We start from the raw sequence: 65,642 nt of genomic DNA on the forward strand, positions 1-65,642 counted from the left end.
TTCAAGACATATGGAATAGGGACAGTCCTACTTTTCAGATAGTACTAATTAATTAATGATTAATTTAATTAAAATTTTTCATACTTTGTGAAATATGCTCTGAACAGAACTGTGACTACTCTTGGTACCTGATTTTTAAAAGCAGAATAATTTCAATCACCCAGTGCTCTCTTGCTCTCCATTTTCAATCAAGCTCATACAAACCCCTGTTGCTGCTTAACACTTTCACTGGTTTTAAGCAGTGAAAAGGTCAGGAATAAAGCACCATATTTCTACAGATTCCAGAAGAATCTTGCAATTTATTTGGCTCTGAGCAGAGAGAGTGATGCAATTCACAGACTGGGTGATTAGAGCACTTATTGGAGGGGCAGAGAGGTTCTTATTGTAGTGACTTTTCAGTCTTTCATTCAATCTGAATTGGCTTCAAATGACAAAATTATACTTTAAAATGTTTTTTATCCTGAATGTTCTACAGGCAAATGGGCATCAGGGTTCAAATCAGCACAAACAGAACAGGGTATTGAACAAATTTCTATGCAAGTGTCAGTCATTACAATACTGTTAAAAAGCACTGACCTGCTTTGGCTTCCTTATTTGGCAAATTCTTCTCAGAATTTATTTCGGCTGCTTCACTTTCATTAAAGATCTGTGAAAAGAACCATTTTGTCTTGGGCTGAAAGGAAACGAGAGCTCTGATCATAATTCTTTCTTCCTAAAACCTTCAGTAGTAGCAGCAAGGGGTGGATTCTGCAGACTTTGTGTATGTGCAATGGAGGACAAGCTTTGTTGTTTTGTTGTTTCCTTAACTTAGATTGCCTTGACGTTGTCAGAAATAGATTTAACACCAGTGATAGTCACTTGTTACTGGCAGATTTTGGTTTAAAAGTTCAAAAATTACCCAAACTCTTAAACTATGTTCTTAAGGTTAGATCTAGGCAAAGATCTCCCTGAACTTCTGCAGGAGGAACATCTACTAGCACTGACTGCAGCCCATTCCCAGTTTCATTTTTCCCCTGTTCTCACAGTCCCCTGGGGTGAGATGCCTCTCTGGTGAAATCACCATATCTGCTAAAATGACTAACATTTGTCACCATATTATCATCTTATTTAATAAAAGCTTGAGAGGATTCCGTGTAATCTGGCAGGAATATCCACAGTGTCTCAAAAATTTGAATTATTAACTTCACCACTTTAGCATCATCGCAACTCTTGGCCCACACCAAAGGGTCTTTGTGAAACACAGTAATTAAGCAACATCTTCCCACTTTTAATGGAGATGGGTAGAGTTTCTAACAAGAATGGATGATGTCTCTCATTTCTGATTACAATGAGTATCCCTAGGGGAGGATAGCCATCCTAAACCTGGGTATGAAAGAAACCACTCTAGGCCAGATATAAAGGTTAACCTTAACCTCTTCAAAAAGCTGGGGAGGAAAAAAAGAAAATAGGAAAGGAAAAAGGGAAGGAAAAAGGAGCACCAAAATGCAGCAAGTACATTTTCTCATCATTTCATTGGACTTGAAAGGGGTGCTTAGTCATGGAGTAAACAACTTCCTTCAGCAAGCACATAATTCTGCCCTGTACATCCCTTACTGCTCTGGGAAAGAATAAATTTCTGTCCTGGCCTTCAGGTCTTCGTGTGCTGTGTATTATGCCTGAAGCATTCTTTCACTGTCACATTCTCAAAACTTTATTTGGGTATTTTCAATACATTCCTTTTCTGGTCACTCTAAAACCTTATTAGGTATGACTAGGGCTGATTTTTTTTTTTTTTTTTTAAATCTGTATTATTGAAAAATAACTTCTACAAAATTAAAGCCTACCATCAATTTTTACATTTATTTCCTTAAGTTAGGGTTTTTCTTGTTACTCCTTTTCTATTTTTAAACAGGTAGAATATATTTCAATTCAAAAATTGAACATGTGAACAAGTGAACTGAGCATACCATAACTTACTATATTCTTCTAATTAATCTTGAATTTTTAAATAATTTCCTACATCTAACTTTAATTACTGTTAGGGGGAAAAAAAATGTTTTCCTCTAATTAAAATACAAATTTCACCCAAACAAAACTTTGGCAGAGAGCAAATCTTGTAACCTCAAGTATTAAATAGACACCTTTTAAGAAAAATTTCTTAAGCAATCAATAGTTCTAGGCCATTTTGCAGCCAACAAATATTGCAAAGTGTTAAATTCCAGACTGCTTAATTGAGAAAAAAGTATGTTGGTACTCATGTTTAATTTTTGATAGCTAGAATTTTTCCAAGAAAATAAGCCTTCCTGATAAGCCTTAAATGATATCTAGCTGACATTACCCAGTATACATTTTTTTCTCTGACTTTTTATAAACAAAATCAATATATTTAATTTAAAAAACAACAATTGCATACTTGTCTTGCAGGTTGGGATGCTGGATAACATGGAAAACCCTCATCTTGTAAATCCTGGTGACTTGGGAAAATCAGACCATATTGTGCAATCTTCTGCAAAACCACAGGAAAACTCTCTATACAGCCCTAAGCTACCATCTTCAGTGAAAAACAAATGAACAAACAAACAAACAAACAAAAACACAAGAGCAACAAACCAGACTGAAACAAAGCAAGAAACATCTCTGGTATTTGGAATAAATTTACCCTCATGCATTTCTTATGTCTCTGCAGATGTTGATAGCAGACAAGCTTCCTCTGGAAATAACCTATGCTAGCAGAGAAAGAATAAACCAGGCATAATTCTTTGGCAGATAAAACAATCATCAAGAACAGAATCTGTTTTACAATCCTCATCTTGTAAAGTACTTACACATTGGTACTTTAAAAGAACATGGAGAGATAAAGAGCCATCATTTGTGGCACTTTATCTTCTTTCCATTTCCTGGTACCAGGAGTTTGTGAGTATTTATGTTTCATCTGCATGGAACTCCATTGCACAGCTAATGTAATCTGCACTAATAACTACAGCCTGGATTACTGCTAAGGTAATGTCTTTCCACAAACCCTGTTGTACTACCACCTAATAATGCACTGCCTGTAAAGAAAACAGCTATGACTGCCCCGTTTTTGATTTCTGGATTTTGTGTGAAACTCAAAGACACTGTGGCACAGCGACAAATGCCCTGGCTGCACATCTGAGCCCCTCCCTGAGGTGGCCAGAGCATCCCTCCCTCCTGCATGGCTGCAGGAGTGCTGCTCCTGGTGCCACTGGAGACCAAGCTGTGATGCCTCCCAGAGATGCTCCAGCCTCATTAAACAGGGATACCCTTCTACGAGCAATTGTCACCAGTCTCAGGATGAAGGAATCTGGAGAGATGCTGAATTTTTAAAAAAACATATCCAGACGGCACAAGTATGAAATTCTGTTTAAATATGTTTAAATATTTCCGTGTGATTTTCTCTAAACATATCTTTCTTAGACATGAAAGGAGAGGGGTTTGAAAGAGCATAATCTTTTAAAGTGGTTTGTTTCTAAAAGTACTGTGAAGTATACATCTCTTGGGCAATAGACTTGCTTGTAATAAAGTACAAATCAGTTAAAAATACACTGAGTCACATTTCTGTACATGGGCTATCCTCTAGCTTTAGGCAAAACACTACAAACATCTGCTGTATCTACTGCACATCACCAGCCTACTGATGTTATAGTTTTTACTGTGGTTTTTAAGTGTGGTATTTAAAATATACCTTCAGTTTTTATAGGCTTACTCTTAAATGTTCATGAAATACGTAAGGCAGAATTGCTCAGATACCAGGCTGTGTTCCCAGAAAAAAAATCTTAAGTTTTAGCTTCACATGTGGGTTGTTTGGGCAGAGAAACACACCCTGTGCCATAACAGAACAGGTTATTTTGATTGCAGGCAGTGCAAGATAGTCCTGTGAACTCAGGACTTTATGTTTTACACATCCCCACAATGCATCCAATGTTAGAATTAATATCTCAGGTATAAAAGCACAACTACACCAGAAGTTCTTTATAAAGAAAAAGAACAAATAAGAGTATTCACAGCTTTCATAACACATTTAAGACTGAATATTGCAGCAGTGGATTCAACATGGAAATGGAATATAGTCTGGGGGTTCTGCAATAGGAGAAACGGAAGAAACAGGTGACTGCATGTGGGAATGTATATTTATCTATACGAATCCATAAGGAATGCTTTATTTACAATCCTTTTGCAGGCAGAAACCATTTTCCATTCTCCATCCCTTTCTCATTCATAACCCAAAAAGAGAAATGCTGATTTCTGCTGACCTTTGGCCAGGTGGGCAAAAGGGGATGTACCCAAATATGCACCTGCACATCATCTGGATCAATTGTACCACTGATCCTAACTGAGACTGCTGCTTGGAAGAACAGCAAATTAGGAAGGAGAAGGCTTGCAAATGCCTACCTAAATTCTGTGAGCCATGCATAGTTCTACTCCATATATTTTAACTAGAAATAATTATGTGAAATTCAAAGTTCCTCAACTACCTTTCATTCCTTATTTCCTTTGCAATCAGCACAAAACCACAGATACTGTAGAATTAAGCATTTAACTAATATTCTGGGGAATAGCAAAGGTCATTCTTTATGATCCATTCATATCCATACAAATGCACAGGCTGTCTCTGAGGGGGAAAAAAGAAAAGAATAAAAGAAAAACAAAAAAGGAAGGAAAATAAAAAGGAAAAGGAAAAGAGAAAAAGGAAAAAATGAAAATGAAAAGGAAAAAAGGAAAAGGAAAAGGAAAATGAAAGGGGAAAAGGAAAAGGAAAAGGAAAAGGAAAAGGAAAAGGAAAAGGAAAAGGAAAAGGAAAAGGAAAAGGAAAAGGAAAAGGAAAAGGAAAAGGAAAAGGTGTCTATATAAAAAAGCTGTCCCTAAGAGAAAACATAGTTTTTAAACACTGAAGGAGTTTTGCCACAAATATGCACGTCCTTACTTCTTATACTGTATGTATTTATTACACAGAGTAACTTACTAACACTAGGATTTATGGGAAATACTTCACAAATTAGGATTCATCCTGGATGTTTCAAATTCTGGTTGTCTCTGATGAGATAAGCCTTTTTAAAAGCCTTACTGTATGTGTGTGACTGCTCAGGATTTCCTGAAAATTCACCTGCAGAACTGGAACTCTCTCCTCTCTTCAAGTAACAGTACCAAGAGCACTGCATCGTGTTACTTAAAATGTTATTTCTCCAACAGAACAGAAGCTGAGTAAAATACATTTATCAAAATTGGTAGCTATTTTGTTTCAAAAAACCCTACCAATTAATGCTGCTGTGATGTATTGATTTTCTCCTCAGTTTTTAATGAGGGCGTGTAGAGCAGTAGAGCTTGGGCTAATGGCAGTAAAAAACAGAAAAATATTCTAATTGGGTAAAAATATAGAGTTATACACTGTCAAAATATGATTTCCACTTAGCTCCACTGTTCACTTACATAACCTCAGCAAATTAAGACAAACTTGCAGTGGAGGAAGCTTTGAAGCAACAACTGTACTAAAAAAAAATAAATAAACAAACCATAACTGAATAAGTAAAAGACTGACAGTAGATAATAAGGTACCTGCTCTGCAATTAGTAGTGATGCAAGGGTCTTAATGAATGCCTATGGCACTCCTAATTAAAAATATTTTTTTAGAAATTTATTCATTATTAACTATTATTAATTGTTATGCATTTTGAGAAGGCTTTAATAAGTTGAGAAATAATGCCTCGTGTTATACACACCCCAAATTTTCCAGAGGAACTTTGGATAATCCCAGACTGAACAGATATTCAGGGACAATGGTGTATTTAAAGCTCAAACTCACACTGTGTTTAGTGCCCAAGTCACACCAAATTCCTGGCAGAGGCACTTCAGTCTCACGTATCTTTTCTGAACATACCAAGCTTTTGTAGTTGAGCAGGTCCCACCTATTCAAAACATCTTTCAGGTGAATATTTTATGCCTCTAAGTGAAGGCTTTCAACCACACAAGTATTTTTTCATTCTGGTTTACCCTTTCTATGTTCCTCTCATTTGTCATTTTTATCTTAGTTTCCCTTCCAACTATCTCCTCCACTCATTTATTCACTGAATGGCTCATCTTCCATCATTCATATTCCTTTTCAACCTTCATTTCAAAACCCCTTTCACCTCCTTTTTCAGGAACACTATAACTGGGATAGAACAACATTTACACATTGCATTTGAGCTCTTGTAGAAATGTATGACTGCCTAGGAAAACAACTCAAAATTATGATGAACTTATGCCTACAAAAGAAAAAAGTTCTGTAGGGTTAGAAGGCATTGGAAGAGTTGCCATTCCTAGCCTTATTAAAAAAAAAAAAATCTGTATTTATGATATTTCTAGAAAATTCTTTTTTAAAAAGTCAAAAAAAGTGAGGGGGGAAAATAATATCAGTATTTACATAGAAGTGAGACATTTGGTAGCTAAATACTGGGAAATAAAAGTCAAATATAAAAGCTCAAATCCAGTCCCAAGGGTAACTAGTAGAGAAGATGTTCCAGGAATTGAGAGCCCCTGGACACTTCTTGGAGAAATTTAATTTAATAAACCCTGTAAATTGGAAAAGACTAAGCAGAATATTCTGAAGGCCCACAGAGAATCTTCCAAGAACTCATAAGAGAAATAATATGCATTAACCAAGGTGAAGATTTAAAGAGCTGTGTGTAAGAGAAGCACCTCAGTGCCTGGAAGCAAGTATATATATTCACTATAAAATTAATTCAAGACCTGTCTCTTTGGTACCTTATTGTAGGACTAAGATCTTTCTCCTTGGGAGCAAGACACCACAGAAGATGCTGCACATCTGTGAGACTCCTGACATTGGTATGACAGGAAGAAACTAATCTAAGCCAAAGACAGTTTGCTGACAGGATTCACAAAGAACATTTCAGCAATATCCTTCTCAAATCCAGAAGGAAAAAAAAAGAAAAGGGAATGAGAAAAGAAAAAAAATGAGAGACTGTTTTAATGAAAGATGAAGTTCAATATTACAAATGACAGGCAGGTGAGTTAGATAAAATTAATAGCATAAGACTGAATTTCCTTTTAAGCAGACATTTTGTTAAATTCTGATATTTCTTATGGTAAACTCAACATTGCTACCTTTCGTCAACTACTAAATTTTGTTCATGGGGCACTTGCAGTGGGAAAAAGCGTCTCGGAAAGAGAGGAATATAGGGAAAACATGGAGACAGGAAACACCCAGGGACGAATTTAAAAGGGTTAGATTATGGTAATAATTCATTAAAATTCTATTATATGTCCCTCTTGTACTTAAGAAGGGTAATTTAGATTTACACAAATATTAACAATGTACTTTATTTATATGAGTCCACTTGTGTATACAGTGCAATAATAAATAAATATCACAGAATCCTAGGATGGTTTGGGTTGGGAGGGACCCTAAGGCTCATCCAGTTCTAATCCCAACACCTTCTACCATCCCAGGCTGCTCCTAGCCTTATCCAGCCTGGCCTGGGACACTGCCAGGGATCCAGGGGCAGCCCCAGCTGCTCTGGGCACCCTGTGCCAGGGCCTGCCCACCCTCACAGGAAAAAATTCCTTCCCAAAATCTAAATTCCCTCTCCCTCAATTTGAAGCCATGTATATGAAAACATACATACATATCTATGTGTCAAATTGAAAAAAAAAAATTACTTCTCAGATGTATAGAAGAGCAGAAGTCATAACATTATATATCTCCCATAGCTTTAAGATGCATATGGATTTACTTGAGGTGTACATATATTGAGAAAGAAGGAAATTCAGTCGCAAAGTTGTTCTTCTTTCCATCCTAGGAAAAAAAAAAAAAAAAAAAAGGTTCATTTGCTTCTACATTTTATATCCAAAATGCTCTTGCAGAAGTAAATACAGAGCTTTTGGGTTTATAGGGAATTTGCACTGCACATACAATAACAAAATTTGCCATGTCCTAAGAGCTGGATTTAATAACTCCTAAAATTTCCTAATCACTGTGTATACAAGTACACCTTGTGCACGGATAGGAACAAGTGCTGGGACATTAATCTTGTTCTCGCCCACAGACCTGAAGGCAAGGGTTCAAACAGCCATCAGAGTTATTGTGGCTTGACTTCTCTCATGATATTCTTCTTTTTACAGGGATAAAGAAGGGGGGGGAGGGAAAGCCAAGAATCGTTATAAAAATGTCTGTGAAGAATAAAGAAAGGGAGTGAACCTCTCTGAAATCTCTCTTCCTACTTTATACTTACAACTGAAGACGGTACATAAAGCATACATTAAATCCTACTGTGGCTCACTCAAATGAGGTAACACTGTGGAAAATGCAATTTTCATTCTAAAATCACCAGGTTTTATTCATATAACTAAGAGTTGAAACACAGTAAATGATTTAGTGATATTATCAAAATCTATCAGCTAAGATTTAAAGATTATCTATCAGACAAAACTTCAGCATCCAAAGAGATGTCCGAAGACCAATCATCTCCTCATAAGGGTAAGCAGTAAAATAAAAAACACACTACAGACCTTCCCATGAGAATGCATACAAATCCTTACATTTTCTCTGTAGACACTGCATGTTTCAGTTTCTGAGGGAAAATATCTGACAGATGTTCAGGGGGGTTTCAGGAGAAGACCAAGCTGCTGAATGAGAACCAGTGGACCCCAGAAACACACAGGCTGATATTTTCTTTCTCACCTAAAAAGCAATACAGATTTTAAAAGGATATGATGGTTACTATTCAAAATTTCAATCACCACTGGCTTTACCACATCCCACACTCACTGCAGAATGAAATGCACCTATCAGCCAATTATGTATTCAATAGATACCCATTAGGAATATCAGGCAAAACTGGCAGAATCCCTCTTTTGAGTTGATCTAGATCACATTTCTTCTGTAAGCATGTTTAAGTTATTTGCTGTCCCTGAACATATTCACTTAGTTCCAGAGATTAAGAAATTCTCAGTAAACAATTTTGCCCCTGGAGTGGATTAGCAGGACATATTTACTATCTGTCATCAAAGCCATTTAATATTATTCTCTCATTAGGAGCCATGGCAACAGTGCACAGTGAAGAATGACGCTTTTGAGGGAAGGCTCAGGCTTCAAAAGAGATGAGATGTTCCCAGCACAGTAGCTGATCTCCCAGCGCTTCCTGTGCCAAAGGAAGTACAATTCCCTCCAAAATTTGCCATGAAGCTTCAGGTCTTTCAAGGCTTTCCCACCTAAAAAGGGATCGCCTGTCATATTGATAGACTAGATTTGTGGTTTCCTACAAATCAATAAATATTTATCTTTAGCCATTTGCAAAGACACTGATCATTGTTAAGGCAGGGATTTTGGTGAGTGTTGCCCATTGCAGACCATGAGTTATCCAAAAGCACTTCACAGACAATAGAAAAAAGCCAAAGTACATAGAAAATTTTATTTAAAGTATTAGTTGTTGAAAGCCATGAAGCAGCAGTGAGTGGCCAAGAATAATGCTGTTGAAAAAGTAAGTACAGAGGAAGATTATCAATGAAAAAAATAAAGATTCAAAAACAAACCCAACCACTTTTCAGTGTCTCTCATATGGATTTCTCTGCTCATTTTGTCCAAACCAAAACACTAGAGGTGCTACAACTTAAGTTTGACATATTTGTTACTAAACATGTAAGTCTGGTACTGCCAGCATTTGATCTGCCCGTATGACCACTTCAGAAAAAGAGAAAATAATCTCATCCTGGTCCAAAATTGGAGAAAATTTAACTCAAAACAGTTCCCATGCGAGAGCAGCTAAGCAGGTCAGAACCAAAGCAAGGAAAACCCATCTGCATCCCTTCTCTCTGCCTGGCTCATACTTCCTCAGGATCAAGGGCAATAGCAAAACACTCAACAAACACTTGACGTGGTTTTTGTATCAATCCATGAAACATTATTAGGTTAAATTTGGTCATCATCATCTTACAGAAGCTTAAACAGACCTTAAACATGGTTCTAGCAAGACAGAGGATGAAAATAAGCCCTAAGTACAGAATTACCCCTTGTAGGAACTACAAAAATCCAAGCAAAAATTTGACTGTCTCAAAGTATCTGGGAGAAAAAAATGTTTGGCTGATGATGAAGCCAAGCTGCCTCTTTTTACTTTAAGTATTTTGTGTTCCCTTGCTCAAGGACAGGAGTGTTCATTTTGAATAAAGAACTGGAGAGTTTTATTTTCTCAGTCCCAGGTTATTAGCTGACACCATGGTGATGAAGCTCTTGTGACTACTGTGGCCTCTCTTACTAAATAGTGAAGTAAAATCCTATTTCAGCAACACAAAACCTGTATTTAAAGGAATGGTTCTTTCTCATGGGTATATTTATCAGAGCAGAGACAGTGCTCTCTAAGCACCAAGTCATTAATTTTCACTTTTTCTTCTAAAAACAGAAAGAAGAAGAGCACAGTCCAAAGGAAAACTCATCACAGGTAACCTGAATGTGAAGTTTCTGGATTATATACATCCATTTTTATTGCTGATCCTACTCTTTTATAACCATTCATTTGTACACTGAACACATCCACTGTCCATCACAAAAATAAACAAATTCACACATACAGCAAACACTAAAGTTCCTTTATGGCAGATTAAGTGCTACACTTCTTTCAAAATGTGGCTGGTTAAAGCACTAATTATCTGAATTTGTCCTTCAAAAGAAATAATGCAAATTAGAAATTAGTCCAGGGTACTCAAATGATTGGACCTCAGGACTTCAGAATGGTATTTTAGGTTTCAATTTAAAAAAAAAAAAAAAAAGACCACCAAAGCATGCATTTTTAACAGTCCCTTTCCAATTCATTTTTCTGCAAGGACAGGCATCTGTTCTGTCAAAAAACAAGGGGAATTTAAACACACACCACCCACCATCCCTGCAAGAAAACTGCAGAAAGGGTAGGAAACTTCCCTTCACAAGCTTCAGAGCTTCAGATTAAAAATCAACACAAAACAGCTACAGGGAACATTTCTGTTTCCACTTTCCATAACTCTGATCTCTCCTGCCATCACCGGGCCAACCTACAAGAGGAACAGCACTCAGTCCATTAATTCACTTTCAATTGAGGTTCTTTCACTTACCCCAGGAAAGAAATAAAACCACACAAGGTAAAATTAAAAGTCACAGACCATTCACTGTCAAAACCCATGTACTTAACAACCTCAGTTCATTATGAGGCCAGCTAATTAGAAATATTTCATGGAGACATCAATAGTTTTATCCTGTTCTCTGAAGACTTTTTGTTGTTGGTTTGTTGGTTGTTTTTTTCAATTTGGCTAGCTGTTTGAAAATATAATCAACAGGCTAAATAGAATTTCAGCTAAGATATATGCTTTAATTATAGGAACTTCAAACAAGTTGCCAACTTGGCTTATCTGACAAAAGCCTTTTCCAAATTGACTTAGACTATTCTGCCATCACCTCATTAGTAGTACAGTTAAAATGCATTACTTGGGTCAAACAAAACACATGTATTCAAAGACTTCCAGAGAAACCCAAAGAAAAAACCATTTCAGTTAATGTAATGAATATCTCAAGAGTTTGAGCAAATTGCCTAATACACAAAGGTGGTAAGTCACAAAATGTTGGCAAGAGAATAATCCTGGGAGAAAGTGTTTTTCCTTTGCTCTTACTCATTCTCCTTTTTCTTTTTTCCAACAATAGGTATTCTTCTAGGGAGAAAGAAACACTTTCCTTCCATATTTCATTCTTTCAGGTTATGAGTTTGGGAGTTGCTTCATGATTCTGAATGTTTGCAGTTTTAAGTGTCTGCATTGAAAGATATTAATGGAACAAGACAATTACATTTGGGTATTCAAGAAACAAAGGCACAAAATCATCAGTTTTCATACTGTGTGCCTAGAATTACTTCAGTTGTTTGACTTACAGTTTGAAATTTTGATAAAAATTCTAAAGAAGTAAAAGTAGAAGTCTATAACTGATACAGAGCAAAACAAGAAAAAATCATCAGGGTTTTAAAGTTATTTCAGACTTTGCATCAATCTCAGGAACGCTGATGCATCCGTGGTTCAAACCTTGATATTTCCTATGAGATAATATACAGAAGTACAATTTTCTGGAGTGTAATTGCATAAAGCATTTCTAAAAGAGTAATAGAAGAATTTCAGGTTATCTATCAAAGGAAATCTAGTGAAAAATAAAATGCATTTGGTTGAAAATGAGGAGATTCTGTCACATTAGGCACCACTGCCCTCTTCAGTCAGGCAGACATCAATTTCATACATTTGTTCAGAGAACTTTGCCTGATAAAACCCCACCAAAATACCAACAAGTACGAACTTTATTTTTACTTTAGGCAATATTTCTCTCCTAATAACAGGGTATGATGCATAATACCTAATGAAAATAGATCTTTTGCTGTAATGTTTGATTTGACACATGGCTTAGACACTTATGCACTATGAAGGCAGTGTGCATTTCTCGACATACTTAACATATATATATGTATATATGGATTCGAGAAATATGTTCTTTTTTTGAGGGGAAAACTTCATCACTAAGAAAACAAGTAATTAATGATTTTCATTCACTTCATATCTGACAGGACTACTAAGCAATCACATAACTCCAAAGCAGGACTTCAATAAACTTGCAACTACTAGTAAATTAAACATAAAACTTATATATATAAACATAAAATTGAACATAAAATCTTGCCTCTATATGTAAAAAATAAAAAAGTAGAACAACACCTCAGCACATCCTTCCCAATACTCCCTGACTAGGATGTGTTAAGGCATGACTAACACTGGGAATTTTTCCTAAAGGTGAAAACATACACTTTGCAAGCAAAACATCTGAGATCTGAGAGTTTTCAGGTACACTGGGATTTTCAGTAGCACTGAAAATCCAAGCAATCCCAAGAGAGGTCTGGATGTCAAGAGATTCTTAGTTCAATACTTTTTTAATCACACCATTTAAGAAGTGAACCTTAATTTAAGAGAGTTAATCTTTCAACATATGTCAGCATGAGAATAAACAGCAGGCAAAACATTCCTTTTAACCAATAGAAAGAAAAGTCATTTTACTTCTTTGAGCTTCAATTCCTTTTCTTTTTTTTTCTTGTAAATAAAATGGGAATAGGTTGTATTCATTATCATAACTCTGTAATTTGTTTGCCATGTCTCCAATTTCAAAGACGGTGAAAATGTACAAAATCATAGAATATCCTGAATTGGATGGGAACCACAAGAATTGGTGAAGTCCAACTCCAGCCATTCAGGTATTATCTAAAAGCATGTCCTACAAAGCAGTGACTTCTACATAAGACCCTGAGCAACCTTGAAAGGATCATAATTGGAAAAAAAAATTGCATAGCAGTTTATCTCCAGACTTTAGAAAGTATGTCACATCTAGGATCAAAAATGAGCTGTCCTGCAGCCTGCTGAGGCAGTTTAAGTGCCAGCTTTTTACTTAGTCTTCATCCCAGCTGCATCTGTGTTTAATAGATTTTAAAACTGTATCTCTCTAGCTCATTTATCTCCCTTTCTCCCTATCTTCTTTCCAGTAACTTATTCCGTAGTTCCAGCTCCTCTCTCACTGCTGCCCCTACTTTCTCTCCCACCATTTTTATGCATAAAATATGGGTAGGATAAGGAAAAAGACCAAACAGAATATGATTCCAAGAGAGCCAGCACAGCATCAACACAAGATGATAAAACGGAAAATGTTATTCTTTAATGGTTCAACTGAATACCCATTTGCGACTTCTATGGCAGAAGAAAGTTAACAGCAAGAGAAACTAAATACACCTAACATATGGATCATTTTAAACTGTAAAAGGACATTATGTGCATTTATACTCCCCTGCACACACCTATCTACACCGTCAAGCAAGCTTTCTATCTCTTTTGGGTACTTGTACAAACTTGTAATGGGCTTTTGCATGATATAAATAACTTTGTAAAAAGAAGGAAAAAAGAAAAAAGAACACCAAACTTAGACTGAATTTTTTTTTTTTAAATAGAAGCAGAAACACCTACACACTTTTGACTTTTTGGTCCATCATGCTATACCCAGCAGGAAAAATACTCAATAAACACACTTCCAGAAAAAGTTTACAACCATGAAACTGTACAAAAGTCTAAAGCTTCAGAATTTTGCAATTCATTTTTTGGAAAGACAGCACATGAGAAAACCTTTTTCTGACATTATTCCATCTCTAATATCATTTTAGAAACCAGCAATAAAGTTAGAATCTGAGAGAAGACAGTGAGCTGTGCTCGTAATCACCAGGTTTTACCGGGATCAATAGAGTGGATCTAGTTGGAATTTCAAACACTGTATCTGTTTTCTTTCTCCACTAAAACTAAGTGCAAAGAAGATATTGCTCATATTTACTTGGGGATGCACAGGGCTGCATAAGACCACAGGAAAAACCTGAGAGGGCCAGACCAATGCATAATCAGCATCATCATCATCATCATCATCATCATCATCATCATAATGGATAATAAGTCACTCCTAAAGTCAGTCTTCCTAAAATCAGCTGGAAAAGGAAGACAAGAACCTAATAAAAGTTTTCACTCTTTGCAAATAGACTTTAGATGTCGACATTTCAAAATTTCTAAACACAATTATAAAATCCTTGTGTTTTTAACAAATCTATTTTATTTTGGCTTCAAACCAAATTTTCAATGAGGTCAAGTGTCTAACTGATTCAAAGAGATGATTAGAGAATTTTCATACCTAGAAATACAGAATCCAGAATGGTTTGGGCTGGGAGGCACCTGAAATCCCACCCAGTGCCAGCCCAGCCATGGCAGGGACAGCTCCCACTGTCCCAGGCTGCTCCAGCCCCAGTGTCCAGCCTGGCCTTGGGCACTGCCAGGGATCCAGGGGCAGCCCCAGCTGCTCTGGGCACCCTGTGCCAGGGCCTGCCCACCCTGCCAGGGAACAATTCCCCATTCCCAAGATCCCAGCCAGCCCTGCCCTCTGGCACTGGGAGCCATGCCCTGTGTCCTGTCCCTCCAGCCCTTGTAACAAGTCCCTCTCCAGCTCTTCTGGAGCCTCTTCAGACCCTGGAAGGGGCTCTGAGCTCTCCCTGGAGCCTTCTGCAGGAACACCCTGAGGTGTCCCAACCTGGATCCACAGCAGAGGAGCTCCAGCCCTCAGAGCACCCCGTGGCCTCCTCTGGACTCACTCCAGCATCTCCATGTCCTCCCTGTGTTGGGACCCCAGAGCAACACTGCCAGTGAGGGTCTCACAAAAGGGAAGCAGAGAGGGAGAATCACATCCCCCAGCTTTCTACTCACACTGATTCTGAGACATGACTGACAATTCCTATCCAGGTAGTGTTTGAAATTAGCTGGATGCTTTTCTGAAAGTCTATTTTCATCCTTTATCTCAAAATATCCTTTTGGCCTATCTTCATCATTCAGTTTTACAGATTTCTATTATCATCTAAAGTCTCATTCACTCTGTGATCAATAACTGTTTTTCTAGCACTAAAATGGAAAGCAAGTTCCTTCCTGTACTACAAATGCACACAAATATCCACATAACTACATACCTGTGACCAGGAATGACAACAACTTTTCCTCATTGACTAGGGATAAAAATAGGTACACTCACACACTTTATGAAAAATTCCTCTTTTCTTAATATTTCTTTGTATCTTCCCTTTTAATTATATTTTTCTTTCAAAACAAATATTGTAAAAAAGAGTCCATGGTTTTTATTTATGTTATTCACTAAAAACATAATGAATATAGTGACACTCAAGTGTCACCTGAGTGACAAGTGTCTCTGAGACTGTGTTTATGAAAAGCCAGAAGCAGTGTTAGAAATTCCAGGTTTTTTAGAAGCTATCCAAAAACAAAGCCAGTGACTTGGAAAGCACTGCACAGAGAAATAAAAACACCTGCTGCACTAACAGAAGGGGTAGAAGAAGTCAGGAGGCAAGAGAAAGGTACTCATGATACACTAGGGAGAATTAATGTTGTTTTAAATTACATGACAGTCCTGCACTGCAACTTGTGACCCTGTATGTTTTCTGGAAACTGGGCACAAGCAGCACAGGTTAACAGCAGCTCTTAACAAATGCTGCCTGCAGAATTCCGACCTCATCACACACTTGGAAGGAAAAGCTTTAACCCAAAAGATCAGTGTGACATTTCAAGCAGAAAATCCGTTCATAGCGATCACCCAAACTCTACAGGTACCTTTCAATTCACCTTTCTGTTTCTTGCTGGCAGCATCAGAAGTAGCATTGCAGTGGTACAAAGAACTGACAATCCTTCCTTTCAGGAGAACAAAAGAGAACAAGAGAAAAACCAGACAAGCACTTACCTCTGTGTCCTTGAAAATACAAAATGTGAAGTCAGGGAAAGATTATAGTGAAGAGGAATATATTTGTTCAGGAGCAAAAATATAGAAATGTGAAAACTTGTTAACTGCTGATCAGAAAATTATTCCTGGCATACACATAGAACAAAGACAACATTTGGTGAATGGGTCAGCCCAGGTTTGTCTACAGGAAGAGAGAAAGAAAGTCAGTGTTTGATATCTTGTCTCTCAGAGGGTTCACTCATTCTTTTAACTAAGAAAAAAGGTACCAGGGAGGCTGAAAGTCGGCAGGATGGAGTTAAAGAGATGCCTGTGGCTCTCTGGTATTGCAGTCTGGCACTACTCCCAACACAGTGTGAAGGTAAATATAAACCACTTTTTTTTTTTTTGCTTGCATCAATGCAAAATAGCAGCGTTGGAGCTCAGTTCCATCTTGCTCTTGACCATGTTTTGCACAAATCTGCTGCAGTATTCAGCTGAGTGTACCAACTTTATGTCCAGCTACAAAACCCCACAGTTCTGCCAGAGAATGGATCTGTGTTCTACTAATGGATCTGTGTTCCTGACACAGATCCATTGGAACACCCTTATCTAAGTACAGGTTTGCTTCTTCAACTTCCTCCAGCTCACTTCTAGTTGTAAAGATGTGTCTTACAATTAGAAGATGCTGTCACTGATGGGAAGGGATATTCTGAATTACAAAAGGATCTCAACCATGTTCTGTTTAGAAAGGGATACAGCAGGACACCAAAAGGAGCAGTGTAAGTTGAAGTCATGCCTGGTACAAATGTTAGGCACCACACAAATCAGCTCAGACTGCTACTAAATTCAGGTTCCACTTACTTTAGAAGCAAATCTCCCAACACTGGAAGGTTTAAGAGTACCTGGCTTACCTGAAAGCAGGGACATGATCCATTGCCTTCAGGAAATGTCTGCATATATTTGATCACAGACAAGCAGACCACCTGTACATCACATAAAGAGCTCAGTTAGAGCATGAGCCTCCTGCACATCTGTCATCTTAGAAAAACACAAGCAGAAAAATGCAAAGCAACAAAGCTATAGACTGCTGCTTTTAAGTTGTGCTACAGCCAAAATGAGTAGTAAAGTAATATCTATTTAGCATTTCTGACACCATCAGTAAGAACAGCAAATGAATTAACTCACCAAAAGCAGACTGAATGTAGATGGGCCACAGCCAGTGACTGATGGTGTAGTAAGAATTCACCTACAAATCTGTGACCATCTAAGACTTTAGATGAACAAAACCAGCCTTCACATGAACTGGTTTAGACGTATGAGATCCCTACTTTAAAAAGTGTTGTCCTTGCTCCCTAAAAATGTATCCACACTTATTCACTCTCCATCTTAGAGTCTTAACAAGAAAACAAAATTAGAGAAAGATGTGTACGTGCTATAGCTGGAAGATGCAGTATTGGAACCCTGGATGCTGAGAAGTTTAAACTTGCTGTGCTGAAAGGCACAGACCCACAAGAGAACACTGCACTGACCTGAGGCTGTGGAGAAGGTTTCCAAAATTGATTGATAGCACTGGGATTGTGGGTGTGGAGCTGGTTTGAAGTGTGTAATATCACAGGGTGGAAAACTTAGAGTTTGGGGTTTTAGAATATAGAAATAAATATGAAGAAAGATGGAGGTTTTAGGGCGGAGACAGGTTCTTCTTCATGGGTGTGGGTGATGTTTTGTAATTGGACAGAAAAGTCCACATTGCGGGCTTCAAGTGATCAGTTATTGGGTTAAAAGGGAAAATAATTGAGGTGTCATTTCTTAATTGGATAGTTTAGCCTTAAAAGACCTTGTAACAAGAGAGAGCCATTTTGTGCCTTGCTAATGAAAGACTGCAGAACTCACTGCTTGGAGACTGTAACATTGATAAGGAACAATAAACACCTGAGCCTGAACATGAACTATCATCTCAAATACCTTCAATCCCAACCTCAATAGAAGTAGAAAAAACAAGCAGAGAACCCACAGTGCACCTACAGCCATTTCCAAGGCATTTTTAAACCACTTACCTTTGGCACGCCTGGCAGAGAAGGGTTGCCACGAAGAAGTGCAGCTGGGCAAACCACCTGAGTGCCTGCAAATTCCAGGGTAATCTGAACGAGTATAGAGGGGACGGGGGCAAGGTTGTTGCTGGTATCCAGCTTCACAAACTGCAGTCAAAGATGTGAATGAAGTTTGTGTTACCTTTATTGAACACCGGGTGCAAGGCAAGGGCTGAGCTCACAGTACATTAATATGGACGTGAAAGCTCTTTGTTGCAGGAGGGTTGTTATTACAGGTTAAAAAAAATGGAAAAAATTGCTCATTTAGAAATAAATTCTATCAGACTTCCATAAAACAACCTGTTCAAACTAAAAAAAAATGCTTTAAATGTGAATGGAAAAACAGTTCCCAACCTATTATTTTCTTGGAAATTTTATTTTCTCAAAAAAGGAATTAAAATTCCTTTGTGTCTTCAAAAAAAAAAAAAAGTGATACATTTTATTCCAAAGTTCTATTATACTCTTAGCAAAGCAACTGTTATGATTAAAAACCATTTACATAATAGAAAAAAAAAAAGAGAAAAACATGGACCTTTAAATATTAATAAATCTGACATTGTGATGTTTTGAAAGAAATCTGTTGCCTAAATATAATCTATCATCATATCTTTGGGAGCCTGGAAACTCCATATGGTAACTGACATATGTCACTGGGAAAATAAATAAATCTGGACGTTTCTTTTTGCTTCACTGTAAAATGATTTATGCTGTTGTTTACAATCAATAAGGCTAAAAACAAAAATATGAAGGTGTTTTAAGATCCAGAGCTGAACAGCACTACCCTATTTCAATTTGTCACTATGCAGAAGTAAAAAAGCTATCTCCTAATGAAAGGAAGGCTTATTAGCTCAAACACTACACCTGGCTAATAAACATAATTCTCAGACCAAATTAGTGTCTTCACAGAGCTCTCCTTGGTCCCATGGAGACACAAACACTTGGCTGAGGCTCACTCAAGAACAGATAAAATGCCCCACTACATAACTGAGAACTGAGGAAAATCTGACTTTAAGAGCTCAAGTAATCAATGGGTACTTTCAGTGAGTTAGTTGTGTTTAACTATATTTATATTATTTATTATATATTTTATATTATTTATACTTTTTTCTTCCACTTGCTTTTCTCTCAAGAAAATACTGTACACTGCAAAAGCCCAGGGACCAATGGCAAGCTCTTCCACCACCCTGGCAGGAACACAGCCCTGCAAGGGGTGAGGTAAGAAATCACAGCATCCTGAAAAGGATTGTGAGTTTTAAAGCCAGTCAGGAGGGAAACACAAATGAGTCAGTGCTCCATAAGTCACAGAATTGAGGAAGGCAAATGGAAGAAGTCTTAGAGGCCACCTAAGGCATCTCCTTGCTCAAGAGCAGGGAAAATTACATGAATTTTCATACAAAACTTGCCTAACATGTTCTTAAAATCTCTTGCAGTTGTTAAAACAGAGGGCCTGCAATTAGATGGCACCCTAAGTGATCTCTCTTTAGAGATCTTGTTAATTCCCAAGCAGTGACAAAACAAAAGGTTACAAGATGCTTCCAAAAAAAAAGTTAAATTAAAAAAAAAAAAAAATGCAATGGAACAAAACCAGCACAACTTTAATTTTCTTGGGCTTTTTTTTTTTTTTTTTCCTTCTAAATAATTCCCAAATTTTATTTTTCTTTTAAATTTTTGGGACACCCTGAGTTGGGATATCTACTCAAACTACAGCAACCCCAGATGTCAAGAACTGAGAAGTATCCAAGTGATTTATGTGTAATGATCGACTGGGTGTTTCAGGAATCTGAATCTATATTGTGAATGAAAATGTTAGATCCTTGCTTAAATACTCCAAACCAAACTCTCTGTGTCTTTACAGAGCTCCACATCAGTTTAGTTCTGGTCTTGTCTGCAGTGGAAATCTTCCAGCTTTTAATACTCAGACTCCTTAGCAATAACAGCTGCCACCCCTGCATGCCAGAGAATTATCCTGTTTGCCTTCCTTCCTCCAGTGCTGCCCAAGATCATCCTCAATAATGTGGCAGCATGGAACACAACCAATCCCAGCTTCTGCTCCCAAGTAAAATCTCCAGAAAGGAAGGAGAAAGACAGCAAACACCTTCAGAGAAATGAGCCTGTGCAGACATAAGTGCTCTGAGCACATGAGTGGAGAAGAAAGAAACCAGATTTTTTAGTAGTAATAGTATTAGTATTATTAGGTTTAGGACAAGGATTAACTGTCATTTTTTCAGGCTGACGGAGAACTTATTTCTGAAAAGAAACTAAAGCTGGGGACAGGGTGGGAAATCTCTCCAGATAATTGCAATTGTCCCACTTGTGATATTCCCCCTCTCTGAGAATCACTGCAGTTAACAGGGACAGGCTTCCGTGATTCCATGCATGACTTACACTGATGCCAAGAAGAACTCTCTGCAATGCAACATTCACTTATTTCCCAGCAAACTCATTTAAGCTCCATAAAATGTGCATCCACTTCTCCCCTTTGTGGGGGGGAAAGAATGAAATATTGAGACTGGTTTCCAAACCCATTGCTTTTTCTTCCTCCCTCCTTTTCTCCCAGTGCAGCTGATGAAAAGGCATCATTCCCAGCCGTGTCTCACTCACCAAAGCGTTAAATAAAATCGTAAAGTCAACCTTCTCATATAATGAAACAAAATATAATGCAGATGTCATGCATCTAGCTAATCACCTACATGATGCTGCCCAAACAGATACCACCAGTCACACACCAGAGGAACATATTTCTTAAGTATTGCCTGAGCTGTTTAGTACCATTATCACTTCCTCAGGCATCCAGGTAAGTGAACATGCATTACTCAAAATCACAGCACTGAAAGGATCAGAAATTAAACTGATGAACCATCCATCCTGCCTGTCCCACTGACAGAGGATTAAGGATTCCACCTCAAATCTTTATCCTCTGTAATATATAAAATATATTTTTAGTGTTAGTTTACTATTCTTAATGTCTTTGGTGATTAACAGTATGGCAATAAATCATGCTTACCTACAGGAAGTTACTAATTGAAATTAAGGAAATTAATCTGCAAATCATATTGGAAATCCAAGGAATCACCTCTAGAATAGGGTCCTACAGACTTCTAAGAAAATGGATGTTTGGGGTAAGATCTTGCTGGTACTGGCAAAATTCCCATCACTCCTCATCACAAAAGGGTCCAGGACTTGCAGTTTATTCTCCAACATTTGCTGATAGAATTACTTGACCAAAAAAAACCAAAAAACCAAAAAAAACCACACAAACAAACAAACAAACCAACCAAAAAAAAAAAAAGGCAATAATTAATAGCTATCTCTACACTTGCAATCAATTTTCATCCCTTAATCTGTCAAAATTCTCTTCTTGTCAATAAAATCTTTTGAAGGTTCAGTCTCCTAAACTAAGGGATCACCAGAAATTTGCCCTACATATGTTGGATGAGTTACCAGTTAAATCCTCAGATTTCTGGGAGCATTTTGCAGACAACCTGATAGGATTTCTTTCCTTACTTGAAAATAAACAAAAGAACCCCGCAAACCAAACGAAACCTTTGCTACATCTGTGAAGCCTCCAAGAGCCCATTTAGATTGCAGAGTATACAGATCTCACAGCCAATCTTTACTTTTGCAAATAAATTAATGAAATCCTTAATGAATTTGCAGATCCTCAATGCCTTTACTCCAGTTTATGCACAAGCATGGTTTTAATAAGTTTATAACAATGGAAAATTTCATACTCAATGCCAAATGTTAGACTGTCAGTAGCACACACTCTTGAGAAAGAAAACATCCATAAGGATACGGCAAAACATGTGAATGCTTCTTCATGACAGTAATTTTTATCACATCTTTAAAAACAGATTATTTGTGTCATGGGGCAATTACATTTACATACTAACAATTTTGATGTCTTCCCTCCAGCTGAAGTAATCTGGCTTTTTTCTATTTTCTCATTTTTCTTGCCTTCTTCAAGAATATCTTCCTCCTTTTCATGCTGTGCTGGATCTCATTTTCTAGTCTTTTGTTTATTTTTCAATTCATTCAGACTTCATTTCTAGAAGCAAAAGCCAGTCAAATGTATATTAGCAATGTCATGCTAAGACAGCAAAGCTGGTCTACAAAACATAAAGACTTAAACATAGCCCTGATGTTGAAAATATTTAAACCATAAATAACAGCTTTAAAAATGTGTAAAGCCAAAAAAAGAGCATAATTTCAATAAATTAGCAAAAAAGGAGCCATTACAGTTAAAAAATTGAAAAGTCTAATTTATTTAACACAAATCAGCCAAACCAGCTGGAGATGTTATTTACAATATCTTCAAGTGCCCAACATCTTTCTTTGACATCTTGTCTCACAGAATATAAATCTACATTTTTAAAAAGGTAAAAGGAATGGCTATAATTATTTGTTATCTTTTTTCTCTGTCCTTGCTGTTAATTGAATTTCCTCTAGCTACGGCTTAGGCTGGAAATAGCAATTCAGTCACACTTAATTTTATTGAGAACTGTGATATGTAAATGCAAAATAAACAAAAAAAATACAAATAAGGATTTGGGCATTTAAGGATAGTTGGGTGATAGTATCTTCTCCATTGCCTTTCAAATTAATTCCCTCTCCATTATGAAAGTTTTATTTGTATTGCCTCTCACACTCTGACAGTTCTTTACCTCCCCCTCCTTCCTGATAAAAAAGCTGAAATACAAAACAAAATTAAAAGAGGTTAAAATGACCAAGAAATTTCTCCAGCATTTACCAATTTTGTACCTGGTTGGAAAATAATCACAACCAGGAATATTTTTCTCCCAACAAATCTGTTCTTGAACTTGCCCCATGTAGTCAACCTGATCCATTTCCTAGTCTTACAGAAACTCATACGTTTTTTGACCCTTGATTAATCCCCAAAAAAAAACAACTAACAGCACCTGTTAATTCAAGGTCAAAAATATTACAATAGTAACCCCATAGTATTCTGCTTTGAAATGAAACTAGAGAAATGTAGACACGCAACAAAGAAATCACTAAGGTATCTAAATAACATATATTCATAATTTTATATTAGTGCTAAGGAATATTTTTACAATTTTTTAATTTGATATAATTTCTTTCCTTTCATCACGGGGCACCGCTAAGTGTGACTTCCTCCTCTTTGCACCCTCCTTCAGGTATTTGTGCTTTCATGAGTTCATCCCTGGACCTTCTCTTCTGCAGGCTAAGCCATCCCAGCTCTCAGCCTTCCCTCATAAAAGAGATGCTCCAGTCCCATCATCATCATCATCATGATCATCATCATGGCCTTTTATTGGATGTGCATCCAGCATGTCCCCTTCTCTCATGTGCTGAGGATATGTAAACACATATTGTCTCACATAATTTCAAACTGATTTTAAAAACATATTTTATTTCCTTATTCCATTATTTTGCACCCATTTTCAGAAATGCTTACAACCAATGAACAGCTTATCAGATTCACTTCAAAACTAAAAATACTTCAGTAGTCAAAAAAGAAAATATTTGGATTCTATTATTTGCATAACATCACACATAATGTGACTAAATTCAAACACAATAATCAACTCAACTTTATGTGTAGTGCTGCTTTCTCTGCATGTTGGGAGTGAGAAAAAGAAAGTAACTGCTGTCCATCCAGATGGCAAAACACATCTCATGCTGACTGAGACATGTTTTGCTTTTGAAATGAAAAGCATCCACACATACTGAGCCTCCAGGCACTGAGCCCTTCTCTTCACCCCAGAAGAGCAAAAACTCTGCCTCCTACCCTGGAACTCTCTGTTCTTCCAGCACACCATGACAAAAATGATCCTCAAATCTCAAGTCTACTTATAACAGCTTAAAAAATGAGTTTCCTGCCAATGGCTGAAGCAAGAGAACACCAGGTAACTGGTGCTTTTGGACTAAGCTGTTGGTATGACCATGAAATCTGGCAATTGCATGGGTCAATCAAGCTGAAGACACTCAAGTTTAGACCAGAAGCAGGCATGAACATGGCTTACAGCCAGAGCACCACTCAGCTGTCTCTCTACCACTTGAAAACTTAGTAGCAAGATTCTCTCTTTCCTCTTGCAACTGAAATGTGCTTTGGGGATGCTTGTTCTGTATCATTTGCAAACAACTGCAAGAAAAGGTGTACACACAGCAGTGGTGTGTGTGTGTGTGTGTGTGTGTGTATATATATATATATATATAATATCAAAATGAGAATGAAAGCAACAGTCTAATTAAACTGCAAAAAAGACACTTCAAAATCCCAGTGTAGGACATTATGCATAAATTTAGGAATTCCTTGTGATTCTGGCAGTACATGCTCATGAAGCAACATTCAAAACAGCTTACATTCAAGATTTTTTGCAATTACAACAGCTAATGATTACAAATGGAAATAGTCTCCAAGCTTCAGTTTTTCTTAGAAAAACCAACCTCCATTTTCAAGCCAAATGAAGGAGTACCTAACTGCTTCCATGATATGTTCAATTATGTGTAAGTGGACATGTACTATCACCTAGTTGTGAAACAGGATTATGAAGAATGTCATCAAGTTCAGAAATACATAGGAATGTATTAAGATAATTTCATAAGATCACAGGATGTTTGGAAGGCTTTGGGGTCCCAGCCCAGCACAGTTTTGGGGTCCCAGCCCAGCTCAGGCTTTGGGGTCCCAGCCCAGCACAGTTTTGGGGTCCCAGCCCAGCACAGGCTTGGGGTCCCAGCCCTGCCCCACAGCACCCCCAGGGCTCCTCCAGGGCTACTATCCCTTCTCTTCCCAGCCTGGATTTGTGCTTGAGATTGCTAAACGTTTTATGCATTTACCCAGTTGCAGTTACAATTTCTATATATTTATCAGTATATTCCTATTAAAAAGATGTAATTTTAACACAAACATGCAATTTATTTTCTGACAAGGTGTGAAATTGGTGCTTTGCAGCTGAAAACGCGTTTCTTGAACACCTGAAGAAAAAAGTAGCTAAAGTATGCAACTGAACTATTCCCACGGCCATAGTGAGGGGCTGAGATAAATTTTATCACTTTTATCCTTACATTTGCACAAGTACAGCTATGTATCACACACTGTATCATGTATGTGTGTGTGGCTTAATCCACACTGTCACTTTTCATTTATTTCCTCCTTTTTTATTGTGGGGAACTAGGCTACTACATTTTGTATTTTTAATTCTCTATCTAAACTTAAAATTATTAAAGTACATTTTGGATGTGGAAAACCACAAACCACAAAACCATTTCAGCAAAGATTGTGACACTAGCAGAGAACTCAATTTATATAGATTTATACTGGGAGTAGTTTAGAGAGCTCTTCTGTGTCTTCTAAAGACACAAATTTATTTAACTATAAGCTGCCAGCTCATGAAGCACTGTCAAGAGTTTTTCCCTGTTGATCTTCAAAACATTTCTATAGGGCACCACTTTGAGAGAACAATTTGTATGGTAGTACAGAATGTCATAGGCTTGATACCAAATTAAAATAACATAGATTTATGATTAAATAAAAATGTTATGAATTAGAGTCTTACCTGTGGTCAGTACAAGATCCCTAAGTGAGATGGGGAAAAAAAGCAATATTTACCCAGTACCATATGATGTGAAAAGACACCTATGGGTATACACATAAATTCAACAGGAGAATAAGCATCAGAGGAAGGGAAGTGCACACACAAAATCTTTCACTTAAATCCTCTAAAGGAACTTCTAGACAAACGCTGGTGGTAAGTAGGACTTTTCTCAGTAATCAACAATTTTTTCTCTCACTGATTTCATTACTATCTAGTTTTTAACTCTGAACTGAGACAGCATGAACTCACTCTCATGTGCTATCCCTCTGCCTCCCCTTTAAAAGACGAAGTCCCTACATATATGGTACTGCTGGAATAGCTGCAGATTAAATAGCCTAAGGAATGTATGGAGAAAAACAATACCAAATGAATTAAATTTCTTAATATGCTTTTTACAAAAAGTTTTCATTTCTTAAGAGAGTAATCTTCCTGGTTTTCCAAACATAAACTTATAAAAGAAGTTTCTTGGGCTCCAGGGTTAATTGGCTACTTGAATGTGCACACAGCAAATTCCCAACACCCTCAGGAAGAGAATGACAGTATCTAATTTCTTTCATACTGATCTGTATTCAGAAATAAAGAGAAGGAAGCAATACACAATGATTTATTTTTATGAATGTCAGGAATGACAATGCACTTTAATTTTTTATCCATCCCAAATTATATATGAGCCAAATATTTCATTTTAAGAGTCCTGTTAAATGTTTTCAAAGGTCTTGTTCTATGTGTTAATGAAATAACTCACTATTTTTTTAGCTTTTAGGAATGGTAATTGCTGTAAATCTTGCAAATTAGCATGAGTAACTACTATTTGCACAATCCTTATAGTTTTGGTGTTTGATTAAAAAACCACAAGCCACAAAAACTAACAAATAAACAAAAATAACCAGCACAACAAAAGTCCAAACAAGCAAAAACTAAACTGAGAGTCTGTATTGCTACTTCTCAGGGAAGAATAGGTCTCAAAAAGCTCTGCCCTAAGCAGCCATGGGATGGTCCACAGGATCTTCGTACTTGCCCTGGGAGGCACTGAAGGTCCTGGTGGAAGTCTGTTCTCTTCTGGTTGTCATGGCTGTGAAGCAGAGATATTTTTACAGGCTTTAAAAACAAGTAATCTTGAATGAAAATTGAACTCTGCCAAACTAAAGGAGATCCTGTCATGTAACATGCATTTTTCATTTCTTCCCTATAAAGGAAAAAAGAGGCCAGAGGGCAGAAAGAATTCTGAGATTCTCTGCTCTCTAAAACATTGATGCACGATTTCATTGCAAACAATATAAAGCACCAGTGGGAAAGTCTGGGTGAGATACTTAAAACATTTTCCCAGGGAATTTCCCTAGCTTCAGTTTCAGCAAAGGAATACCTTCATACAAAGAAAGATTCTGACAGGAAATATCCAAATTGCTTTCCTAGCTGCTAATGTTTTTATGGTTGTACCCAAACACAGTGTGTATATATACAGTATCTATACATGTTTATATATATATACACCCAACAGCACCTAATTTATCATTTCCTCACACATGAATATAAGATGTTCCTTCTGCTTTCTCATGCTTCCTGATCTATCTCTTTTGGATTTTTTCATAACATTCCCATGCCCTAACCACTCCAGGCAGAAGTGGACAGCTACTAGCACCGTACTGAGGCTGAAGCCAAGTGAGACAGGCTCCACAGCAGGATCAGAAGCAGGAAACCAACCCACTCCTTTTGCCATGGAGTAAGGGAAAAATGCATTCTGCAGCAGGGACACAGATTCCTGACCTACACAAAAAAAACCCCAGGCTTGGAGCAAACCACTGAAAGAGCAGTAAAAAACTTACAACTGCAGATACAGCCAAGCAGTGACCAGCTTACACACACACTGCAAGCTTAGGGGGAAAAAAATTGACACTCACTGGATCATGTTTATTCCAATATATCAGTCAATAAATAAAGGATATAATTTCCAGGGCTCAAATTAAAGTAGTCTTAGACATCACCCTGAAACTACCAAGGAGAATTTATAGAATTTTGACTCTGATACTTAAACTGATTGATCGTCAAATTTCAGAACAATCCTGCTCCCAGTAAAATCAATGCAAAATTGTTATTTTGAAGGTTTGTGGCACTTTTTAGATTAGTTCTGTGAGCTCTAACTCCTTATACAACATCGCATAAGAACTCTACTCTCCTCAGTACTCATCACATTTTCCTGCAGCACAACGTTCTGAGACAAGAAGATTATAAAAACAAAATATTCCATGTGAAGAAAAAGGGTTTTTTATTTGTTACTTATGACTTCATTCATTTTGTGTGCCTCTGCAGTGACAGCTCAGGCTTGGCACAGCAGAACTTGTGGTAAGCACAAGTCTCATGTCAATATTATCTCATGAATTCCCTGTGCCTTTGGAATTCCCGAAGGTAAGCTGCTTACAGTGAATAAACAGGACATAGCTTTGCTGTCAGACTATCATGACCATCAAAAAAACTGCTCATAAGCCCTTGCACCATGCCGAATACAGCCTGTAAGATCTCTCTTTACATGCACTCAGATAAAAGACTGACTTTTCCTCCTTCTCTAGAAGCAGATCCAATGACTAGAAACAAGAAAAATTCATTTTCTTCTGATAACCTATCATTTTTGTTTCCTCAGTCAAATTAAAGAGGTTATAAAATGTCTGTATGCAAACAGAAATTGCCAGCAACCCTGACACACTGCTTAGAGAAACTGTCATGGGATTTTTAAATTTATTTATTTACAATTTCTCCAGAAAAGAGAATCACTAAAATACATTGTTGAGAGCAGTTTTTACTTAGAGAAAGGGCTAATACATATTAGGAAAGGCACTACATAGCAGCATAACCCTCCTTGCACCGGCGTTTTTTGTAGAATTCCTGTGGACAAATGCTGGATAATCTCTGTGACACTGACTTTGACAGGAGTTTCTTCCAAAGACCACACAGCCACAGGCACAATACCAAGAAAAACAGTAGGATCATTCTTCTTGTCGATCAGAGAGAATAAATTATTATAGACAGGACCTGCTGCTGACCCCTTCAGATCTAAATCACAGATTACATTCAGATTTGGACTTTATCTCCACAACTCATCTTTTTTTCTTGCCATAAATTCAAGCACAAGTCGGAAAATGGCCCATATTTTAGCTTTATGTGGAATGAACATAATTCTCAAGGAAAGCCTCCTAAGGCTGAAGCCACTGTGGGACCCCTGAGCAAGTGATTTAAAATCTCCTTTAAAGCACAAGGCTACGCAATCTTCTTTAGTGATCATCTAATTTGAAGCCAGGCCTAGCTCTCAAAGAACAGTTGTGTAATCTTGGCTACAACTTCTGGAAAAAAAAAAGGTAAATTGTCATAAAATGCTTTTGCAAAGTCCATAAAGTAAATGGGAGGCAGATTTGCAGAGAATGTTAGGGTTTCTAAGAACAGTTAACAGACTTCAAGAGAACAAGGACTTGCACAAAAATGTTCTATCAAAAAAAAAAAAAAAAAAAAAAAAAAAAAAAAAAAAAAAAAGACAAAAAAAATTCAAAAAAAAAAAAAAAAAAACTAAGAGCTAAAACTATCTCAAGTACACATTGTCATCATCACATGTATGATGTGGACATGTATGATATATGATATATCACATCACCCACACCAGTATGCCTCTGCACAACATCCAGGACAACAACTTGCTGCTTGAATGTTTTACTGAAAGAGGAGAATGACAGATGTGAAAACATATGTATCCTCTCAACAAATATAATAGTCTCAGTAGGAGGCAAAAGAATAAACATCACACAAGGCACAGTAAATACAAACTGAAAGTGTTTATTATATTGTCACTTCTAATTCCAAGAGATTTAACAGATATTTCCTTGTAACATTCACATGCCCTTTGGAAACTGTGATGACAGAACGATGTGTTACTGCCTTCCTTTTATCAAGACAGCAAATCAGATGCATCAGATGAAAACATGGGCTCACTTGTAAAGCCAATCCCAGTTTGGGATGCCCTTCAGCACATACTGGAGCACGATTCAGTACCATGCACTTGTACCCCAAAGAGCCTTGCTGAATCCATGATGGAATGGTAGCACAGAACACAAAGCTGATACTGTTAGCTCATGCGTATGTCATCAACTCCCTATATCTTTTTTCACTGGTCATCTACCTTTTCCCAAATATCCTTTCTTGATGTATTTGCTTCCAGCCCCAGCCCTCTGCTTCCTTCCAACCTTCTCTCCAAATCACTGTCTGTACATCAAACACTCGAGAGATGGAATTGCAGTTTAAGGCAATCCCAAAAAACATGAACAGATTAAAAGGCCTCAAGGGATCTGCCAAGAAAGCCTAAAAAGAGACTTCAGATTTGAGGAAAAAGAATAAGTATCAGAACAACTTTTGGCTCTTGTGATATGACTTGCAAGTATTTTCCAAGAAAGTTTTTGGAAAGAAATCCCAGAAAGATAGAGCAGAGGCAAGAACTGGGATGAAGTTGTGGCATGCACCCTCAGTCTCAAGAGACAAGATTCAGTGTTCTCATCCTACATGTGTAATTCTCACACTTTAGACATAATCTAGGAGAAAGTGCGACTGGTGATAAAAATTTTGGATGAGAAGTTAAGTTGATGTGTGACATTATGCATGTAAGTAAAAGCTGTGGGAGAAGTGAGTTTCTTAGAGAAACTTTGTGTATTTGCCCCATATTGCTACCGCCTATCCCTGAATTCTCACTCACAGAACTGAAGCTTCAGTAACGTTTCCACCCATGCTGCCTGTTTATCTGAAAAACTGTTTCAGAAGAAGTTCTACAAGCAGTTTCAAGCAAGACTCAGCAACGGGTACTCAGTCATGTGCTTGTCCTTCCAAAACAAAAGCATCATCCCCTGCAGAAATTCATGTCCCAGCCCTGCTCCCTGCTCTGAGGAACCATAAGGGAACACATTTACCTGGATTTAACTATGCCATGTGCTACCAGAAGAGTAGAAAACAAATAAATATAACGAGCCACCAATCTGCTCTGTTGTAATTTTCAATAAGAATTAGCCATTCAGAATCTTAATTTCTAATTAAGACAAGCAATAAATAACCCTTGATTCAACCTGAGTATGTTTAGGCAGTGACATTTTTCTATTTCGCATTTCCATTACTTCAGCCTGGTTATTTTCAAAGACAAGAACCACTTGCTCCACAATAAAGTGACACCCTTGAGCTGAATTAAACATGCTGTATTCTTGCAAAGTTAGCTATTTTTACACTTGAATAGTCAAAGCAAAAATTGGCAGTATCATACAGCTCTAGTCAGGAGTCAAGTTTCCAACTGTGAAATGAAATTCCGTAAAGCAATTGAGTATGTGCAGTAGGAAAAAAAAAATCCACTGCTATCCCCATGTCTAGTTGATAATGATTTCTTTTATAAAATGTATTGAATTGCCATTTATAAAATGAGCTGTTTTAAAGGAGAGAGCTGGGACCCAGTGACAAGCTGCTGAAGTTATCAAATTCTTCAGGGAAGGTTTTGCACACATCTCTCCAAGACATAGAACAAGACAAAGATGAGACATGAAAAAAAGATAACCTTTTGAGCAAAAGAAATTGTTCAAGGTATTTGATAAATACATCAAACATCAGATAAAGTTTGGAGCCACAGAGGATTAAAAATGACAGTAAGTCCACCTAATATGAGTGTGTTTCTCCAGACATTTAAGAGGATTTTTTTTTTAATCTCAGGAACAAACATTAAGCTGATAAAAAAAGATTTTTTAAAATGTTCAAGTAATGCCCTGAACAAGGATTTTGGAGTTAGGTGACGAGAGGAGCCAAAAGGAGTGCAGGGAGAGTCAAGTTCATGATTTCCAAGGTAAGGAGGGCAAATGTAAATTTTCCTAACACAGGCTGGCTATTTCATGACCTTATCCTGCAATCCTCCATTACCAAAACCTTGCCACAAAAACCTGACAGAGCAGGAAATTCTCCCATGGAGCCTCAGAGTGGACCAAAAAACACTACTGGTTTGTAAAAAAGCACCCAGTTTTAGGTGGAGAAGGAGAACACTCAAACAAAACATTCCAGCATAGGAACCTACACACAATCAAAATCCAGTGTATGTTCCACTAAAAGCAGACCCACTGCCAAACAATGTGGCAAAAAAATTGAGATTCCCATTTGGAAAAATAGTGTTGACTCAGCACTTGCAGTTTGCAGCTTGGCACAAACTTTGTTTTGGATACTTAGTAACCTGTTGTAAGGTAGTAGCTGCAAACATTTTGAAAATGCCACATTATAAAATAAGCCTACTGGTTATTCCATAATGAGAAGTTTATCTGTAAAATATTTCCTCCTGCTCACTTGACTGGTAAATTTGACCCTAGCCTTTCTAGCAGAGTGACCTTGTTAGTGTTTATAATGAAGATGATGTGAGTCCTCACCACTGTCACTTCATTTTAAGTTCATATTTAAAGTGAATGAGTCAGTACAGCCTGAATTACATAGAAAATACATAACAAAGTCCAAGACTAAATATTCACTGCACTTTCAGCATGCCTGACTGCTGACCAAGCAGCCAGTTCTGACACAAAAAATGTCTGTGCTTTGGCAGACGTTAGCTCTTTGTTGACCTCATAAACAAGGGGATAATACTGATGCACAACGAATATAAACTAGAGGCACCAGCAGACTTCACATTCAACATTTCAAACAGTTAATATTTCATTATAATGATCACTGATAGGTGACACACTATATTTCACCAGCATATTACAAAAACATTCTGAAAAACTAAGTTTGGAGAAGAAATCAGTGAACAGGTCACTGGAGGAACTGACAGGCTCATGTGTAAATGGAATAGTTTAGCTAGAGTGAACCAGAATGTTACTAATCAATCAAAATATCATAATAAATCTTTGTCGTTTCTTGTCATGTATTTGCAAGAGGGTGAAATATTACCCAGTTCCCTCAGGACCTGTGGATGCATCTCATCAGGTCCCACGAATTCGTGCACCTTCAGCTACTTTCAGCAACTTCAGAAGTTCCAGCTTTGAGCTCTAAGAACTAAGAGGATAAATCATTTTTATATCCTCACTGATGTCAAAATTGAAATTACACAGTTTCACCTCTTGTCAACACTGGCATGTCTGTGTATGGTACCTAAAAATGGATTGTAAAAACATCAGTTACTGCTCTTTCATCATGGTAAGTCAGCAGTAACCACGCTTCCAGGCATCCTTGTTGTAAAAGGCACTGTTAAAAGCTGTTGTCACAAGTGAATTTCTAGTCTAACAAGACATTAACAAGAAAAATTACAGCAATACTTGCTTAGCAGCTAAACCATCTGCCATAATTAGAGAGAGAAAGTAACAGTACAGAGAGTTTGTGCTTAGGCCAACTAGAAGTTGCTGGAAACATCAGTCCAGAAAGTGTACTGTGGAAGTACTTAAAACAATAGTAAACAGAGGTGTAATTACATTGTTACAGTAAGTTATAGAGGAACAAAATGATCTTCAATAGGTAAAAGTGATTTTTTGCATAAAAAGTACATAAGAGAAAAGCGTTCCTTCCTCCACCTTTATTTCTCTTTAACTGCTGTATTTTTTTGGCATTGTCTTACGGAAACCCTCAGCACTGGGAATCTCCCAGAGCATGCCTGCAATGACTGAGGAAAAAAAAAAAAATAAAACATTTACCACACTAGGCAAATGCTCCTCAATTTTTGGTTCTTATGCTTGGTCACCCCTTTTCATGGAAATTACAGTAATTTGGTATCTTAGCATACCACTTTACAACACATACAGTTGGACATGTTGTCTACACAAAAAAGCTCTTTCCAATTCATTGTATATCAACTGCTTGACTTGGTAGTTTGAGTACAATTTGTTCTTTTAAGTTGTAAAAAAAAAATCCCTGCATAGGTTAAACACCTTCTTCAAAACACAGCAGACTGAGTTTAATTTATGGGTTAGCCCAATATGTCACAAATGTTAGCCTATTTAAAACATACATTTCTCTACAGAATATTCACAATATCTAGCATGGCTTTGGAAACAAATAATACCTTTTTGACAACACTGATTCTATTAAATGGAGCTCTTCTCCTCAGCATTTCTTTCCAAGATTAAGGGACAAAAAAAATTGATTATTTTTTTTTTTTAAACTACATTTTAATTTTTTTTAAAGACATGTGCAAGTCTTTCACTTACCTCAGTCAGGGTGACAATATGTATAGCTGTGAACAGCTAGAAACAAGGCAGAAATGGAAAATGTTATAAATAATAGGTTTTACAAATGATACAGAAACATGAATATATTAAAAAGGCTTGTGCATGACTAAAGAATTGTAAAGAAGGGAAAAGACATTACGTGTGACAAGTATGTGAATCATACATATCATATGTATATTAGAATAACTGTATTTTGAGGGCGTCTTTTTAGTTCCGTGCATATTTTAAACCACATACAGTCCTCTGAATGGAGAAACCAATGAGAAGACTTAAAAAAAAAAAAAAAAACTTTTTAAACTATAGAAAAAATAAATAAGCACAAAGAGGGCAGAAAAAATAAGGGCATTTTTTCTTTTACCACCAAGTAAACTGAGTATTGCACCTGCAAGGACAAATGGGGATTTCAGGGCTCCTAAGACATTCCTACACACAAAAGATCTCCTTCAAGCACAAGCTTTAGCAACCAAGCAATGGCTGTTACAATGAGGTAGTTCAAAATGCAAGTAATTATAACGCTGCTTGCTGTAATTGCAAACCAACGGTCTTGGTGTCTGTGATAAAAACACAGAGCTTTGCATAGTCCATTTTAGAGAAAGACATGAAGACAAAATAAATAATGCAAAGTGAGCCTTACTGTGCAAGTGCCAGTGCAAGTGCAAATCCTTGTGAAGCCTCTGGAATAGGTTCTGTGCAACCAACCTTCCCCAAAGTATTTTAAACAGTCTTTTGGGAGATTTAATTAATGCTGCAAAAGACTAATGAAAAAAGTAATTCTGTGAGGGTAAAATATTATTGTTAGGCATTTATTTCAGCTGCTGAAGTACTGATAGTACATACAAATGAGACTCTGCTTCCATAAGGAATCACTTACATGAAGGGGCAATTTTTGAACTATTTCACATAATGTGAAAATAAATTTATCTAGGTACATTGCCAAAACTGTGATTTTGTCACTATGCATACCCAGCTTAGCTGCTTTCATGAGTAACACTCAACCTATAAATCTGTGCTCAACTTTTCATAGTATCTGTGTTTTTCACTAAAGAAATGACACCAATAAGCAGACACAGCAAAGAAGTTCCTAGAGCACTTTTATATTCATAATAGCTTCAAAGTATAAATTATACAGGTACTGTGTTCCTTCCCCCCACAATGCTAATGGCAAACCAGATGATACAACCAGAGTTAACAGGCAAAATTTGGATGCACAGGCCCACTTTTTGCTTTAAAACAGATGCAAAAATAATAATATTTTAGCTCAGGTTGAGAGCAGTAACTTGAGCTGTGTATGTTAACCCTTATGTTAGTATGTTAACTGTTAAAGGCTAAAAATGTTAATTATATAATCTTAAAGACAATTTGTGAAGTGGTGGCTGACAAAATGACAATAATAGATCGTCAGGAAGATGATCACACATAAAGATACTATAGTACAAAACAAAACTTCCAATTATTTTATTATCTTGTTTATAACATATCATGATACACTGAAATAATAATTTAATACCTACCTTAAGTAACAATTTAACACCTACCACCTTATATTGAATATCATCATGAATGATCCTGGGAAATAAGATCAATAAATGCACTAGGCATAAGCAGTATCTGGGGCTCGGGAAAGAGTTTATTTTTTCTCATGTGATAATTATCTCATGCCCTAATACCAAATAATATATATGTATTCTGCAGTAAAGCTGTAGTTGGACAAGCTCTTTCTGCCAATATAAACTGGCGTCGCTGCCAAGAAAAACACTAATTCTATGCATCCATTTCCACCTTTTTTATGCTACAACTGTCTCACACTTTTCTGTGGGCCAGTTGAGCCTCTGTGCCACTACGCCCTGACCTGGATCTGTGAGATGATCCAGTCCAAAAACAGCTGGGACAGGAAAGTGCCCTTTGAACTGTGCCCTGAAAAAAATATTTTCAGTGCATATTTACATTTGAAAGCAAGTCAGTTTCACACCTCAAGGAAGGATTGCACATTTGGAAGCTTGACTGGTTTTAACAACTATAATGGAAGAGTAAAAGATGCTCCTTCTCCTAGCAGACTCCTCCCTCCAATGGCATCCTGCTGCTACCAATGTCTGCAACAAATCTGTGACTGCTTCAAAGGACAATTCCTTTTACTACTCTGCTTCACTTGCCTGAGACTTATGTGGGCTCTCTGAAATCAAGGCAATGAAATTGAGAAATTAACCCAAAGTTTTGCGAAAAATCATATAATTAATATAATTAACATTATATATATATATATATAATTAATGTAACTATATAATGTCTCTTCAGCTTCTACTCACCCTTTCCCTTTAATTACTTAGTATTTAACAACTACTTAATCTTATAGCTAATACCTGACCTTATGACTGAAGGGAAGTTAATTTCTAAGTTGAATGCTAGACAAAATAAGTTATCATGTCAACAAAGACAAGAGGGTAATTTCTGTAGAAAAGCAATGTTTCTGTGTGACCAATGACAGTTTTTTTGTCTCTTGAGCCCTCTGTCCATGACATAAACAAACCAATTTAGGGAGTTTATGCTACTTAAAAGCTTTTGTGAAGTACACACATCTGAACTTGACATTACATAATTTCAGCATTTAGAAACAGCTGTTTACTTACTCATAACAGAGGGTTTTAGAAGCCAGTATGGTTTTTATCTTGGTCCTCTCACTGTATCTCAGTGATTGGCAGTTTCAACCCCCAAAGTATGGCCCTGTGTATTTTGTAAAAATACTAAGCTTTCTATGACTCTTTCTTCCATCAAAATCATAAAAGATAGATCCTGTGCATTACTTTCTTTAGCTACCTGTGGTTTTTTCTTATTTGTATTTTTTGGCATCTAGATCAAGGAGAGAAACATTCTTTGTGGGGAAAAGTGAGTAAGAAAGCAGCACCTGAAAGTACTCATCACCAAGTCATATTCACAGCAGCAAAATGTAATTATTGAAGATGAAAAAGATAACCTGGCAAAAAGTAATACGTTTTTTAAAGGAAAAAAAACCAGTAGACATAAAAGATGCATGTGAACAAGCAGCCTAAAATCAAAGATTCATAGATTTAAAAGCTGGGAGGTACCAGTATAATCACCCATTCCGATCCCATGCATGGCACAGGCCAGGGAATTTCACCCAGTAATTAATTCTGCAATTCCCACAGTTTGTTAGACTCTCTTTTTATAAAGGCATGCAGTGCAGCACTTGACATCTCCTGTGAAAATCTGCCCTGTCACCTGATTAGCCTCATCATAATTAAGGTACATCGTATTTCTAACACTTTAGAAGATACTATCCTCCATTCCTTTGCCAAAATTCCAATAAATGCCAGACTATAAACTCCTCCCCCCGTGGCTTTCTGGGCCTGGCGAGCACTTACTTTCTATCAGTTTGTGCTTTAAAGGAGAACAGATTTGAGTGCTCAGCTCTATTTCCCCAGCTGTAAAACAACTCTAGATAATCTACCTCTCTCTAACCATATTTACCTAGAGATCCCCGCTTCTGCCCACAAAGAAAACATCTGCGGAGCATCAAGATTAAACTGCTGCTGCCAATGCAACTGTGTAACAGGAATGTTTATGCCTCCACTCAGCATCTCCTCTGCCGCAGCACTATAAAATCCGCTGCAGGACGAGAAGAGCTACATTAAAGCAAGAAACATTTATTATAAAGATGATAAAGCAGATTGCAGAGCGTTATCGTACCATAAATTCCAATTAGAAAATGTTTGAGGAAGGGGGAGAAGAGGCCTGACAGCCTGAGCAACAATGGATTTTAACAAGAATAGGAAAGCATCTTTCCTCAGATTTAGCAAATGGAGGGGGGAAAAAGTATTGCAAACTCTGACAAATAAAAATCTATCTAAACAAAGGAAAAAAATTAAAAAACAACTAGCTAAAGAAATCACAAGTAGGTCACAAGTAATGACAAAAGGTGTCCTAGGGTTCTCTATCAGCTGTTAGTGGTCAAGGACCACCAACAAACGTAATTAAGCCTCATTTCTCAAAGTCATTTTAACCTGTTTTCATTTAAGTATTACTTTGGTGAGCATAAAAAGCCTGGCTTTCTATCCTTCTACAGTATGTAAACATGCAGAAAGGCTACAAAAAAAAAAAAAAAAAAAAAAAAACCTGCTTCCTTGCAATACTGAGATGGCAGCATCAAACTACTTTTCTTGAAAAAGAAAAGTTTGCCTTCAAAATAATCCATGTAAGAAAACAGATGTAGACCATCAATACTGCAAATAACTTTGTTATCCCTTTGGCAAATGCGAAGGCTGCTGGGAGTCTTTCTTTCCCTTCACATTGCCAAAGTTTCTTTAAAGTTTAAATAGGCTGCATTATAGTAACTGAAGGTAGTGGTACCATATAAATAAGCCACGTACAAATTACCACAATCCATCACGATAGAAAGGAAGCCTTTAAAAAAAAAAAAAAAAAAAAAAAAAAAAAAAAAAAAAAAAAAACCAGCATGGATTGACAGGACAAGGGGGAATGGACGCAAACTAGGAGAGGGCAGGGCTGGCTGGGATCTTGGGAATGGGGAATTGTTCCCTGGCAGGGTGGGCAGGCCCTGGCACAGGGTGCCCAGAGCAGCTGGGGCTGCCCCTGGATCCCTGGCAGTGCCCAAGGCCAGGCTGGACACTGGGGCTGGGAGTCACCTGAGAAGGTGGAAGGTGTCCCTGCCCGTACGGGGCGGAGAGCATAGAACGGGATGAGCTTTAAGGTCCTCCTTAACATAAACCATTCTGTTACTCTATTTTCCGTCCGTTTAGCGGGATCCATGAGCTCTACAGTAAAAATGGTCCAGTGCAGCTCGCGAGATGCACTTAACCCTCATCGCCTCAGCCCCACTCCCGCCATTTCCCGCCGCCCCTCAGCCGCCACAAAATGTCGCCGAGGCTATGCGAGACTCCCTCCCCTCTCCGGGGAGCGCGCGCGGGGCTCGACCAACCGCAGGCCGCCGTTTTGCACCACGTGATCGCAAGGAACTACAATTCCCGTCATGCCCCCGGCAGCTACCTTCCTCCTTCCCGGTTCCGGTTCCGGCTCCCGTCAGCCGCGCCAGCCTGAGGAAGGTCGCTCAGGGCGGACGAGTGGCCGCTGTCCCCTGTCCCTATCATGCTGTCCGCCGGTGTCCGCCGCTTCGCTACCTCCGCCATCCGCCGCAGCCACGTTGAGGAGGGACCCGGGAAGGTGGGCAGCAGCGTCCTGGCCCGCTGAAGGTCGCGGGGAGGGGGATGGCGGGGTGGGGGTTGGTGGCTGCCCTGTGCCTGGCTGTGTTGTGTGGGCTTTGGAGTGGCGCGGTGATGACGGTACGGGCACAGCAGCGCAGATCGTGTGGTGGCCGAGCCCACCGCCTCTCCCTGTGGTGGTACAGATGATGAGCATTGCGGTATGAGGGGTAACAATGATACTGTAAACGCTTTCTGATGTACCTGGCCGTTTTTCTGAAGCCTTCGGTCTAATGGCTTAATTTTATGTACGTAACCGATACGAGGAAATTCTTCACGGTGAAGATAATGAAATACCAGAACACTCGGGGGACTGTAGGTGTGTGTCCTCAGGGGTTTTATAATTGACTGCATGAGACCTGCAGCAAACTGGCCCCACCTTGGGCAGCACGGAGAGGAGAAGAGGGGACGAAGTGACCTCCAGAGGTCACATGCAGGCTGTGATCATGGAGTGCCTGGGTGGGAAGGGACCTTAAAGATCATTTTATTCCATCCCCTGCCATGGGCGTGGACACCTCCCACTGTCCCAGGCTGCTCCAGCCCCAGTGTCCAACCTGGCCTTGGGCACTGCCAGGGATCCAGGGGCAGCCCCAGCTGCTCTGGGCACCCTGTGCCAGGGCCTGCCCACCCTCACAGGGAATAGTTTCTTTCTAGTGCCCTCCTCTTTCAGTTAGAATCTGTTTTCTCTTGTCCCGTCGCCGTAATTCTTCGCAAAGAATCCATCTCCAAATTCCCTTCAGATACAGGAAGGTTATTTATTTCCCTAAATACTGTGTTTCTTTCCTTGAAAGAATCTTGAAAATGCTTTGGAACTGCCTGTTTGTTTTGTTCTGAGAGCCCTAGCACTTCTGAATGGGTTAGAAAGGAATTAATGCTTGGCTTGCAAAGGCTAAAACTCTCTTTATTTTCCTCTAGAACCTCCCATTCTCTGTGGACAACAAGTGGAGGCTGCTGGCGATGATGTGCGTGTTCTTTGGGAGTGGATTTGGTGCCCCTTTCTTCATAGTCAGACACCAGCTCCTGAAGAAATGAAGAGGACAGGCTGCAGCTGCTCTGGCTGGGTAACTGCTTTTGTTGGCTTTCACAGCGCAGTGGAACACAATCAGCCTGACCTGGTCAGAATTTTACAGTTCTCAGCCTCCTGCAGCCCAGGTGCTGAGGTGTTGTGGTCTGCAGTTGTACAGTAATAGCTGAAACAGTGGAAGTTTGTGTCCCAGAGCTGCTGCACTCGGTGGTTTGTGACCTTTGCCTCCCCAGAGGCCACTCCTCTCTGCCTGCAGCTCCTGGCTGTGAGCAGAACCGTGTCTGCTTCCTCCCCTGAGGAGGTGGGAAGGTGCAGCTGGGCTGGGAGTCACTGGCACGTGTGATGTGACAGAACAGGATGAGAAGCTGTGATGCTGTAAACGCTTTCTGATGTGCCAGATAAAGCTCAGAGGAAAATTACATTTTATTTTACCTGTAGCAAAACTGTCTCACTATCTACATCATTACTGTCCAGTTAAGGTTAAGTCATTAACAGAAATTAATTGGTGCTTGCTGATGATCCTAATAAAACAAGCCTCAGACATGACTCAGACTGCACAACCATGCTACTTCAGTTTGTCTTAAGGTGATTCCACTTTGGAAGTGCCTGGTGTTGTCTGCAGTCTGAGAAACTAAGCATTTTCCAGGAGCTTCAGTGACCCAGGTAGTTCTTGAAAGGAAATAACAGTCCTCACTGGAATCTCATAATTGGAACAAATTGAGTAATTCCTTTGCCAATTTGATGTTTATTCCACCCTCGACTGAGGAGAAAACCAAATTCAGCAGATTTGTATTGAAACTGGGCATTTAGAACTGTGTGGTTTCATGCAAGTTGAGACCTCTGATGCAAAACCAGACAGTGGATGAAGCAAAGTCCTCAAATAAATCAAAAGTTCTAATTAGGATATATGTTTATTACAGGGCTCTTAAGTTTCTGCAATTTCTTTTTCTTGCAGAGTTGAAGTCTTCTGCACAGCATCGTTCAATGGGGAAATGATAGCTGCAACCCATGCTGGATGTCTCTAAATAAAATCTTAAACCCCAAGGCCTTGGGCTGTGTGTTTTGTGAAACTCCTGAAGTGCTTTCGACAGCTGGTGTGTACTGAGAGCCCCTTCTAATTTCAGTGTATTGCCACTAAATTAAACACTTAATTGTCATAATGTATAAGAACAGAGGGTGGGGAAAATCACATTTCAAAACAGGGATTCAAAACTTCTTTTACATGCCAGATTAATGACCTGGGACAGTTTGTAGCAGTGGGTATCCTGTCACTAATTGATGCTGCAAAAATTTTCACTTCAGTGAGGGTTTTCTGTGGCTTTTCTTCCAGGCTCAGCAGCTCTAAAGAGCTGCTGTTCCCTGATCTCTGTAGCGTCAGCTCTGACCAGGGGTTTGGGCTCTGCCCTAAAGGTTTCAGGCTCGGGGGTGACATGGGCACAACTCTGACCAGAAAAAAAGTATTGGTAATATTCTGTAGTTACCAAAACTGAACCTGCTGCAGATTTCCAGGTGTTTGGAAGGAACTGATGGCTTTCTGTTGGTACTTTTTAGTTGTGAACCTTCCTGGTTTGCTTCCCCCCCCACTCAAGCACCCTCCTGCTGCAGCACAGTGCATTTAATGTGCTTGAACTGAACAGTTCCACAAAACTTGGAATTCTTGCCTTTCTAATCTGTGTGGATGCCAGTTTCTCATCAAATTCCCTCAGCAGAAGTACGTGGGAGTGGTAACACACTGCTCGTAGCAGAGCAGCTCCTGGGTGCCACATTTCTGTCTTCAGGGGTGAGTCTAAAGTGCTGATGACTGTTTCCCCTTTCTCTAGAGTCCCTGATTTCAATTGTCAATCCCTGAATTGCAATTTTCAATCCCTGATTGTCAGATTTCAATTATATTTCTCTAAAATACCTAGGTCTATTTATAAAGCTGTCTTTTAAAACATTTCTAGTTCCATTTCTCAAAAATATACCTAATCAAGTTTCTAAGTCAACATATCTTAGTTTGCATACAAATACATACTGTATAGACCTTCTACCAAACTTCAAAAATTCTCAGCAAATCCATTTCCCACGCCTGATGTGTTTGGGAAGAGCACACATCACCCCTGAAGGTTCACCCTGTGGGAGAGGCAAACCAGTTCCTTACTGTGCTTAAAACGAGGTCTCCTTTCTGAATGCCACCCCTTCTCTTGAAGCTTTCAAAAACACTTTAGAGCATGGGTGGTTAAACTCAGAGCAATTATTTTAGGATGAAATGGCAGATACTTGAGAAGTGTTCTAAAACTCTAATAATCCCTTCCCACAGTGTTGTTACCCTGATGGATCATATTCAGGAGCAGAAAGGTCCCGGGGGCTCCTAGTTAGGAGATGCCTCTAAATCGTGACTGCTTCCAAACCTGCCACCAACCTGAATGAATAAATCACTGGTGTGGAGCACAGTACCTGTAATCTTTCCTCTGCTGCTGTTTTACCTGATACCCATGGCTGTGTGCTGAGGGCATGGAGGAGCTGCACCTCCTCTGTGCTGCCATCCCCATATAATCCCAGTGTTTGTATGCCAGTACAAGTCATGCAGGAATGAAAGCATCAACCCTGCTTTATGTGAGGGCTGACTAAACACATCATGCTAGGCTTAAACTGTTTGATAAACCTGTGCTTGTGTGATGTTACTTTCATTTACTTTCATATTACTTTCATTTACGAAGAAAATGTGGTACAGTTTTGTAGCCTTCATTAATGCAGTCAGTTATTTCAAGGTTCTGTGAGTGCAGGAAGTTGTTGGTTTGTATTTTTGATAAAAACACCTGCACACTGTGAGCTACAAAATGAGGACTTGTGTTCTCCACTCCTGGCAAACTGTTACTCCTGCTGTAATTAGTCCCTTTAGAACTGGGTTCTTCCCCTACATGAGGTGCTTGGGCAGTTTTCAGCAGCTTTTGAGCCCCAACAATTGCCAAGTCCATAAGTTCCCTGCCTGAGTTAATTGGTTCCCTTAGGATTTCAGAAGTTTTCACTTCTGCAGCAGAAATACGTTAATAGCTCTGTGCTTCTCTCTCTGTTAATGCAAAATGGGGCAGTCTGCATTCTACCCAAGGCTGTATTTTACTTCTAGATTGTCTGTGGTTTCATCACTGCTCAATAAAGCAAAGTCTGAAATGCATTATTTTGGTTGCCTGGGTGGAAAATACAGGTTGTCATTGAGAGAGATGTGGCTCCTGTCATCAGTACCAGGTGTTTGTGTTTCAGTTTCACAGAGGCCCAACTCCAGGTGCCATTTTTTTCTTTGCTCTTATGAGATCACTCCATTCAGCCAACATTTCCTCAACCATACTTATTTATTTGTTTGTTTATTAATTTAACTGCCCATTTTTTTCATTTACTCCCCAAATTTACCTTGGCCTTAATCTTTTGTAGTTTACCCATTCTATGGTTTATTGTTTCTTTTTTATTTATACTATTATATAAATAGTTTACTGTCTCTTAGTCCATTGTTTCTTTACTGACTGCTGAAGAGATGAGACAGAGTAACTCAGATTTTTTTTTTCTCACCTCATTTTCCCATTCTGCAATGACTTCTCTAAACACATTCCCACCACAGATCCTAGCACAGAAATACCCAGCACTGAGTGATTCTAGAGACAGATGTCTCACTATAAATATATATGAATTAACTGATATTTAATGGTATTAAGAGGGATGGATCAGATTCATTAAAGCCCATGAGCTGCAGAATTAAGTTGTGCAAAAACATAGCAGTGTGCTCCCTCACACTCAGATATATGATAGTCTTTGTTCCCAATGAAATATTTATTTTAAAATAGCCTTTTGGGTTCCCTTTAGGGCACCTTGACTTGGTAGAAGATAAATCAGTTGAGAATGGGCAAAAAGCAATATGTAAGTGGTGCTCCTCTCTCATTAAAATGGTATGAAGGAAACAAGGCAGTGGTTAAAGGACCTCTGGGAAACAACACATCTGTGTGAATGATTGCAATTTTTTGCTTGCTAGATGCCAATTTTAAGGGAAATCATTAATTTCCCTTAAAATCCCTGATTTTTTCCCAACTTCCCTGTTATAATTTTCACCTTCATGTTTTCTGTTTTGGCACAAACCCAAAACCTTTCTGTTTTGCTTCCAGAGAGCTTCACAGCTTACCATTTTAATTATGTTAGGTATAGTCTTCAAGCAGTTTCTGAATTAAATCTGAGCAGATGTGAATTAGATGCCCTTAGGCTTTAGTATTTTGGATATTTTCAGTTTGTGGATCTTCTTTTCTTACTCTGGAACACTCCTTATTCCAGAGGGACAAGTCTGGAAGAGCTTGGGTTCAATTACATTGAATGGGGTATTTTGATTTGGTGAACATGAATACATTATATTTCAAATCAAATTATTCTAGAATTTCTATTCAGCAATTAATTTGACAGTGTATCCTTTTCAGATCCACTCTTCACAAAGCAATGGGAATTTGATTTTTCTTTATTTTTTTCTCCCCAAAGAACAGAAGTTTCAATTCTTGTTCAGTTGTGCTTTGAAGCATCTGGTATTAATCCATGTTGGAGATAAGATACTGGCTTGGATGAGCCCCACTTCTGAATTATTGTGGGCAGCCATTGCATAATTGATGTAAGTACCACAGAAACCTGGACTAAGTTTTTTCTTCCTTTAAATTGTGACCCCTTTGCAGAGGTGTTGCCCTCTGCAGTAATTGAGAGTGTGAGTTACTTATGAAAATTGCTTTAAGACCTTTTTACTGCTAATGAAATAGTAGGGGAAAAATTCAAAATATTTTCTAATATAAGTTATCTTATATTAGAAATATAAGATAACTTATATTAGAAAATATTTTGAATTTTTCCAGTCTTTTCTTGTTTCTTTCTAGACTGAGATTTTTATTTCTGTCTGAACATGAAACAGTTTAGAGGTTTATAAACAAATAGAGCTGGAGGACGAAAATATGGAAGCAGAAGTTAGTATTGCATGGGCTAGCACATTCAAATTGTTTTTTCCTGTAAAGGTAAAGATCATCTATACATTGCAATTCATACTTTGGTTGAATTTTTAGTGTAGGAACATCAATGGTTTGGGGTTTTTTTTAAATAAATAGAATTATTACGAAGAAAGAAGGGAAGGAAAGAAAAAAAAATGCTGCCTCCATGAAAAAGAAAGTAGTAGTAGTAGTAGTTCTCAATTTCATGATCAAGAAAATAAAGTTATATAAAGGTCAAACAATACCTTTATATCCCCTATTAGGGGATATAAAGGGGATATCAGAGCTGGGACACAATATCCAGTGCTATAAAAATATTCCTGCCTGTTCCCACCTCAGTGGAGTACATCAAACAGCTGTGAGAACCTTTTTGTAATCGTAATTTTAAGGTGTGAAAATACACGTTAGGATAGAAATAAAGCAAAACAGTCTCTGAGCTGCGTAATTGGAAGCTGGAATGTGTATCAGAGGAGCACAATAACACAGTAATGTATTGGTAAAAGTGTCATAATTACATCTTCAATTATCACCAGAGAGAAAAAAGAGTTGGAAAATAAGGAGGAATGGTGCAAGTTTAAGACACAGGTCACTGAAAAACCACTTGGGAGCAGCACAGAGTGGCTTATGGCAGGTCGAGACAGAAAGACAGTGACTGTGAGACCCTCTGTGGTGCAATTAATCATTGTTTCAATTAAAACTTAGATGTGGGCTCTGCCCCCTGCCCTCTCCGTGGGTTTTCCAGAGGCAGCTCCTTCTGCAAACAGCGAGCGCCCGCCCGGCTCCTGTTTGCTCTGCTTGCACAGGGAAGATAAATGTTAGTTGCTCTCTGGGATGATATGCTCAATAAGTTTGACTTGAATTTAAATGAGTTTAAAATAATAGTATTTGCCAGAATTAATGTGATCCACTGTTCCATTTTCTCCTTTGGTATTCCATGAATAACATTAAGTTCTTTTCTGTGGTTGCACCACCTTTTTCCATTAGCTATGTAGAGCGTGCAGCTCTTTGAAAAATGTCACTGTATAAATAGTGTTGCTGAGAACCTGACTAAGGCACAGCCAGCAACAAAATGTGGAAATGTACCTTGCTGGTGAAAAAAAAAAAAAAAGAGTGTAAAAATCATGTATGTGAAAATGTGTATAAATGTATATAAAAATTCTGACGAGTGATGGAAGGACAGATATGAGAGGGAAGAGTGTGGTCTGAGGTTGTGTGTCTTTTTTGTAAACTTTTGGTTGCATCATTAAAATTCATAAGCCTTGAGAGTTCTTTAGACTAAGTTTAACAGAAAGAAAACAAAACAAAAAAAAAACCCACAAAACAAAAAAAACAAACAAACAAACAAACAAAAAACCGCAGCTCCGTAATTCTGCACTAAATGTAGTTTTGTAAAGACAAGATCTCTTCCTCAAGGGAGGAAAAACCTGCTAGCCAAATTAGATATTTGGCTAAATGGGGCCATGCTGTGAACTAAAGCTATTGCCTGAAACAGTGGCAGAAAGGGCTGTCGGGGGAAAAACACAAAAATAAATATACAGGCCATTACTATGAGTGAGGAATCCTTTTTGCTTGCCTCCATGAGCCATCCAGGTAATTGAAAGTGAAAACTGGAGAAGATGTGCCTCCCTAAAGAAGACCCATCTCTCCAAGACTTTTTTTTCTGGCAGCCTGGAGCAGATATGGGAAACAGCTAATTGGAAACTTTTCTGGAAATGTGCACATCCCTGTGCTCCAAAACCAAGGTGTCACTTCTCTTTCCTGTTTGTTTCTTCTCGTTGTGGTGCTGTCCTCTGAATCCAATTCTGCAGAGAATTGTTTTCAGCCAAAGAGCAGGAGCTCAGTTGTTAATTCACTGTTGTCTCAACCCACTGCCAGGAGCTGTGAGTGCCTCTTTGTAGCTCATTTGGGAGAATTTCAGAGCTGGCTTCATGAAGCTGGGTTTGGGAGGGATGGGGCTTTTTTGGAGGGGTCATGGGGAAAGCTGGCAACACCTAAGTAAGGTCTTTTATCTTTATATTCTGGAGTGCAGCACAAATGGAGAGGTATTCTGGAAATACCTGCATAATTTCAATTGTTAGGCACAGCTAAAGTTCCTCTGCCCACTACATAATCCAAAAGCAGCACGTGGGCACCTGACAGCCTACCTGCAGTACCGCTGAAGGTGTGACTTCAAAGCTACCTAAATTTTATTCAATTCTCTGTTTGACACTGCTTTGAAGTTAAAGCAACACAGCAGCGGTTCAATTGGAATTTACTTCTGAAATCAAACTATGTAAAACAATTTGCCAGCTACTCTAATCCTAAGTAGGTCAGCAAAACCTAAGCGAGTAAGACTTTAGATAAGTCTAAGTTAAGTTTAAGTTTATTAAAGTTATTTTTCCTGCTATGTAGGCAACCCCAACACTGGGAAATGCAAAGCCAGAAAACGAAGCAAAGCATCAGCACCAGGACAGGACCAAGCTCAAGGACAGGGCTCAGACCCCCCCATGGTTTTATGGGGTGTTAGGTGTCACAACTTTTCCTTACAGAGAGCCCATAAAATTGATAGTCAGTCTAATTTCACGTGAGAGAAGACTGGACTTCCAGCACTTGCTCAAAAGCAAGTTTAAATGCAATGTTATATAATTATTATTTTTTATTTACTAGAACACTAACTCAGGCTCATTCTTGTTGCATTATGTTATTTTTTGACTTAGAGATGGGGTCATTGAGACGTGTTTTAAAACTTTTATTTTATTTTTAGTCTCATGTGAAGGATGAGACAATACAGATGTTATAATTCACACTATTACAATTATAAGTCAACTATTTCTTAATTACAATACACTAAAAGCATTTCTGAGCCTATCAGCTTTTGCCACACCATACTGCAAATGCTTTGAAGTCAGTCATCTAAAATTACTCCTCTTGGGTGTTTATACAATGCATCTTTCATAGTTCTATTCCTCCAAAGTATCTAGTCTCTTTTGTAAGGTCATCCTTTGAAACTTTGAAATTTGTTTCTAGTTCAATTTCTCTTTTAACAATGTCTGTCCAATTCCATAGCATTTCTATGTTAATATTTCTTATCTCAAAGTTTACATAAAGATGCACACTGTGTGAATATTCTGTCAAAGTTTTGAGAATTTTCTACAAACCCATTCCCCACCGTTCTCTCCTAGTAAAATTCCACAACCACCCCTCCTATGCCATAAACAATTCCTGAAAAGTGGCTGGGCGGGTGGCACTGAGAGCACGCCCTCTCCAGAGCAGCTCAGGCCGTGTGGATTAAAGCAACACCCCTGGGAAGCCACCACAGATCACCTGAAACTGAGCCTGGGCCTCTCATCTTCTGCACAACTGCTCACCTGGATGGAGGTGACCACACCCCTCTTCTTTCTCCAAATTTAGATACCACTCCAGCAGCCATGTGAGCACCCATCGAATCAGGTCATGCAGGAGAGGAAATAACCACGGGTTCTGCTTTTGAAAGTGGCATTATTGCCAGGGACACGCTCTAAAAGATGTTTTCTGAAATTGCAGGAGAGGAAAAACACAATATGTAATCAGGGACTGAGAACGGTCGTTTATTAAAAGCCCCTAGCAATTTTCGTGTGAAATTGCTAAATGAAACCTTTGTTCTCCCTCAGGAATCAATGACCTTTGAAAAATTAGTGACCAAACAGAAATAGAAGACAATTCAAGGTAGGTCTATTGACAAAAAGAGGAAAAGGAATCAAGAGTTCAAACTGTCTCGCTGAAGATGAAATAGTGGGGGGTGCTGCTGGGTGAGGGTACTCAGTGAAGGTTAAAATGCCTCATGTCTGCAACAAATCCCAGTTAAGAAAAACTGCCCACCAAAGGGTGTTTGGACACCTGCCAGGTGCATAAAACAAGGGAGAAAAACCTAAATTCTCCCAGGTATTTCTCCTCATTGGTTTGAGTTTTGCCAGGTGGAGTCAGAGAACAGGTTTGGGGCTTTAAACCCCAAACAAACACATGAGAGGGAAAACAGGTTTTGGTAGCTGTGTGCCAAAAAAAAAAAAAAAAAAAAAAAAAAAAAAAAAAACCCTGATATTGTTTCATTTTCCTGAAGAAACATAAATCAGGATTCCCATCTACACTTTAAATGCTACATTACCTGCTACTGAATTAAGCCTTCTATAATTGCAGAAGGGTTTTAAAAATAAAGCATTAGCCATGGATCTCATTATTCTGACTTGTGTTTTCTGCAGCATTTATGACCCCAGGCATGCAGTTCTGAGTATCCAATCTCAAATGATTCAGACAGAACAATTTTTTAGGCAAAGTATTCCAACCCAGAATCTTGTGAACACCAGATCAGTGGCAGATTTTGAGAAATCATACTCCCAAAACGTAGAAGTCTTTAAACTAAAATTAATTTAGGAAAAAACAGCCCATACACTAAAGAAATATATGTCATTGTTTACCCTTCGTCCCAAACACTGTTATTCTCAAAAATTTGCATTATGTCACTAGCCACTCTGTAAAACTACAGTTTCTCAATGTCTAGCTGTTAGTACCCTATGATTCTTCACCACTGGTTCTATCAGTGCTTGTACCTATTGATTAAATTCAACTAATTTAAATTAATTAAATACCTATTTGACAATCCTATTCAGCTGCTAATATTTAAAAATTTTCTGGTCTCTTTGTAAAATGCAAAAGTAATTCAGAAGGCAATGCACCATCTGGCCTCATAATACCTCTTGTTAGTTTTGCAGGTTATCAGAAGTTCACTGCTCCCTCCCTCCCTCTCCTTCATAATCTTCTCTCACAGTCAGTTTCTCTTTATCATGAAAATACTGTAAGTTTTAAAAGATTCAAAACCCCAAAAAGAGCCAAAGTTCTATGGTACTTTAAGAGCTGTAAAACAAATGTGGTTTTAAGGCAGGAAGGATGGCACTGTTGATGTGACACAAAGCAGATGTTTACAGCAGAAGTTGAGTCTTTACAGGCCTTGCAAATATATTTGCATTACTTAGAATACAGATAGATTTTTTTAAAAAAATTAGAAGTCCTAGCAAAAGGTTCTGTGGGGTTTGTTTTGACAGGGGGCCCATAACACAGCAGTTGGATATAGTCAAAGTCTACCCAATTAAGAAATTCTTTTTCAGTATCAAGTGAACTGTAAAACTTACTTGGATATGGTAGAAAAGCCCCAAAACTGTGGGAAAATAATGTCAGCTTTTTGTCCCACAATTTTATTTAGTTTTATGTGACCCACCTTTTACTAGTTTTTGGTTTAAATTCATTTTTTATGTATATGTATGATGGTGTACAGGCAAAAATTAATAATTATGTAAACACTTGGAGTTCCTTTCTGTTCAACTGGAAAATAATATTTGTTACCTGTGAATGAATATGCACAGAATGAAGAAATTAAAATTATTTCTAAAACTTTGCCATTACATTTCCTTGTATTCTGTACTTCTTAGCCGTAAAACCTAATTCCTAAAACTTCAGTCTTTGCACAGAATTATTATTTATATAGTGCTGCAATGTCTGAATAAATATTGTCTAATTCTTCATTTATTTGCTCAGTTCAAGTGGTCTCACACAAATGTCCAAAGGACTGCAATCATTCCCTTACCTCATTTTCTCAACAAGGCAGTGTTTTCACAGTGCTCTGTTGCTATAATAGGTATTACAGTGGAAGAAAATTGAAATGCTTTCTCAAACATTTGCCAAAAAATTAGGAATTCTGGACTGCCACCAAGTAAAGGGAAAGAATTCCCAGTCAGACATCCATCAGCTACTCCCCATCCATTCAGAGGGCACCCAAGGGAGCAGGATACTCCTTGTTTTGGTGAGCCTTGTAAAATTCAGGAGAGCCCAAATCAGATGCCTTTTCATGCAGTTTTGTGCCAATGCTTGATTTCTCTGTAATGCCTGGAAGTAATTTGTCAAATGTCTCACTCTTCCATGAGGTACTGCTGGTGCCTAAAACATCACCCATCAGAAAGGAATGACCTTTCCACGAAGGAAAAAAAAAAAAAAAAAATCACTGCTTATGACTTTTTAAATGCTGATAAACTTAGGTGGCACCAACAACCCCAGCAAGATTTATTGAGCAATACCCTCCAGTATATAAGCACCATCAGGTAGCTTTGCATTCTCTGATGAATAAACAATTGAAGTCGTAATTGTTTGTGCATTCCTGAAAATGTCAACAAAATCAAACATCTGTCATGCCAGATAAGGAAACACGGCTCGTTTAATACACTTAGTGCTCTACTCAGCCTTGAAAAGGTCACTCCAGTTTCAACAAGCAGGGTGTAATTTATTGGCTCCCTGTAAATGACCATGTAGTGACAGTAAAGCTGTGGCCCTGTTTGGTTACCCTTCAAACGAGGTATTTGATTAAGATGGCACATCATATTTAGCACAATCTGTTTAATGTTGCTTTTGGATGCGCCTCTCACCCTCTCAATTACAACCAACTGTGACACGAAATCATTTTTACCAAAGCAACACTCACAGCCCCCAGCCCACCACATTAAAGCAGAGCAAGCCAGAAGGACGGCCTGGAAATCCACCCTTTTAAGACAACAAACAGCACACAAAGGCAGCATTCACTCCTCTGCCATCTTCAGTGGCAATAAACAAAACCCACACACAGCTCCACTGCAGATTGCAGCCATCTCCAGCACATCTTGGTGCCTGCCTGCCAAGAAGGGCTGGACACCCCCCTGACTCTGCTCTGGCTTCCTGCATCAGGCTTCTGGATCCTGAATCCCTTCACAAATAACTCATGGCAAGTGCTGCTCCTTCTCCCTGCTGGCTGCACCTAAAAGGCTGTCGGGACAGCCCAGGGATGTCTCATTTTGCACAGACATGTTTAGCTGAAAACTGATCTTTCGGAGCCACTCTCAATGACCTCCGTTATTCTCTTGTTGGCCTGTGCTCAAAAGATTTGCTAATGTCAGTGAGAGGGGGATAATTTGGGGTGAATATGGACATAGTGTGGCACTGAGGATCATGACTCCTTCAACACATTGCCTTGAAGCACAGTCAATTTTTTGCTTGATGGCTGTTGTAACCTAAGAGTGCATTCAGTGTCATTTGGCCCTCAAAACCCTGAAAAAGTGTTAACTATTGGTGCTGGTGAGTTGGTTCTGTTCCTCTTTAAACTGAGAGGTCTAATCCTGCAGGATACCGTGGTGTGGGAGATCCAAATAAGCAATGTATTATTTCCCAGACTGGCTGGCAGGTCAGAGCTAGCACAGATGCACAAATGTGCTGATCACATCACTGGACAGCTGGTGGGAGCTGGCCCAACTCTCTTCCCTCTGTTCTTCTCCCAAGTGTTTGACTCCTGAGCCAATTCTGTGAACTGGCTCCAGAAATTTATTTATAATCCATGGAGGTGATTTGGGGTGAGAAAACAATACTCTTAGAAGGTTTGTGCTTTTAGGGAAAGGTGAATTTGAGGTGCTTTGTATGTCTAAATTATGTAAGACCTTAAACAAAAGAGGGTAAAAGGTATGGGCTGTTCTTCCTTTATTTTTAGTACACAAGAGAGTCACAAGGCCAAGTGAGGATTAAGCTACTGAGGTTTTTTCATCCCAACAGAATTACAGAATGCTTTATGAAGTGTCAGTTTGTTTCATGCCTGCCAGTAATGGAAAATGGGGATTACAGCCCTCTTTGCAAAGGTTGATCACTGCTCCCCTGAGCAGGGACAACTGGGCCTGTGCATCCAGATCAATCCTAAAGGACTCCTGTGGGAAAATAAGATTGGATTTTGGCCGTCTGAATAACCAGGCTTTACACTGGATTGTTGCTAGGCTCTCCCAGAGCCTATTTTCAGAGTTTGAGTTGGCCTGACCCTTTCTACTTGCAAATATATGTCATGTAAGGACATGGAGCAGAATTCACTCCTGAGGCATAACATGGCATCACTGTGAGGGAGTGGATCACCCATTCTCATCATCAGCTGTCATGGTTTATGTGAGACATGGTTTAACACCAGCCAGAAAGTCACCCCCACGCAGATCCCTGCCCTGGTGAGATAAGGGAGAGAATTGGAGGGCAAAAGTGATAAACCCGTGGGCTGAGATAAAGACAGCTTCACATGTAAAGGAAAAGCCATGCACGCAACAGAGCAAAACAAAGAATCCAGTTCTCCTTTCCCACAGGCAGGCAGGTGTTCAGCCATCCCAGGACAGCAGGGCTGTGTCACATGTTGTGGTGACTTTGGATAACAAACACCAGCACTCCAAATGTCCCCCACCTCCTCCTTGTCCCTGCAGCTCTGCATGTAGAGAATGATGCTGCAAGGTTTTGGATGTCCCTTGGACCACTTGGGGTCACCTGTCCTGGCTGTGCCCTCTCCCAAATCCTTGTGCACTCCCAGCCTGCGCCCTGGTGGGGTGGAGGGAGGAAAAGGAATGTTTTTGTGCCAGCTCAGCAGGAACAAAAACATCCCTGTGTTGCCAACACTCCACCACAGACCCAAACCACAGCACCACACCAGCTGCTGTGAACAAAATTCACCTTGCCCAAGCCAAAAGCAATCCATTCTCCATCTCTTCTTCCATGCCCAGGCCACACACTCTCCAATGTACCCTCATTAACCACCACCCCTCTCTCCATCCTTTGATGTGGCACATAGACATTGTTCCCTTAGTCTATGGACCACTTTTGTAAAATGTCCTTGAAATGTCTAAAATGTCCATAAAATGCTCACAGAGTTATTCAGTCCATGGTTTTGGGATCCTTCTGGGGATCAGCAGTGTTGGTGTGGAGCAGCCTCTGTCCTTCTGTCCCAAAATCTGGATGGCTCAAAAGCTCAGAGTCTGAATTCAGTGCCTAAACAAAAATCTCAGCTCTGGTCCTGCCAGCAACCTCCTGCTAAGCAAGAATCAAACAGCATTTCCCATAACGGGTTAGGGCCACCCAAAACAAACAGAGGGAAATAATTATTTTGCAGATTGCATAATCCCACTGTGGAACACATTGCTGCAAAATGTGTGGAGGAGTTAGGAAAGGATCAGACAAATCCAAAGAGCCCAGGCACATCAGTGTGACACCAACAGGAGGGTCCACAGAAAATGTGAACTCTGGGCTGTGAAGGAGAAAGAAAGGGGAAGGTGTCCCAAAAAAACACCTATATGTAATGCTGCATTTAGTACCTCTCCAAAATTCTGTTGTTTCCTGTTTCTTGTGTTCTTGTGTTGGCTGCTGGCTGACCTCAGAGAGAGCACTGGGAGAGCCCTTGGTTGGAGCCAGGGAGGACCAGGCTGGAATATTGCCTTAAACAACCTCTCAGATGCACCTTTAAAAACCTAATTGTGTTTCAGACCTGCCAAGTGTTCGGCTGATCTTAGTCATAAAGATCTATTCCTCTTTGGTCTGTATTTTTAATCATAATTAAGTCCATTTTTCTACACTTGGCCTTATTGCTATTTCATTTACTTAAGCTGTAATGATTAAATCTAATTTACTACTCTGTGAAATCTTAATCCTTCTGAAAAGTAATGGGCAAAGTACACAGGTCAGTTAAGAAACTGATTCACCACATAACCTCCATTTAGTAATTCCATTTATTTCAATAAAACTAGCTGGCACATGAAAGAAAGACTCTACAGTGGCCTTTAGGCTCCAGAAAATCATAGAATTTTTAATACAAGCACTGAAGAGATGTCTTGACCTCTTCCTGAACATATCATTTTTCATGGAAAAAGATCCAAAACAAATCCAGCTCATAAAATCTCTCTGAAGAAAGCCACCTACATTTGGTGCTTGTTCTTATTTTACAAGTACAACGTTATCCTTTTCAAATATACAAAATGTCAGCTTGGTAATGCAGGGGAAAGGGCTTCCCTATCCACAGTGAACATGATTTCTCTAAAAAACAATAAATGAAAAGGCTATTACTAATGCAGTATTCTCATGTAATCACATTTGTTCATTACTACCATATTTTAGGTGATATAAAAGGAGGAACAATTATTGCCTTGTTCACTTTGATTTATTTGGCTCAGTGCCTCCTTACCTAGGTAATGTAAAATAAATTGTGCTACATGGGTCATTTATGATGTGATTTAATAAGATGCTTTTATTTCTAGCCCGTAGGGAAGCACATTATTTTGGAAGCACCTGGAAAAAAAGAAAAAAAAAAAAAAAAAAAAAGAAAAAGAAAAAGAACCCTAAACAAAATCAAAACCAAAATACCCAACAACATTTCTTTTGTCCATTTTCTATTTTCACTCAGTAGACTCCAGCCTAGAAGTTAATTTAAAGCAGGTTTTCCATGGTGGTAATATACTAAAACAGGGCTTCAAAACCCACATCAGGAAACTGTACCTGGATGTCAAAATAAGGAAGGTTGTAACTAGAAGCTTGAGCAGCTCCTAACTTCTTTTGGGTATTTCCGTGTAAATTAAGACTTGTTCCTTTTCACTGGCTGAAAGAGGTTAATGTTTTTGCTTAGCAGCACATGGTGTCTACAAACAAAGTTATATGTATATAACAGGCATCTAAGACACATCTGGAGGTAAAAAAAAATTAGCTAGGAAATTAGTTGTCCACAGACACAGTGAATAACATGAGCAAGTTTACCACACTGAAAATTACAAAAAACTTGCAGGAATTTGGGACCAGATTCTATGGCTTTTAGCTTTTTTGTTGATTCACTTATAGCCATTCTGTGGGGACAGCATTAACTCGAAATTCTGCAGATGGCACAAAGTTAAAGGAGCTGGTATTTCACAATCCTTGTTTGGGGATATTCCATATATTGTAAGTGGAAGAGCTGATGCTGATGACAAAGCACTGCAGCAAAGATCTACCTGTTTCCAGAACAAATCCCTGGGGTTTTGTCTCTCAAAATTCTCAGAAATTTTAATTTGAAACAACACTATGTGCCTTAAGGATCTCTCTGGAAAGAGATTAGTCAGTGAGAAGAGTTTAAAAAATTTTAGAAACCCTATGATTGCACCTATTTTTTCTATTTCTAAAAATTAGTAGCAATTTACCAGACAACTTCACGAGGAGTTATTCTGCTGACTCCTTTTTTGGGGGATGGGTCTTTTTCTTTGTCTCAGCTCTAGTGTTTGTGTGTATTTACCATTGTATCTGTGTATCTAGCATTGGATTTTTCATTAAGTTTATGCCCCCATTTATAAAATTTTGTATTTCCTGGTATACAGCCTCCTTCAAAGTTAAACGCACAAGCAGGAAACCCTTCACTGTAGCTTGAGAAATCCCAACCAACAAAAAGCTCCACCAAGTGCCTACCTGAAGTCCTAAAATTCAGCCTAATATTTATTCTCCTGGATTGTAGAAACTTGGCAGCATGACCATGTGGAAGAGACAGGGAGGATTGGGAGGTGGTGAAGGGTTCAGTCCCCATGAGGCTTTTGGGAGGAATTTAACTAACAACACAAAACTGTGAGAATTGTGAGTCCCCCTGGAATTGTAGATGGGGATAGCAGGAGTACACATCATTTTATCTGTGCTTTATGAGACACCCTTGGATGTCCTGAAATGTAGAACATAAGAACAGGTAGAAATAAGCACAGGTAAGGTGTTGAAAAGTACTGATGGCTTAAAGTCACCTGTGATCCCCCTGTAGCTGAAAATCTCTGTAGCTGTACCTGTACAGTGGTACAGATTGTGCTGCATAGATGGCCTTCTACAACAGGAAAGAAAAATTGTGCCATTATCCTGAGCAGAAATTCAAATTTCATGTTTACAATGGTGTTCTTGAATATTTCAAATTTCTTTAGGTCAAAAATATGCACATCTCAGAGGGATACCAACACACCTTCAACTCTCAGGGGTGGGATGGATGGGATATTGGGAATTAGGAATTGTTCCCTGGGAGGGAGGGCAGGCCCTGGCACAGGGTGCCCAGAGCAGCTGGGGCTGCCCCTGGATCCCTGGCAGTGCCCAAGGCCAGGCTGGACACTGGGGCTGGAGCAGCCTGGGACAGTGGGAGGTGTCCCTGCCATGGCTGGGCTGGCACTGGGTGGGATTTGGGGTCCCTTCCAACGCAAACAGTTTCATTATCCTGTAATTCTTAGTATACAGGTAAAGGATTAACCAATCTCCAGGTAAAAATTGTTTTCAGCATGAGGCTTTCAAGACAATTTCTGTTCTGCTTCTGCAGTGATTACATCTGATGCTGCATCTTCTGGCTGTATTTAGGCATGTGAGGTAAAGCACTTACCTAATTGCATATGAGGGTACTACATCAATGCAGCCACATAATCCATAAACATTTCTCTTTCATAAGCTCTTACCACCTTACCACTGATTATTTAGGGGGGAAAAATCATTAGTGTTATGTGGCATCCTTCCCTTTATTATTTTTAACCTTTAATGAGGTTAAAATATGCCAAGAAACAGGAATTTGAAGGGGGGAGCAAGACTGGAAATTGAGTGATTGGAGCCACTTCAAAGATGTGCACAGAGAAGATGCAGCTCTATTTCACAAGCTGCAGCCTGGACATATCTGGTCCAGGCATGGGTGGGAGAGAGAGACCACACTGTGCCAAGAGCTGCATTTGCCAATCCATTTGCCATTCTGAATGGCTAAGGCAGCACAGTTCACCACTCAAAGAGCTGTCTGGGAAAGCCTGAGCCAAAATGGCATTAATTTAGATGTTTTTTGAGCTGTGGAAGCAGAGATGCTGAAGATGGTCATACGGCCTGAGAGATTCCATAAAGAAAAATTGTCTCATAGATTCAACTTGCTCAAAAAATGTTCATGAGAAACGTCTCTTGATGCAAATCACCAAGAATCACACTGATTCCTCTGTAAGATCATGCTTCATTACTCACTGAAATTAGCAAAATTACTTCTCTTAGCTCCAGGGGCACAATCAATTGAGGAACTTGTGAATGTGATGAAGTTGCTCTTACACAGGCAACAAGAGATGATGTTTTGTGGTTTTTTTACAGCAAACCTGACTGCAGTAGAAGACCTAAGGGACCTAAGACAAATGGTTGTAAGAAATTATTTATGGGTAGCTTTTGTGTCATCTCTCTTGTGCCTGCTAACATACTAGGTTTACTTTAATAAAAACGCAGGAAAAAGATCTTAGTATCTGGTTTAAAGGTTATTATTGTTCTTTCAGAGAATCTAATCTTATCCTGGGCTCCCTGCCGAGCTATATTAACTAATAAAATTTTCTTTTGTGCCTTTTTAAAGACACTGCCACACCATGTGCAGTTCAGTGAAACACTTAATTTTTGTATTTTAAACTTGGTTTATAGACTTGCCATTAGTCTTGGGCTTCCATAAAGAAAGGGCTTGGTGATAGCAAGGAGCCTGCTTAAATCTTGTAGCAGCACACGCTGCACGGAGAGCACAACACAACAAAAAGAGTTCTGCTCACCTTAATGCCTTGGGATTTTAGGTTTTATATTGTTCATATATTTGTAATCCTGCAATTCTTTAGTGTGTAACACTAAATTCCATAATCAGTGTTAGCTACAACTTTCCCATTTTGGGCAGACGCAACAATTCCTCTCCAGGCCTGGGAATCAAGAACACCTCACTGCCTCAGGGCCCAGAAATATCAATAAAAGTGAGTTGGGGGCAGCAAACTTAGGGTAAATTACTTCATTACCTGAAGCTGTAACTGGAAGATTAATCCCCAACATGCAAATGGACCAAACTTACAAAAGTGTGAAAACTCGTGACTCACCATACATTTTTTGGGTGTAGCCCCTGAGGGGGCTTTGTCTGCCCTAAATGTACCTGAAGGCCATTCAATAAAATTATAACTGCTTTTTATTCCTTTAATTTTGTCTGGCCTCTGTTTTTAGGTAACCCCAAAAGGCATCAACCCTTGAGCCTTCAGTGTTGTTCAGTGTTGGATGAGAGAAGAAGGGGATCTGCCCCGGGCACAGCAGTGGCCAGGGGAGTCTGTCAGCCCTAGGACAGCTAGTAGGAAAATGTGCTTTTTGAGAGAGAAAGACTGGCAAAGAGCTTGAATTCTGTAATTTAGATGTCAGAATGTGTCAGATATATCACTGTCAAACTTGATCTGTTACCACTGTGTATAAAATTTACCCACAGAAGTTCTCCTCCAGGCAACCAGTGCTGGGAGCAGGTCCAACCACCCTTCTGGAATGAGACTCTAAGGTGGCCTGGATTTCTGCCCTCACAATGCCAGGACCTCAGGGGTTTTCAGTGCTGGTCTGTTCTTCTCTCACCTTCACAAAATGAAAAGAAATACAGCTTTATCAGTGTTTGATTGCAGATGTTGCTGCTTCAGTGGAAGTCCACAAAGATTAGAATCATCATAACCACTGATTTACACAGACTTCCAGAACGAAACAAATGTGATACCAAGCCAAGTGGTGTCCAAGAAATAAACCTGTCCAACTCTGCAGATTCCCCCTGCCCAGTTCCTTTGAGCCTGGATGGAGCTAGGAATAATTGGCCACCAGTTGCAGACCTGCTGCCTTAGCTGTGAACAGCTGCCAAGCAAATCCTACATCCCAGCACGGTGACTGGGCTATTCTGGGGGATTCCCTCTGTTCCCTTACCTCTGCAGTCTAAATCCATGTTGACTTCCCCGTGCAGAAACAATATATTCACAGTTTCAGTCACGAATCCCTGACAAATTTATTTCAGTTGCCAGTATCAGAAGGAGGTTCTGCAGACACTGTTGACTGTCAGCTTAGGCTGTGGTTGCAGAGGATGAACCTTCCTGTCCTCATTACTGAGCACTCACAGTGATCAGAGAGTCAGTCTATCGTTGCAAAAAGTCAGAGTTTAAAGCAGAAATTATAAAAAAAAAAAAAAAAAAAAAAAAAAAAAAAAAAAGACATTAGCACTCCTACTAAAACTAATGTTGCATTGTTGCATAGGGAAATCTCACAAGCATTTCTCTGCCATTCTCACAATCTCCTTCACTCAACAAGACAAATAAACTACACTAAAAGTTTCATCCTGAAAGGAGCTGCAAAGCAGCCCTTCCTCCAAAGTACAGTGGAAAAATTCATGGATGCACAGACTTATTTACTAATTTTTCATGCTTACAGTCTTTTATTCCACTGCTTAGGAATCATCTAATTTGCTGTTGTATCATTGCCATGTTTATACCATTGTCAGTGGCAAAATGATCCTACAAGTATCTGCTGAAAACCTTCTTAAATGCAGGCGTTTGACTCTTAACAAGTCAGTACATCAAAACTTTGTATTACTTTATGCAATGTTTAAAAAGCAAACTCTTTCTCCATCAGAGGAAAATCATCATATTTGGAACAGGATGGAATTCCAGGCAGGAATAAGTTTCCCAGAACAGCTGTGGCTGCCCCTGGATCCCTGTAAGTGTCCAAGGCCACATTGAACAGGGCTTGGAGTAACCTGGGATAGTGGAAATTGTCCCTGCCCATGGCAGAGGGAGGCACTGGAAAAGATTTAAGGTCCCTTCCAACCCCAACCCTTCTACAAATTTATTTTTTCACTTAGATAAACACATTTCCCAGACAGTTTGACCTAATTTTTTAATGCCCTTAAAATCAAAAGAAATCTTCATATGAAGAAGAGCATATAATGCTTTATGAATTTCATACAACACAGAGCAAACAAGAGATTGAAGAACCTGTGTGGTAGATCCCTGTGTTTGGTGGAGTGGGGATGAAAAAGACATAGTAAATTTTTGTGAGGCATGGGGAGTTTACATTGTGCTCCAGTAACACGGTGATGTGATTTCATGTTGGCTCAAATGCTGAATTACTCTTGTTAACAGGACACAACAGGTTATATGACTTGGAAATCCATTGTGGAGGTGGTGTCTTGTGGCTGGACCAACAGGCAGATTTTCCTGATTAATGTAATGGAAACATCCCTAGACAGATGGTCTGCAGGCTACAATCAAATCTAATTCATTGACTTTATTAGCAACAGATAAAGATCTGACCAGTGCAGCCTAAATTGGAGATAATGGTTCCTTTCAAAACAACTCTCGTAAAATTGATCTGATTGCATCTTTCTGGCATTTTCCATTCAGTCAGGCAATAACCCAGCACAAGGCTGCTGGAAACAGCTCCTGCTGATGGGATGGGGCAGGTTACATTGCTGTGGCTTAACTGGGGGAGAAAATAACTTCCCATCCCTGTGCAGGTGCAGGAGCTGAACCACCAAAAGCCTGTTGGGATCTTGCACTGCTTTTCCTGGAAAGAAGAGGAGCATCATCCTCACCTTGCTACAGACCAGTGAGAATTCAACATAAATGTACACTGAGCAGAAGGGATTTGTCCTTTCTTTGGTACACTAAGTGTTCTGCAAGTCTCATAAATAATTTTTAAAGCTACCTACTGTGATAAAATATGCAGCCAGGATGTGACTGGAATACAGTGAAAGGCTGGTATTGAGAGTTCTGTTTCTTACAACACCTTCTCAATCCTCTCATCTGGTGTCTCCCTACCTCCTTTCTAATCCCCCACAAAAAATTTGAATTGTTTTGTTGTATAAAATCCATCAGGGAGTTTACAACATGCAGATTGTCACCAGCAGGATGGTTGGGTTTAAATTAACACCAAAAAATGCACTGTGTGCTACAGGGAGTGATATGCTCATCTCCTCTGAGAACACTAAAACAGTGTTCTGTGACCAACTTATCTGGTTTGGTTATTTTATTAGTGTCAGTGTGGGGGGGGGTTGGGCAGGTTTTGCTAGGTTTTTCTTCTATTTGGACCCTTTTTCCTTCTATTTTGTCTTGATTTTGTGGAAAGCTACAGTATAATGTTAGTCTCAGTGAAAATATATTTTTGCTTTCTTTCATTTTCCAGCAATTTATTGGAGACAGAAAAAAAAAAAAAAAAAACAACCAACACCTCAGCATATAAAAACTGTCTGTCTCAGACACAACTTTGCATCAGATATTATTTTCTTTGTAATTATTTTTTCCTTCCTGAAAAAATAAAAATTGAGTGAGCATGCATTGTCCTGAGGAAACTCAGGATAAAGACATTCCCAGATCAATGAGCTTGGGGAGGGAAAAACCTGAATGGAATCCTTGCTTCTTACCTGATTAAAATGAGCAAAAACTAGATGGATCAAAGCGCCCTGTGTGGTTTTATAAGCGTGGCTCATTCCTTAACCCCCAACCCTGTGCATATTTTAATTTTCTTGGTAAATGGTGCCCTCTGCAGCATCCCTCCGACTCTTGCAAGGTTTTCAGCACTTCCACTGAGCCTTAGTGCATCACAGGCAAGGGATATGGTGCCAAAATACAGAATTCCAGCAAATCTGCATCGCTTCTGTGTTGCTTTACAGTGTCTGCTGCAGGTCGGATGTTTCCCAGAGGTTTTACTAAATCTGGGAGAGAGACAGAATCTGTAAAGAAGACAAAGCTGGACACATTCAAAAAAAGGAAAAAAAAAAACAAAAACCCTTCTCATTAAGGCAGTTATAAGATTATTATTTGGAAAACTTCCATATGTGATTTTTTTCTAGTATTAATAGCATTCACTTGTATGATGTTTTTCAGCCAAGGATTTTATTTAATAAGCATTAACTATTTATTCCTGTGGGATTTACAAAGAACATGAGACATGTTATTAACAGCATTTAAGGTATAATTGATTTTTTTTTTTACATTTATTTTGATTTTATCAAGGATTTTTTAGATCTCAGCATATGCTGCAATGTAACTATTTAATCCTGAATTCATTATAAAGAAGACCTGGTAATGTAATGACAGCAGTTTCTAGGTCAGACACTTTCCCTTCTGAAATTCTCCCTTGTCTGCTGTACATAATTTGTCTTACACCCTACAGTCTCTTTTTCAAAGGGAACTTTTAATCTTTTATGGAGACTTGATAGCTCTTGAATCATAAAAGAGTAGGTTCAGCCAGAGAATTAAAAAATGCTGGGATGAGAAAAATAAGAGCTAGACAAACATCCGTCAGGAATGGTTTAGCTTTAACTGGGGCAAGACATCAACTAGGTGACTTCATGAGATCATCTCTGTCTGCATTCCCAGTTTTTATTACTCCATGAATAACCTCTCTTGATAGGACCTTGTCTCTTTTCTAAGGCATTTACTCTTGTATTTTTGGGGACATTTCAACCAATTCCCAGCCTCAGAAAGCACACCTTGAAGTACAGCTGCTTAATAAATACTATGTGTTTGATTAATTATTTAACTAATTATCTAATTAAATACGTGTTACATTTCCCTATTCTGTCAAATCCAGAGAAAAAAAAAAAAAAAAAAAAAAAAAAAAAAAAAAAAAAGCACAGTTCCTGGGTAGGTGCTCCAGGAGTTTTTTTGGCATATCACCACCAAGAACAAATAAATGGATATGGAGCTTCTAACAGGGATGGGGTTTAACATGTCTAAAAGGTTGACAGTATTCACAAAATCATGGAATCTTGGAATTGTTTGGAGGGCCCTGCAAGGCCACCCTGAGCTCAGCCCAAATCCTCCTCTCCGGGCTGAACAATCCCAATTCTCCATGTGTTCTGCAGTCACAGCTCAGTCAGGGCCATTCTTCACAGGAAGGTGTTTCCCTGGTTTGCAGCAGTGTGACCTCATTTGTGTCATTTCAAGACATCACTGAGCATCACCTGGCCTTTTACTGCAGGGTCTGACCTCAGCTGAGGTAATTGCTAAATCATTAGGCAGCAACAGAACCCTGAGCCTGATCTGCCTCTATATATCAATGGCCTGATATATTAACTTCCCATTCATAATCTACCAGTGTCCAGTCTCAAGGCATCAGGGATGGAGACTTTTCCCAAGTCCAAGTCACTATAAATTGCTAGAAAAGTCCCTCCTTTTCCCTTCCTTCCAAGCAAAGATGCAGTTATTTTAACTTGCAGGACTCCACCAATTATTTTCTGTTTGGTTTGATAGCTCATCCACTTGAAAACAGTTCACCAAGCGAGAGATAAAAGCTGTTGGATGAAGAAATGACTTTGAGTTATTCACTTACCTCCAGATGACCAGAAGTGTCTATCAGCAATCAATACTGGAAAAAAAAAATTACTGCAGTAAAATATTCCAGAGTCATTGACCTTTCAGGGTGTTTGATCCTGTAGCTCGAGACAAGATAATTTTCACCTGGAATTTTCAGTTGTGAATATGCATTTGTGGAGGGGAAAAAAAAATAAAAAGAAGCTATTCCTGCTGTCATGTCTTCAAAATTGGATTACATGGGTGGTGCAGTGCCTGTGCTGTAATCCCAGGTCAAAGGCAGGAGAAAGAGGGACAAGATGAGCACTGAAAGAATCATTGCTTTTCAGATTGCTCCTTCTTTATTCTTCCTTACTCAAATTAGGCTGGAGCATTCAAGTAGATAAAGGAATCACATGGAGTCAAATAAACCCTTTTTCATATTCTACGTGCTATACACTTGCCCTTCCGAGAATTTTGAATGGATTAAAAAATGTATTCATTTTCTCTGGGATGTCGTAGGAACATTTTTAGCCGTTCAGATACAGACCTGTGTTTTTCCCACCATACCCACACTGCCACACTCATCACGTGTCAAACAGCACCACAGCTGATCTCTGGCATCAGGAAGGAGGATTTTGAAGATGGTGCTTCAAATTTCAGAAGTGCTGCTGTGCCAAAGGTGCGGCAGATGGGCTGCTGGGATCTCCCTGGGTCAGGCAAGGCTCTTTTAACTGGGTACAGGAAGCCTGGAAAAGGCTGAGAACTCACATACCAGAAATTAAATTTAACCCTGATATTTGCTTTTGGCATTTTAGAGACATATGAGGAAATTTGCTCTTAACCTTTAGTTTTAATCAGTCTAGGTTGTTCTTAAGAAAAGGAGCAAGAAGGAAAAAATAATAAAAGAAATGTTAAGCTTGTAGCATATTTTCATTTTTTTCTTTTTTTCTCCTGAGGAGTATGTATATTTTATGGATTTAATTCCTGAGAAGAAGTAGATCCACTAAACCCTCCCAGTTCACACAAATCTAACTTCTGGAAATACCTTTGCAAGCCTCCATTACCATCACTCCCAGCATATTCCTTGCTGTCTGTAATTAATGGCAGCAAAAAAAAAATGGATTGGGAAAACTCATCGATTTCATACAATTTTTTTCCCAATTAGCCAAGACACTCTTTAAGGCTTCTGGCCTGCCCAGGAAATCTCTTATCCTGCTTGCACAAGTAGGTTGCTTGTATGCCTGTACAGTCTTGCTTAGACCCATTGAAGTGGATATTTTGAAAAAAAAACTACTCCTCCTCCTTTTTTTTTTTTTTTTTTTTTTTTTTTTTTTTTTTTTTTTTTGGGGGGGGGGGGTTTTTTTTTTTTTTTTGGGGTTT

The 65,642-nt window shown here is 38.8% G+C and overlaps 1 protein-coding gene and 2 non-coding genes across 3 annotated transcripts; all 3 read left to right on the plus strand.

Moving 5' to 3' along the window:
- Positions 1–39,181: 39,181 nt before the first annotated feature.
- LOC121350404 (cytochrome c oxidase subunit 7C, mitochondrial) lies at positions 39,182–41,452 on the plus strand. The gene is made up of 3 exons (XM_041461694.1): positions 39,182–39,346; positions 40,300–40,445; positions 41,364–41,452. Exons 1-2 carry the CDS (start codon positions 39,272–39,274, stop codon positions 40,414–40,416), a joined length of 192 nt encoding a protein of 63 aa, XP_041317628.1. The 5' UTR covers positions 39,182–39,271; the 3' UTR covers positions 40,417–40,445; positions 41,364–41,452.
- On the plus strand, positions 39,525–39,587 carry LOC121350406. Its single transcript, XR_005954667.1, has one exon. It is a non-coding gene; the product is annotated as a small nucleolar RNA Z39 (small nucleolar RNA).
- On the plus strand, positions 40,742–40,802 carry LOC121350405. Its single transcript, XR_005954666.1, has one exon. It is a non-coding gene; the product is annotated as a small nucleolar RNA Z39 (small nucleolar RNA).
- Positions 41,453–65,642: the final 24,190 nt, after the last annotated feature.

The sequence above is a fragment of the Pyrgilauda ruficollis genome, unplaced genomic scaffold, assembly GCF_017590135.1.
Source record: "Pyrgilauda ruficollis isolate IOZ18807 unplaced genomic scaffold, ASM1759013v1 scaffold151, whole genome shotgun sequence".
NCBI classification, from domain to species: Eukaryota; Metazoa; Chordata; class Aves; order Passeriformes; family Passeridae; genus Pyrgilauda; species Pyrgilauda ruficollis.

Coding starts and splice junctions, on each gene's coding strand:
- LOC121350404 (XM_041461694.1), top strand. CDS start 39,272: ATGCTGTCCGCCGGTGTCCGCCGCTTCGCTACCTCCGCCATCCGCCGC. Junction 39,347..40,299: donor TTGAGGAGGGACCCGGGAAG/GTGGGCAGCAGC, acceptor ATTTTCCTCTAG/AACCTCCCATTCTCTGTGGA.